The following is a 59,593-nucleotide window of genomic DNA, read 5'->3' on the forward strand; positions in this document are numbered from 1 at the left end:
GACTGGAGAGCAGCCCTGGGCTACGTTGCCCGCGCCAGAGTCCCAGAGATCGCGCGCACGTCTCCTCCTCCCCTCGGCGCACCCCGGCCCAGCGGGTTAGGTGCCCTTCCTCCTGCCTCTCTGTCCCGAGCCCAGACTTCTGGGGGAGCGTCCGCGCCCCCAGCTGCTCAGTCGGCTCCCGCGCCGGACCCCGGAAGCCCTCCCCGCACTGCTCTCGCTTCTCTTTGCAGCCTGTTCCTGCGAGCGACTGGCCGAGGACCCCGGACAGCAGAGGCCCCAGGACGACCGAGCTGATGGCGTCTTCGACCCCTTCTTCGTCCGCAACCTCCTCGAATGCGGGAGCGGACCCCAATACTACCAACCTGCGCCCCACAAGTAGGTTCTGTCCCAGTTTCCTATCAAATAGACTGCGGGGAAGATGGGGCGCTGGGACGTGAGGAGGCTGCGCTGACGGAAAGGGAAGGGGTAACGCAGAGATGATGGAGGCTGGAAAGAGATGGGGCCCTGACCTGGGTCCTGGCCAGAGGTCGTTTGACTGCCAGGGATGCCAGGAGATTCTGGGGCGCTGGAGAGTAGGAACCACACAAGGTTCGAGCAGCGGCGATCGTTGGGGGCTTCGCTTCGGGGGAGGGACGGACAGAGAGAGTATTGTTTTTGTTGTGTGTGGTTTCTTCGCTTGGTGGGACGACTGGGGTCAGGGCAGAGGGCGGTGTGAGGAGACTGTAGCCTCGGCGGGAATAGAGTTTTCTGTCTCCAGCTCTCGTTGAGCGGAGATCCGGCCCCCCTCCTCCCTTCCCCCCGCGCTGTGCTCGAAGTCTATAATCAGCGGAAATTTCGACGTTAATTGCAGCTTTTAGAAAACTCGGGGTCCCTAATTGCTGGAAATTTGCGTCGAGCTATTGACGAGTGAGGGAGAAGCCAGGAGTGAGAAAGGTGCATAAAACGGTTTGAGATCGAGCCTCGACATTTCAGGCAATTAATTACATCTCAGACCAAAAAAAGAAAAAAGAAAAAGAGAAAAGAAAAGAGAAAGCAAGGATCGGGCAGCAACCTGAATGGAGAGAGGTGGGGAACTAGGAAGGGGCAAGCAGCTTTGCTAGGGCGGGAGAAGAGGGCACCCATCCTTTCTCTGGGGCAGGAGATCTGTTAGCAATTGACAGATTTGGAAGAGAGAAAAAAGGGGGAACCAGATACAAGGCGGGGGGGGGGAGGGCTTTATGCTTCCCCACCTCTAGCTCAGTGTGCTCCTTAGCCCATTTCCAGAATCTGTCTTTAATTTAGATGTATTTCCTACCTTTCTGTAGAAGTGTGGCGATGAGGGAATTGTTTTTCTTTTTTCCCATTTTCGATTGGTATGCGCCCCCCCCCCCCCACCAATCTATCAGCTCCAGTAGTAACAGCCCCAGAATTTCTATGTAAGAGGGGCTTAGGAGTGGCAGTGTGGTTAGAAGAGCTTATTGCTACGCTTTTATGGCACTTTCTATAAGCTTGAGAAAATGTCAATTGTTCCCATAAACGAAGGTGGGGGATTGTTATCCGGCAAGCCCCCTCTCCAATTCTTTGGCGCAGCTACTGGCTCCTGGCCCCGGAGACCCGGGTTTAAGTCCTGAGGTTGCGTTTCAGTTCCCTTTGCAGCTCCCTCTCCCCGCTTCCCAGGCGAGCTACAATTACCCACACAACAAAGAGGGGCTCGGGAGAGCCGCCAGCCCTGGTGGCACGTGAGCCGGGCACTGGCGGCCGAGCTGGCCGGAACAGGCCGGGAGGAACGCGAGGCCTGCCCGCCTTTGTCTGTTGCTCTGGCCTTGATGGATTTCTTTTCCAGACCTCTCCACATTTCCCGCCCCTTTTTTGTTGCCTGATAGGGCTGGGCGATCGCTGTGTTCACCCACCTCAGAGTCCTGCCCGCATCCCACCCCACCCCCGTTAACCTTACCCCCGGCGGTAGCCCACGGTCTAACGCACACGCCCAACCTCGGGTGCGAGAACCAGTGGAGGCGCTGACCTGAGTCCGCACCTGGCCTGGCGCGCCCGGAAGCCACCGAGGCAGAAGGAAGGTAGTCGAGGACCCTGCCTGGGAAGAGTGTGCAGCACCTGTCCTCGTCAGTCGCCCCCCAGCAGCCCAGCTGCGGAGCCGGCATCCTAAGCTGCAAGCGCTTGCCCGGCTCTCTACCGGCTCTCACCCTCCCTTGCAGACACACCCTCTACCCGCCTGCTGGCTCCGTTTCTCTCTCCCTCCAAGCTCTCCTGGGAGGTGGCCTTGCTTGATCCGCACAACCTTACTCGGCCTCCTGCTCCAGCGACCCCTTCTCCCAGCTCTCCGCCACTCGGGCTCCTGGACCTTCTTTGAGCCAAAGGGGATCACTCACTTCCTTTCCCCATCTTTCTGTCCCTTTATTTCACTATAACCCCCCCAACTCTGAAAGGCAGTGCAGTGGGTCTGAACGCCAATGTCCCAGCTGAGTAACCTTGGAAAATTCGCTTAACCTCTCTGAACCTCAATGTTTTTATTTGTAAAATGAGTATTAAGATTAACACTCTTCTTGTTTCACAGGGTTGTTCTGAGTATTAGTGGAGATGCTGTTTAAAGCAAAAGCACTTTATTGAGTGGAAATAGCTCTTTACCCGCCAGGTATTATTATAAGGGTTTTGCTTTGGCACCGATTTGCTGTCTGAGGCAGGAACTCCATCTGTGACCTGCTGTCTCACTGACGTCGGTCTATTTCTTCTCCCCGCTGGGGCTCTGTTGTGCCTCGGGTTTAATGGATGTCACTCTCCTTATCGCCACCAACATTCGCGCGGGGCTGAAAGGCTGGGCCAGGGTGGGGTGGGGGATGGGAATGATTGGAGGCGCCTTGCTTAGAGAGATACGAAGGGTATTTCACGCTGGGCCCACCACACCAGTTAGAGTGCGGGCGCCACAGGCACCCCCGTGCACCTTCCTGGAAGCCGAACCTCGAGGGCAGCATAGACCCTGAGGAGTTTGAGCCTGGTAATGAAGGAAAACACAGCAGCCGAAATGGTCTGCCATTCGGACCCGGAGGAAAGGCGCCCGATTCCCTTTGCGTTCTCCAGCTCCACACCCGAGACGTCCGAGGGAAGGGTTAATGAGGGGCAGGTTGGGAAGAAGGGATCGGAGATGAGGACCGGAGGCGCACTATTGTTTCTCGATTCTGGGTCCGACTGAAGAGCAGCCATGCGAGCCCGATCATCTAGTCAAATACTATTTTTCACCCAATTAATTCCTGAACTCTTCCGCGACCCCATTTCATGCCAGTTTATTTTAAGCTGCCACTCGGCTGGAGACCCGCCAAGAAATTATGAGACGTTTTGGTCCCAGATGACTCTGTGTTCCCTTTCCGGGCTGCTGTGGTCGCCCTTCGAGTCCGCAAGGCGGAGGCCAAGGGACAGGGCCTGGAGGGTGGGTCCTGGGTAAGGAGCGGCCTGGCCCCGTCTTTTGCACGTGGGTTCGGCCCTGTCCCACTCCGATCCTGCCTCCCCAGCTCCCCTGCCAGTGTCGCTTGGAGAGACGGGCGGGTCCCATGGGTTCTCGGCCTTCCAGAAACCCCGTTCTATAATTGAAAGTGGGAACAGGAAGGGAGTGTGATGGGCCCTCGAAGGGCACGAGTCTGCCCGTCGGCCCACGGATCTGGCTTCTTGCTCCTTTCACGAAGGAGTTTTTATTGAGGAGCACTGGCGAAAGACCTGCCTCCTCCTCCCCAGAACACATTTGCCCTCGACCCGGTCCCCCACGTTCCTAATCTCACTGATCGCACCTCTTTTGCTTTTTAGCATATGACACCTGGTGCGGCGTGGCCCATGGATGCACCAGAAAACTGGGGCTCAAGATCTGCGGTGAGTGAAAGGGCCCGCTGGGGCCCGGCGGGCCCGCGCAGCTCGCGGGTTTGAGGGTTTGGGAGAGTGGGGTGCACGCAGGAGATCCAATCTCTTGGGTATGGCTTTCTAAAGCCCCGACGCCTAGCGAGACGCTCCTCTACCTGTCTTAACCCTCCTCCGCCGTTGCTTGACCCGGCCGGGAGGGACCATTTTTGCTGGAGTCCGGGACTAACCAAGACCCAGCGGGACTTCCCCGGTCTAAGGCGCAAAAGCGCGAGCACAGCGCCCCCGCGCGGCAGCCGGGCTCTTCTTGCCCGGCGTCCGGGTCGTTCCTACGCGTGCGCTCAACCTGCGGCCAGAGGGTCTGGTAGAAAAGGTCAACTAGTCTGGTTTTCTTGGAGAGCAGGCTTAAGGCACGGTTTCCGCCTGAGGCGGAGGCTGGCAGGTCGTGCCTCCTACCCCCGCCAAATGTACGTTGAAAGTGGCCTCCCCAGTTTGAGAATTTGCTCCGATATGTCATAACGGATTCAGATTTCGTTCTTTCATTCTTTGCCTGCAGCCCCCCCGGTGGCCTGCCTGGGGGAGGTGTGGGCGGGCGCAGTCCGGAGGGTTTGCGGAGCCTGCCCTTGAAGGAGAGGAGGGTAGGAAAACGGGGCAGGCGGGGGCGTGGGGCCGCAAGAGGAGAAAGGGGGTGTCGGGCACGATTTGCCAAAGAGGAAGAAAAATAGATCTGGGAGCTGGAAAGGAGAAAGAACCTTTCTCCGGAGACGTGATGGTCTGAAATGAAAACGCCCAAGGGCTGTAATTTTTTTTTTTTTTTTTTTTTTTTTTTTTTTTTTTGTAAGGGAAAAAGATTTGTTCGAAGGGACACAGCTGAGTGGCTCCGGCTGAACAATGAGGACTTGCTTTCCTTGCTACATTTCACCGTCTAAAATCTCTAACCTTATCGGGCCAGAAAATACGGACGGGCAGGGGGCGGAGGGGCGGGGGAAGATTAACGAGGGGCTTATTAAAGAGCCATCCGTCAGCGGCTGCGCGCGGGAGATAGCGGCGGAACGAGTACGGGGCACGCCCGCCCCAGCCGCGAGCGCGGGCCGGCCACGGCGTGGTCCCCGGGCCTGCTCTTCCAGCTTCTCTGCGTCCGGGGACCCGAGGAAGGCGGCAGCTGGGGCCGGAGCAGACCGGGGGCATTTAACGGCTTCTGGGAATTACCCTGCCTCCCCCGCTTTGCCGCGCGGCGCCCTCCCTGCGTTTCCGGGGCTCTGTCCCTTTGATCCAACAAGCAGCATTCTCGGTGAGCAAGCGTTGCTCGACTAGACCCAGCCATCTTCCAGGGAAAGCCCAGCCCTGCCGCGCGGGGCGGCCCCGGGTTTGACCCTCTCCCCAGCACGCGAGGCCCGCGGGGCTAGGCCGGGGCCGCGTCCGCGCGCGGGGGCAGCTGGCCGCAGCCGAGCTTTGTTCTATAAATAGCCCCCTCCCCCCGCTGCCATTCCCGGCTTAATGGCCCGTTTCGCGCCGGGTCCCTTCGGCGGCCGCGGCGCTCAGCTTCTGCAGCCGTCATTGTCATGCAGCCGGGCAAGCAGAACTGAACGAGCCCTGGGCGCCCGCCGCGGTCGCGGGGAGGGCGGGGGAGACTTGGGATGAGCGCGGCCTTCGCCGCGGTCCTGCGCCTGCCTGGCGGGCAGCCTTCGTCCACCCGCATTCCCTGCGTCCGTCCTCGCGCCCCAGGCCTTGCCCTCTACGCCCCCCTCTCCGAGTCGGGGGAAGAAAAGGTCTAACTGCCCCCTTCGGGAGACACACCTGAAACGTCTCTAAAGGGTAACTGGGCAAGAAAGAGTTGAGCTTCCTTGGGTCTGAAAATAGGAGTCCCCGAGTTTGCATCAGTTTCGCCTGAGGAAGGACTCTGGAACATTTGGAGGTGACCATCCCCAGAGAGTTTCTTCTTTGTTTCTAAACACACACGTACCCCGACACTAATTTCAGAGAAGTCGCAACCTGTTTGACAGGAGGAGAGGCCTGGTAGTCTGTTGAGGGGAAATTGCCTTCTGCTAATAAGCAAGCTTTGGGGGCCACGCGAGAGGAGGCTTCACGTTAGGTTTGATTCTGAAAGGAAACAAAACCCCAGGCAGATTTAGTTTCCATACTTTGGGCCAACTCTGGCTGTCCAAAGTGAAATCTTCGGTGTTGACCTAAATCTGCAGCCTTCCCCCCTCGCCCACACACAGACACCCCGGCTCCCTTCCCCCCAGACATTCACCAGCCTGGATGCCGCCTTCTTGGCACTACCCAGGTTGGTTTGACCTTTCACATTAGGACGGGGTAAGAATTAATGGTCCTCTTCCAACCTCCAAATCCCCATTGCTCTGGGTGATGCCCCTAAACATCTTCAGTTCCTTGCCAAGATTCAACTCCCACCCCCTCGCCAACCTCCCTTCCTTGGAAGCCAGGGACTAAAGCTGCAAGGAAGGCCCTGGGTCTCCCCGGTGATGCCAGAATCCTCTGGGAAAATAATCAGGTAGAGAAAACCCAGGGTCTGCCAAGATGTAGAGTAGGGTAGCCACAGGCATGGTGGTATGACTTAAATAGAACGCGATGCAGGAAGCCCAAAGTTTGGGCTCTGGGTTCTGCTAACTTCTCACTGTGTCCTTGTCCCTCCATCACTTACGTACGCAGAGTTCTAAAACTGGCTACCAGTTACAGCCTCCGAGCTGGTTTACTTAGCCACATTTGGAAACAACTGGCTCAAGTCAAGTGCTTTCTGGCTCCCTACACTCTTTCCCCACTCAGTGGGCCCCCAGGCCTTTGAGTTTAGGGGTAGGGGTAAGGAATCAGCCTCAGGATCTCCTCACTGCCCAGAGGAGGAGTCATGACAGGGTTCCCCTCCTGCTCCTGATCTCCCCTTAAAACTAGCTAGAGTGCTACAAGCTTGCCTCTGGTTTTCTCTTTGCCTCTCAGGAATGTTGAGCTGGATTACCAGTCACTCACAGGCTTGAACTAGGTTCTCATGGGTGGTATGCAGAGCAAGAGAGAATACAGTCTGCTTCAGTGTCAGGGACCCCTGCTTCCAGGACCCCTTGCTAGCCAGGGAAGTTGCCAAAGCACTGACTTCAATGTCACCCTCCACCTGGTCATCCTTGGAGAAGCATACATTTCTTTCCAGAGCCTCTCAGAGCCATGAGAGGTCTGGATCATTTACCTTTTGTGAGGCTCCCAATGTCTTAGAAAACAAATACCTGCCAAGAAATTGTTATTCTGATAGCAATATGCAGTAAGAATTTATATAGCAAATTAATGGCTTTAAACACAATTTATGATGCAATGGAAGTGTGCTATTCATAAGTACAGGATTGATAGGAAACATTGATTCCTAGTGTACTCCAGGAAGTGTGGCCCAAGGATGAGATGCAGATTTAAAGTTGTGTCATAATTGTCATCTCTCAATACTATCAGGACACGTCTGGGAATGCCTGTGTCAGCACCTCCTTTGGAGATAACATCCCAAGCCTACATCAAGGTCATAGGTCCTGCAGCTGCCCAGAGGAAAGGCGTTTCTAAGGGGTTTCAAGGTAGAGACTTATGGCTTTCCCAAAGAGTGAGTCAGAGCCAACCAGAGGTCAGAGACCTAAAGAGTAAGAGTTCACCCAGTAGGACCTCATTTCTACTACGCCACATGGTTAGTCTTTTTAGCCTGGCAAATTCCATAGCTCGCTGTTCCAGGAGCAGGTGAGCAGCCTTGGAATTCACGGGCCAAGTGCTCCTGCATCCCTGTGGCAAATGAGTGCTGGCTCCAGGTTTTGAACTCTGGGGGTTGTAGGGGAAATTCAGAAAGTAGGGGAAGAGGAGAGGGAAAGGATACAACCCCCATCTTTACATCCAACTGTGGAGCTTTATTATAGTGTCCTACCCCTCTCCTGATGTCCTTTGGGGCTCTAGCAATAAGTTTACAAGGTGAGTGCTGGGAAGAATGAACGGCCTGCTGCCTATTCTTCCCTCCAAAAATAGCCCCCCGCTCCTGTGTGTGGGAGGATTCCAACCACTGCAGCCTTCCCCCTGCATCCCTCCTTATTCCACCCCTCGCCACTGAATTGCAGTCCTGGGGAAGTAAAGCCACATTCCCCAGATTAACTTGTCTCTCCTTGAACCTCCTGGGACTTTCCGCTGAGCCTGCCTTGTGATGTGCATGACTCCCCAAGGATCTTGGTACCTACAAAGACAGCTTTGGGGTCACCAAGAAGCTTAGAACGTTCTTCTTTTCTGTGTGTTGCATTTGGGGCTAAGATTGAGGCAAGGTTGGAGGAGATGCTGAGGGAAGGAGTGGGTCTGCAGGTCCCCAGCCCCAGAAGGAATGGGTGTAGATACTGAGGGAAAGAGGGTGCTCCTCCTTGGCAGAGTGTCCGGCTCTTTTGCCTCAACCTGCTTCTCTGTTGGCCACTGGTGCTTGTGCTGCTCACCTCAGATGGGAGAGATTTCTCCTCCTTCTGAGGAGCAGAGGTGAGGTGCTCTGAGTCCCACCCTGGGCTCGGAATTCAGTCTGTTTAGTTCTAGGATGGCTTTCTAGCTTTACTCCAATGTTGGTCACCATCTGCCAAACTGTAAGTTTGTGGAGGGTGGGAGATCTGTCTCATTTATCTCTATCTATCCCCTATCTTAGATGCTTAGCAAAGTGCTTTTCCACAATAGATGCTCAGTAAGGGGGGCGCCTGGGTGGCTCAGTTGGTTAAGTGTCTGACTGCAGCTCAGGCATGATCTCGCACTTTCTGAGTTCGAGCCCTGTGTTGGGCTCTGTGCTGACAGCTCAGAGCCTGGAGCCTGCTTCGGATTCTGTGTGTCCCTCTCTTTCTGCCCCTCTCCTGCTCACACTCTGTCTCTCTCTGTCTGTCTCAAAAATAAACATTAAGAAAAGATAGGTGCTCAGTAAGTATTTATAGAATTAAATGTCGGCACACATAAGGCCTTAGGCTTCCTTGTCTCTTTCCCCAGTACCTTTATTCAAGGAGAGGGGGTGGGGTGGAGACAGCTGCATGTCATGTTTGGGTCAGAAAAATTATACTTACATTCAACCCTGTGAGCATCACCTGGTGCCTGAGGAAAGCATGTTCCCTAACCCCTAGTGCTGGTCCTCCCTGACTCCTCCCTCTGCTGGTCCTCACCTCCTCCTTCCTCTGGTTGCACCTCCCATAAACCCAGTGCCGGCAGCATCCTCTCCAATTGTGTCCTTCCCCTTAAAACCCCATCCCAGGGCTAGTTACTGGAGTGGAAGCTGTCCAATCGACTTAATTCTGAGTTCAGTGTCATGTTCAGAGAGGAGGATGGGCTTTGCTTACTGTTTTCCTCTCTTGCATGACTGGGTCTGTGCCACTGATGACACTTGGCATTGCCCCTTCCCCGCCTGGAGGCCAGCAGTGCCAAAGCCCTTATATATAAAATGCAGATACTCTGCTTCTTCTCACGAGAAGCAAGAACCCTGCTTGGAGAGCAGATCTGGCCTGGCAGCTGACCCTCCAAGGCTGGGAATTTAGTGCATTCCCTCTGACCCGGCATCTTGTGCTACAGGCTTCCTGCAAAGGACCAACAGCCTGGAAGAGAAGAGCCGGCTTGTGAGCGCCTTCAAGGAGAGGCAGTCCTCCAAAAACCTGCTTTCCTGTGAAAACAGCGACAGGGATGGACGCTTCCGGCGCACGGAGACGGACTTCTCCAACCTGTTTGCTCGAGGTAGTCCCCACCCTCCTACCCTCTCCATGCCCCCCAACCCTCACCAGTCCTATCCAGTAGGTGCCTTGAGTTTCTTGACTTTTTCCTGTAATTATACTTCTGTTATCAAAAATGTCATTACTTTTTCTGAACTGTCAAGAAACTACCTTTCCAATATTTGAACGAATAAACTCCCTCCTTCCCTACTGCCCAGGACTTCATCGTTGTGGATCCTGGATGAGGGCAGTCAATAAAAACAGTCAACTCTGAAGACACTTGCAGGGGCAAATATGGTTTCATAGAATCTCTGAATGTGAAGAAATCTTACATATAAGAAAATCCAGTGATTCCCATGGTAGCAGTTATCCTTCAGGGTTGGCAACAACAAGAAAATCACTCTGTGGGAAGCTGTGTGGCTGGGCCTAAAGACCAAGTGCTGTTCTGAAACTCCTTTTCCTTTTGGAGATCTTTCACTAATTACTGCTGTCCCCACAACTCTGGTCTCAGGAGGGTTTTCTCAGCCTCTCCTAAAACAGCTTGAAGGTAAACCTGCCCCCTTCCATTAACTCCCCACAGGCCATAGAGGCCAGACCCAAACAGTCAATAGGACTTCACTGAACCTCAGAGATAATCCGGTGAATCGATACAGAGCCTCATGTACAGCCAATCAGCTCTTGCACTATGGCTGACAACTGCAGCTGGGCCCCCTACAGTTTTCCTCCCTGCTTAACCCAGCCTGACTCTGCCTCCCACAGGCTAGAACCCAAAATCACCCCCAGATATCCCAAAGTCCAAGCTTAAAGGATGAGGTCAAGAGGGAGAGAGATGGGAGTTCCCTCTCCCACTTTTCTGAGCCAATCTTCTAGCTCTAGTTTTCTATCCAAGGACACTACAGTGGACCATTCTGTTCAGGAGAGGACCTCAGCCTCTGCCCACAGAGCCCTCACCCTCTGCCGTCAATGATCAAGCATATCATAATGCCCAACCAAAAAGCCAGTGTCTTAAACAGATGTAGAGGGACATGCCTGGTCCCAGGGGAGCAAGACAGAGGCTCCTTCCATCACATACCTGACGGGCACTCAGTCAGCCTGCAGAGTGGACCACAGTAGGAGTAGGCTGTTCATGGCTTCTCAAAGCACTCCATTCCACTTACGAGCAGCCTAACTCTCAGACAGTCTGTAAACCTTCAGAAAGTCTATGCACAACTTCTGTATATAGACATATGTGCATTTTTCTGGGGAGACGGCACATCAGATTCTCAATGTGTATACATAACCTGGAATATAGCAGGTCTGTAAAGCTGTCATGGCTGATATTAGGGATGTCTGGACTAAGGCAATTCAGACATGAGCCAGGCGATAACCCCTTGTTGGCTTTCCCTCTCAGATCTGCTTCCGGCTAAGAACGGGGAAGAGCAAACTGTGCAGTTCCTACTGGAGGTGGTAGACATACTCCTCAACTATGTCCGCAAGACATTTGATCGCTCCACCAAGGTGCTGGACTTCCATCACCCGCACCAGCTGCTGGAAGGCATGGAGGGCTTCAACTTGGAGCTCTCTGACCACCCTGAGTCCCTGGAACAGATCTTGGTTGACTGCAGAGACACCCTGAAGTATGGGGTTCGTACAGGTAAGAGTGAGAGCCAGGCGGACGTGCAGCGGGAAATTCGCCCCCCATTGCACCCTTGCCAGTTGAGGACAGCAAACTCATGTTCAAGGTGAAGCACAAACTCTGATGAGGGAAAGCTGCAACATGTTCAGTGACCACAGAACAACCTTGGACAGTGACAGTGGGTGGAAGGCCTAAGTCTGGCAAAAGCTCATCATCATTTTTTGTTGTAAACATAAATTAAGAAATACAAACTCGTGGTGCTATTTCAAGTTCTGTAAAAAGAGTTTTCATTCTTGGTTTTAGGCTCTTCCCAACCTAAAAAGAGGAGAATGACCTGTCCCCTGCTTCTTTTCTCTCCTCCATTTCATGCCTATTTCATTCTGATAAATCTTACCCTTGCCTGCCCCTAAATCAGGGGAGAATTGGGCCCATTTCCCTCTAATACAGAAGTATTAGTTTTCTAGGGCTGCCATAGCAAATTACCAGAAACCAGGTGACTCAAAACAAGAGGAATCTATTCTCTCACAGTTCTAGAGGTTTAGAAATTTGAAATTTAGGTGTGCAGGGCTATGCCCTCTTAGAAGATTCTTAGGCTCTGTCCTTACCTCTTCCGGCTTCTGGTGGATGAGGGCATCCTTGGCTTGTAGATGCATCACTCCGGTCCCTGCCTCCACCTTCACATGGCATTCTCCCTGCGAATGTGTCCACAGTTTTCTCTTATTTTTTTTTAAGTTTACTTATTTATATTTAAAGAGAAAGTGTGAGTTGGAGAGGGACAGAGAGAGAGAGAGAGAGAGAGAGAGAGAGAGAGAGAGAGAGAGAGAGAGATTGACTCCCAAGCAGGCTTCATGGCGTCAGTGCAGAGCCCGACACAGGGCCTGAACCCACGCCCATGAGATCAGACCTAAGCCAAAACCAAGAGTCAGGTGCTTAACTGACTGAGCCACCCAAGTGTCCCCAAAGTTTTCTCTTCTTATAAGGACACCACTCTTTGGATTAGGCCTACTCCACTCCATTATGGCCTCATCTTAATTTGATTACATCTGCAAAGACCCTCTTTCCAAATAAGGTCGTATTCACAGGAACCAGGGACTAAGACTTGATCATATATTTTTGAGGGACACAGTTCAACCCACAACCCCTTCTGTTGTCTAGGAAAAGATGTTACACACATACACACCATTTGCACCTGACTCTAACCTCTGGAGTTTAGACAATCTGAGTCATTAAATCCTATTTCTAATAGGAGGCCTTTGAGGACGCCCTCTTGCCTCCTTTTCATGTTATAGAAACCCTCTCTAGTCAATGGTCCTGGCCAAAGTGGTTACTTCCCAGGTGCTTCAAGTTGAAGGACTTTTTGGATCTCTGACTGGCTGTTTCTAAGCCTAGGAGTTGAGCAATGGTTTCTCCTTCCTGCTGTTTTTCCCCCACAGCAGCTTGGCTTTCCCGAACTCTTGGGCAGACAGATCTACAGGAAGTGGCAGTCCATGGCATAGTTGCCACCACAGGGGAGCCCCTGGTAGCCCCTTGTTCTTTTTATTCTTTCTCCCTCTCCTCTCCTTTGTTATCCCTCTCACTCCTCCTAGTCACTTGAAAGATAGATTTAAGGCCAAGACTAGGGAGGTTGGGGGTGATAGAGCTGAGTGAGACTATTGCGTGTCAAAAACCAAGTGTTGGAATGAATAGGCTGGCCAAAGAAGCATTTTTAAATAAGGAATCCCAAACAGCTTTTGAGGTGTGCCAAGACCACTGAAACGAGTGTGGCTTCCTTGAATAACTGCAGGATGGACAAGACTTAATTATGCTATAAAGTCTTTGTTTGATTTTTTTTTAATTTTTTTTTTAACGTTTATTTATTTTTGAGACAGAGAGAGACAGAGCATGAACGGGGGAGGGTCAGAGAGAGGGAGACACAGAATCTGAAACAGGCTCCAGGCTCTGAGCTGTCAGCACAGAGTCCGACACGGGGCTCGAACTCACGGACCGTGAGATCATGCCCTGAGCCGAGGTCGGCCGCTTAACCTACTGAGCCACCCAGGTGCCCAGTCTTTGTTTGATTTTTAAAGAAAAGCCTGCTCATCAGTTTAGTTGCGGCTCACCTTGGTCTAATGGCTAACCTATCCCTGATGGAGATCAAGTAGTGTTATGTAGCCAGACAAAAAAGAGTCAGGATTCTCCATGTGTGTTTTAGCTGGACTTGCTTTAGTCCAGTGTTTTCTATTTTGTCAAGTCACTCTCCACACACTTTCTCAGACAGGTGAGACCATGTGCTTTTATCACCAAAGCTCAGAGTAGTGTTGTCCCTCAAAGAAAAATTGATTTGTCATAATCGCAGCTCGTATTGCCTCCATAACTGAAGCATCACATGGTCATAGAAGCATGGACTCTTATTAGACCAGTGTATGACTCTACTTAGATATTTAGCCTGCAGCCCTTCACCCCTGTTCCTCCGAGCAGCTTCTGGGAGCAGATATTTGCGTTTATAGAGTTTGTAATCTCTCAGGCAGTGTGAAACCTGTATCTCAAGGTGTTGACCCTGGGAAAGTATACTATTGCTGCCAGACGAAAATACAGCTCCTGGTGGCTGATCTGTAATTTAGATATAGATCAGAGTGATTGGGTAAACCCCACAGGTAGCTACACACAGTGGAAGGTGTTTTTTTAAGAATATTAATAGTCAGCCAAAATAATAACTTGGGTTTTAATAAAGTGAAAACAGACTGATCTGGGTGCAGCTTGTAAAGAGATGATATTGGTATTGGAAATTTCTTTACAAATTAACAATCTCTGGGGGCGCCCAGGTGGCTCAGTCGGTTGAGCGTCCGACTTCAGCTCAGGTCATTATCTCATAGTTCATGGGTTCGAGCCCTGCATTGAGCTCTTTGCTGACAGTTCAGAGCCTGGAGCCTGCTTTGGATTCTGTGTCTCCCTCTCTCTCTGCCCCCCCCCCCCACTTTCTCTCTCTCAAGAATAAACATCACGAAAAATTAAAAACAAACAAACAAAAACCCCCACAAATTAACAATCTCTGAAAAAGGAACTAGTATATATAGATTCTCTGTGACCTGAGACAGAGACTGGTCAGCCCACAGTCACGGTAGATATACCAACTTCCTTGGTTTTTCTTTTTTAACTTTTTATTATGGAAAAGTTTAAACTTTTCCAAAAGTAGAATAGTACAATCAACCCTGTATACCCAACACTTTTATCAACTCCTGACAACTTTGTTTCACCTATTACCCTCCCTTCTCTATTATATGGAAGCAAATCTCAAAGATATTATTTCATCCATAAATATTCTTCATTCTCAAGAACTCTTTAAAAAATAAATAACCACAAGAGGCTCCTGGGTGGCTCAGTCAGTTAAGTATCTGGCTCTTGATTTTGGCTTAGTTCGTGATTTCATGGTTCATGGGATCAAACCCTATGTGGGGCTCCACGCTGACAGCACGGAGCCTGCATGGGATTCTCTCTCTCTCTCTCTCTCTCTCTCTCTCTCTCTCTCTCTCTCTCTCTCCCCCTCCCCCCCGTCTCTCTGCCCCTTCCCAGCTCATGCATTCTCTCTCTCTCTCTCAAATAAACGTTATAAAAAATAACCATAATATCATTGTTAGATCAAAAAAATCCAAAATTTACAGTTCCTTAATATCAAATATTCAGTCAATGTTTAAATTTTCAATGGTCTCATGAATTTTGTAATTCATAAATTATAATTTTATAATTCATCCCCCACATTGCAATTGCTTTATGTGTTTCTTAGTAAATTTCCCCCTCCATTTTTTATTCATTGAAACACTTTGAAAAATAACTTTCTCCCCCTACCTGACTTTAGGCCATGTGCTGCTTAGCACCACACTTATCATCTGTTACTTCACTGAATATGGAGAATTGAAATTGAAGTTGAAAATAGGTCATTTTATTACTTGATAGAAATTTGGAGGCAGAATGCTGTAGTCATAAGATAAAAGTAAGATTTTAGACAATTTTGTTTCCTTCGTATATTCAACGGACAAAGAGATACTGGTTCACTTTTTTTCTATAGAATTTTTTAAATGTTTATTTATTTTTGAGATAGACTGCAAGTGGGGGAGGGGCAGAGAGAGAGAGGGAGACACAGAATCCAAAGCAGGCTCCTGGTTCTGAGCTGTCAGCACAGAGCCCAACTCGGGGCTTGAACTCATGAGCTGTGAGATCATGACCTGAGGCGGAGTTAGACACTTAACCAACTGAGCCACCCAGGCGCCCCAATATGGTTTCACTTTTATTTGAGGACATTTGTGTTAGTCCATCTACCATTGTCCATCTTTTGTGTCTGCCATAGAGATGGCTTGTTTTGATACATTGTCAAAAAGTACAATTGCATTTATTTATGATAAATTCTATATACATATATATATATTCAGTCTTGAAATGTTTATTGTTGAAAGTTTTCAAATGGATATTGCATGTTTTTTAGTGGATATCAACAAAATTTGTTATGTTGCAGGAGATCTCATAGATTCTGCTGGCACTGAGCAAAGTGGAATCATTTTTTAGAGTAATCTACATAAATATCTGGAATCTGGCCCCATACTTACACTAAGCTTACTGTTTATGCTTCTTTCATTTTTTTCCCCCCTGAAGATCAGTATTATTTTTTGAGGACTGTTGAGATTCAGAGATTGGTGTATTCTGATAAAAGAAGTCATAGTCTGGATATTCTAAATGAGTCGCCATCACATCTAAGGAAGAATAGACATTTTCAGAGAGGGGTCTCAGACCAGGAACATTCAAACACCAGCTCTCTGACAGTTATTTCAGAGGCAAAAGCAATTTCTACTGGAAGCACAGCAGTCAGCATCTCTCTCTAATACCAGTTCTCTGTCACACACCCCTAGATAATCTATTGCATTGACACCTTCGTGACAGCCTAGCCAAGCCTGCTGATGTGGGATTGAGTTTTCCTGTGAATGCCAAGTTGGCCAAAACTTGGCAACAATCCTGAATTTGCTGAGAACAAAGCCTGTTAAAGCATACTTCGTGTTATAACCGGTTTTAAGGTTATATAGTAATAACAATTATTTTACCAACAACTTGATGAGTGAATGAAGCTATATTTGCCTCTGTTTCACAGAGGAGATGCCAGGTTATCTCAGCAATAAGTTTGGTTTAATGGTCACCTGACTATGTATGGACAAAAACACACTAATGCTTGACATCATATTTGAGTGACATAGAGACCCAGAGACATCGGGACCAGAGCTCGCACCGTCCCCGGGCTTGGTTTGGGCCACAGAGTCACAAATCCTCTCTGAGTCCTGAAGGCTCTCCTCCATCAGTAAATGTTGATTTGGGGTTAAATCCTTGGGGTGTTCAATTAAAAGTTGAAACATTTATGGATAAAATCAGGACCACTCTATCCAGATTTGTAATTAAAAAAATCATTATGACAGAGAAGTTCATCTGAAAATCAATAAATTAGATACTGGAGAGCTTATTAGTTTCATGACATAGGATTTTTTTTTTTTTTTAACTTCAAAAGCATTCTGCTTCAGGGGCATCTGGGTGGCTCAGTTGGTTAAGCATCTGACTTCAGCTCCGTTCATGATTTCACGGTTTGTGGGTTTGAGTCGCGTCAGGCTCCATATTGACAGCTCAAAGCCTGGAGACTCCTTCGGGTTCTACGTCTGCCTCTCTCTCTCTCTCTCTCTTTCTCTCTCTCTCTCTCTCTCAAATAAATTAACATTAAAATTTTTTTTAAGGATTCAGCTTCAGAAACATAAGTTTTGGGAACATCACTGATGCTAAAGGTTGGAATAGGGTAGGTCAATCTGCCCTCCCTTCCCCTATATCCTTGGGAAGTCCTGTTAGACTCTTGGGATAAAGAGCCCATCAGTGTGGCCAGCCTTTGCTTGGAAGATAGCTTGAAAAATCTATGTTTGCCTTGATGCTTGCCTGTTACTCATTTCTCCAGGTCACCCTCGATTTTTCAACCAGCTCTCCACTGGACTGGATATCATTGGTTTAGCTGGCGAATGGCTGACATCAACTGCCAATACCAATATGTAAGTTCCGCATATTATTTTCATGTAAGCAACCAAGATGTGTGATTATGGCTGGTTGCTTTAAAAGCCCACTTCCAATGGTTCTATAATAATGTTATTACAGTTACCTTAGTCACCTTTTCTCTTAAAATCTTTTAAGTTTATATTAGACTAAGAGAATCCATGTCTCTTAAAGATGCATCTAAAGAGGTCACATTTTGGAGTATGATCTTGGTCTGTTTTCCCACCTAAGTACATTGGTCCTCATCACTTAGGGCATATTTCCTTCACAGTTAAAGCTGCCAGAAAGCCACAAACTAGTTTGACCCACCTATTGCTTACCTAAAAGTTCTAGAACAAAATTCAGCTGGTAGTGATATATATTCCTTTCAAAATAACTCATTGTTTTTCTGAATTTGACATTTTTTTCTGTACTTGAGTTGGCAAAACCTTCATTTGTTTCCAGTTTCCTATAAATTTATATGAAACTGACTCTAAGGCCCTGGAGGTGCAAGGATTTCCTGGGTAGTCTTCTTGCAATCACCCCCACAGACTCCTTTATATATATACTCCCTCTTTGGAGACAAGGACAGGTTACGAATTGATGGAGGGTCGTTATAGCCTACTGAGTACTGTCTTTTCTCTGAGTACTATGATCATGTTTTACCACTATCTATACACCCAGCCCATGGCACCACATTCTATTAAAATATCCAGAGGAAAATAATAAAACAAGTTTCTAACAATAATTTTTAAAATAACCATAGAAGAATTACATTAGTCACCATGGAAATATTTAGAAAATAACCACCCACTTTCTAAGTTCATGGTGAAGTAGATTTGAAAAATGAATATAAGTGAAAGGGTGGTATTGTTTAAGATGAGAAATTCCATTTGACATCAAGATAGAATGTAAGTTATTAAAGTTAAAGATATTCTATTTTTCTTCAACAAATTCCTACTGGCCACAAAACCTGAGAAGGCACTTTAAAATTATCTGTTGATACATGTGTGTTCCAAAGCTATTTAATGCTGTGACTCAAAATATTTAGCTACATTCAGAAAGGTTTTTATTAATTAAGGATTCCTGCGTTGTTTGCTAATTTAAAATAGCAGTGACCGATTTTTAAAAGCAAACGTGACAAGTGAGGTTTTTAGTGCTAAAAGGCACAGGAGATTAAATTGATTGAAAACAAAAATGATTTTCATGCTCCCTGTTTGCAAGTCATGGTCAACGTCACAGAGTGTGTATGTTGGAGCACCGAGGCTATGAAGAGACAAGAGGAATTGGGATCAAAGATACAATTGCTTGTTTGGCCTCCTCTAACAAAAAAAAAAAAAAAAAACAAAAAAACAAAACTTGCCTTTGCAACCTTTACTGTGGTATGATTTGTGAGATACAAATATATCAGCAAGCCCAGACATCATGATGTACTAATTATAACTTGAAAAAAGACACTAATGCTTAATTGGAACATCTCATACTAAGCAACAATTTTAAATTAGGAAGTATATAACTTTAAAAAAAACCTAACTATTTGGAAAATAAATGAGAAAAATAGAATAGGTAGAAAGGTATATATCCTTTAAGGCCCAAGTACTCATATTAACACAGGCACTGAATTCACCCAGCATCTTTAAGTGTGTATCCTGTAGGCTTCTCAGCTGCAATTTCCTAACATATATGGCCCATCTCAAGGTAAATTAAAGGAACTCGCTCTTTTGTGAGTTCATGACCAGATAGTCTCCTAAAAGGCTTTTCTTCAACCAAAGAGATCTCACAAATTCTCCTTTTTGTGTGTCCATAAAATCAAGTCTCTTACTCTTTCCTTACCTCAGCTCAGCCATGAAACACTAAAATATGTCCCAGCCATCTGAGGTCAAGGCCAGTCCAACTAAATGGCACATAGTAATTGCAGCTGTACTGAACACAATGGATATTTATAAAATATGATCCGATTCCAACAGATCGATAGAGAAGGTTATTTAACATAGTGAAATAGTTTCTGTCAGTTCTAGAGACAAGGCATTGTCTGAAGAAGTAATAACTATTATCTAGAAATTGTTCTAAGTCAGTTCCCCTGGAAGATCATGAAATGTGGTAGCACTGTCAGGAGCTTATGCAGAAATTTGCTCCCTTGAGACAGTTCCTTCTCCAGCTAGGGACAGTGTTCAAAATAACCTGGGAAAGAATGGCAAAAGGATTTTTCTTTGGCAGAGTAGGCAAAATTAGTGACATACTCATTTTGTTGGCCTGCTCTATCATTGCGTTTGGGTGGCACTGGTAATAGAAAGTAATGACTATATTCCTCAATATAGTCTTTCAGAAAGAACTATGTGGTCTCCTAATTTGAGTGGCAAAGCATAAGGTATCTGACTGTTCACAGAAAATAGAACATTTACGTTCATGCGTTTACACCTGCCTGTGCATGTAGCTTTGAGATCTGTTCTCCGAGCAAGGACCCAATGAAGATCCAAAGAAAACTTTACAAATGTGTAGTTGTCCATGGCACGTCCAGCTCTTTTCTTCCAAAACAGGAAGCCACCGAGCACAACTCTGCAGGCTGAGCAGTGCCCAATTGCAAACAGCAGCCTTCCCTCATGCACCTGACAACAATCCGTAATCTTAATGGCAAGATCTATCACAGCCCCTTGTTACGAGGTTATGGTTTCAAGTATCTAGTGCTTTATTTTCATAGAAATTACGCAGGAGAAATTTTCTGTGGCAGTTATCAGTCATTTTATACTGCTAGGCAAGTTGTTAGAGAGGAATCTGCAGTAAGCAGTTCTCATTCATCATAGAGAAGCAGCTGGGAGGTAAAAGACGAATTCTGACTCAGAAATATACTGAGATCTTAAAGCAAATCACTGAATTTTTCTGAGACTCAGTTCCTTCTTCAGAAAATGGGAGATAATAATATCCATCCTACAGAGTGGTTCTGAAGACTGGAAAGGCACCAGTCTTAAGTGCCTGTTGTATGCAAGGTGCAGTGAACACGCCTAGGAGAGGCAGCCACTACACAGGCCACCATTGCCATTTGAGATGCCTCCCAGCTCTTTTGTTTCTGTCTCTCATCATCTCTGGACACCAGAGGGGCTCTCTAAGCTTCCTCTCAGATGTGTTATCTTTTAAGGTGAAGATGGGCCAGCTGCCACATCTGTAAGGAGGAGAAATCTAAGAGGAGTGTAAAGTTAGAGAGTCTACATAGAAAATTATTTCTCTCGTTAAAGAAGTTCCCAGTTTGACAGTCACCAGAGCTCCAGGTTCCTTGTGCTTTTCTAATCCATATTGTAGCACATGGCTTTCATACTGAGAGTCACCTCATGGTGCAGGCTGGCTGCTGGAGCTCTAGCTATCACTTATGTGTCCCAGAATTAGGAATGAGGGAGGAAGAAAGGAAGGATGAAAGGGAGGGAGAGAGGGAGGGAAGAAGGAAGGGAGGGAGGGAGGAAGATGAAGGAAAGAAAGGAGGGGAGGAGGGGCGTGGTCAAAAGGGGAACACACTCTTTCTTTCTAAGCAACCTTTCCAGAAGCTCCACACAACAGTTCCCATAGCATCTCTTCAGCCAGAACTTAGTCCCATGGCCACACCTAGGGAGGCTAGGAAATGTAGTCTTTGATCTAGGTGAATTACAACCCTGAATAAAACTGAATGAAGCAAAGGAAAATTGATACTGGTTAGCAACCAACAGACTCTGCCACAAGAGAAATAGAAGCCTTAATCAATTTGCCTTAGTTTGGAATGAATCCCACTAGGAAGTTGAATTGAACCACTAAAAAAGGGCCGACTCACCACCCTACTCTGAACATAGAAAGACTCCGAACTCTCCTTTAATGTCACTCATGAATGTCACCATCCTGTTTTGGTCCCTAATTTCCAGTCCCGTGTTCTTACTTCACCCCAGAGCTTTTTGAAGGTTTAGTTCCTTGTTCTCTGATTCTGAAATGTCATCTTATATGCTGACTTTAGCATCTAACCAGCTTCTTTTGAATCCATATTTGACCTTGGCTCTCTGGGCTTTATTCACTTTCGTCTGTCATTTAGAGAAGGGGTACCTAACTTGGAGTCCAGGTTGCAAGAGGAGAATCTCCTATAATTGCAATACAAAAATGATGTGCATATCCTTATTTTCTTTCTGGAGAGAGGGACCATAGCTTTCCATAGGATTCCCAAAGGCGTCCATGACACCAGCTAAGTTAAGAGCCACTGCTCTAGGGTGAATTTCAAGGCCTTCTATAAGGCTTTGGGCACAGGCAGACTCCCAGTTGTAAACACGGTTCAGGATGGGAAGGTAGGATCAGAGAAGTATCAGAAGTAGGGAACATCCTGTTAGCCCATCTGTCAGGCTTAGCTGAGGATCAACAGCCATGGACCAATCTGTCAGCTTCCAAGAGAGGATGTCAGGACTAAAGCCATGAATCAGGATAAGCTTGGTGTTAGCTGTGGGATAACTGGTCCTTTAGACCTAGACAGGGACTGTCAAACAGGATGCAACAAGACCAAGAAACAAATGCTGGATTCATCCTTGTAAGCTTCCTCACCAAAGTTGGAAATGGTATCTAACATCTTTGTTTCCTCAGTATATAAGATGCTACCTGGCAGAGAATAGTCACTCGATAAGTATTTATTGAACAAAACTGAAAGAAAATTTTAGCAACTAGGAACCTGGTATAGATAAGGAGACTGAAATAGTTGAGATAAAATAGTCTCATGATCAAACTCTCTAGACTCTTCCTCCTAATCCTGAGCGTAATGGCCTATTCCTGGTCCTTGGGTAGAATCACTAATTCATGCAAACCTGGGACCTAAATTGATTTAAATCATGAAGCAGACCAACCCCCTGGCCTTCAGTGCCATCCATCCTCCCTTCCCCCATGCGGTTCCTGCCCGGCCATCTAACATTGACTTGACTCCAACTCAGTTTTCATCTAATCCTCGATAAGGTTCTGATATTGTGGTGTATGATTCCATTTGTTCCTTGCCTTTTCCCAGAGAGCCTTCTCACTCGGTATTGTGAGATCCCAGCACGCACACTGACACCAGTACCTGTCCACCACACACACGTTTTTGCCATTCCAACATTTGCAAAACTCAGTGGCACTATCGATACCACATTTGTTCAAGAATGGTTAGAAGCACATCATGAGTTTGCCTCTTGGTACACTCAGCAGCACAGGCTAAACCAGGAATCCTTCTCTTCTTCTTCCTTTATCAGGCCATCAGACATGAGGGAGTGTTGGTTGCTACGGTGATGGGGCTCAGAGCAGAACCAAAGCATGATTGTGACCTCCAGAGGTGATGGTAACTGAACACGATTTCCAAGGGTCCTCCTCCTAAATTTCAAGGGTCCTCCCAAGGAAAATGGACATATTCTTTTTGGAAACAGAATTCTTCCACCAACAGATATATCCTGAGGGTCCTCCAGGATCTCTTTGTTGTCTTTTACCCTTTGTCCTCTTTTACCACCAAGTGATTGATTTGATTGCTTCCCCCTCCCCACAATGATCAAAACTTAGTAGCTTCACCTGTGTCTTATTATACAATTGTTATTTCATCCTTGCAAACAGCTTTTCTAAATCATTAAGCCGACAAGAATTCCCATTAGTCCTCGGTATTGGCATTCAGCCCAAACACCCTAATCAGTGATAAAGTCTCCCCATATCACTTGGCTGAGTCAATCTAGGAATCTCTCTTGAGCAAGCATGGTCTGAGCTGAGCCCACAATAGGCTCTGATGCTTAAGAATACCAAGCAAAAAGAAGAAAGACAAAGAGCCTCAGAGTCAGTAAATATCTTTTTGTTTTCTGGCTTAATTTGCAGTGGATGGACCTTCTCTGATTTCTCTTAAGCCCTATCCTTGGCACCACAATCTTGTTTCAGTGACTGGTCTACTTGACTGTGCTTCTGTTCTCAGTTGCTTCGAGAAGAGTATGGCTTGCTACTTCTAAATCAGTTTGTTAGAAGACAAAGCTAGCCTGCTCAGGTATCCGGTACCCACAGTCAGCTGTGTATGCCAGTTGACTATTCTTATTATTTATAATTGGTAATTAGAAAATCATCACTTGTAATTATTCTTGACAGATATTGACTTCAGAGAATTATAGAAACATAGCTGTCCTTGGGGATTATTAGTAGAAAAACCATGTAGATAATTATATTGAGATCTTTAAAACCTGGGTCAATATTTCCAATTAGATTCACAGTTAGGTTTCAGATGTTTACATTGTTTTTAAAAGATAGATTTTGGCTCTGAGTTTTATAGATTCTACAAGTATGAAACTGGCAGTCGGTTTCGGTCAGTTGCAAGCCAATTTTATGTAGAACTTAGAATACATTTTCTCAATTAACATTTGCATCGTCTTACATCTTAAAGGTGAAGGAGATCCAGGAAAGTCATTTTCCTTCCTTCTATTTCTCTGGGTGGACCACATCTAAGACATTCCATTCAGATAAAATCTATTTTGTTGGTGAAAAGTCACAGGGCAGGTATTTCCACCACCTCTCTAGGTAACCCAGGCTGGTTTCTATTTTATGATTGGTGACTTAATACATTTCCAGGAAATAAATTGCTTTAGTGGTTTTAAGTACCTGTTTTTAGATCCCAAGTACAAATACTAAACCAATTATCTGTGTTCCCCAAATAAGTGGTTTGACTTCTTTATGATCATTTTTTCCCTCACCGCCTTTTCAGGTTTACATATGAAATTGCACCAGTATTTGTCCTCATGGAGCAAATAACACTTAAGAAGATGAGGGAGATAGTTGGATGGTCAAGTAAAGACGGTGATGGGATATTTTCTCCTGGTATGTTTCTCTTCTCTTTTCCTGACTCTCCTTGAGATTTGTAGCATGGATCCTTGGGATCCCTGAGAACCCTAAACCCAAAATGAGTTTGTGGAAGAATCATGACCTTAAAAAGAATTTTTTTACAATACTCCTACCCTATCTTCGTCAGAGTGAAGGCTAGCAAGAATGCTGCATTATATACATACTATCTAACAGAGCCTATGCCTCACCTATACAAACTGACCAAGGTTGTGTTCAAATCATGCCACACCACACCAGTCTGTCAACAACAATTTGATCGGTCTGAGGATCAGTGAATCAAGATTATCAATTGACTAATCGATTGCAGCCAAAATAGTGTGTCTACTTTGAATCTCTAGTTTGATGTAGATACAGTAAGAATCTTTAAAACAAGGGCAGATATTGTTAGAGGTAAGTAGGACTGTGGAATGGTATCAGAGGTGGCATGATTGTTGTGTACAAGGGGAGGAGAAGAAATAAGAATTACAATTGTCCAGGCTATTCAAGTCAACCATGAATTTGCCTGTTTAATTGTCAAGTAATTGATGCAAAAGTGATTAGTTTGTGTTATCCAGCCATACCTAGATAGTTACCTCAGTTCTCCTTATGTCTTTATTTAAGTAAACACGAGTTTGGTTTTAATAAACTTAGAGTTCTCCTAAATGACTCAGTAACTCAGTTGAGCTGTTCTTTGAGAAGACTATCCAGGCAATGTCACTGTTTCCTTCTGTAGGCTTCATTAGTCTCTCTTTCTCTGTCTTTCTCGTTCAGAGAATAGATTCATCTTTGTTCAGTAAATAGATTGAGCAGAAAGTGAAAGCAGGAAGGTTGTAACTCACCTGTCTCTTTGCAGGAACTGCCTTTGCCACCTCTTGTATTTCTGTTTAGGCTTCAGGTGGAACAGGCATTGGAGTACATGAATCACCTCCAGCCAAATTGCCTAGATGGCTTTGGTAATGAGTGTGACTACTTGTATTCCCAAGGCAAAGGGGTCAGAGGGAAGCCCTGGCAATAGGGAAGCAAAAGCTATCCGGATATTGTCCCTCCCCTTTCTGACCTCCTCCCTTGTCTCTTAAGACACCAGCTCAACCTTAATTATTAGAAACAATAATGATGGAGCTCCACACCTCCCCGTGTATCCTCTTGCTCTTAGGGGGAGCCATCTCCAACATGTACAGCATCATGGCCGCTCGCTACAAGTTCTTCCCGGAAGTTAAGACAAAGGGCATGGCAGCTGTTCCCAAACTGGTCCTCTTCACCTCAGAACATGTGAGTTGGGTGCTCTTCTCATGGTTTATGGTGTTTTACAAGGAACTGTCTAACTTCTGACCTCAAACCTCTGTTTGTTGCAGAGTCACTATTCCATAAAGAAGGCTGGAGCTGCACTTGGCTTTGGAACCGACAATGTGATTTTGATAAAGTGCAATGAAAGGTAGGCAGGGGAGAGTGAACATTAGGTTCTTGATGTATTAAATGTGTTCATCTGTTAAATTTGTTTTATTGTGCTTAAGCACTGACTCAGTACAGTGTGCCAAGCTGCTAATGGCCTGTTGAAAATATCCGATTAAATTACTTTTTGCTGCTGCTGCAGTTTTTCTCATGTGCAATCTCATTGATTCTTCATTTTAATTTCTCTCCCTTTCTAATAATTACAGGGGGAAGATAATTCCAGCTGATTTAGAGGCAAAAATTCTTGAAGCCAAGCAAAAGGTATGTACCCTGTGGCGCACCTGAACTCCAGCAAACACAAAATTTTAAAAATACTTTCTTTCTGCCCTAGACAATAAAGGTCTTTGATAATATAAGAGATAACTTTGTTGTTTTTCTAAAATTATATTCTCAGGTATTTGCTTATTTCCAACTTCTGAAATGATTTCCCTTTAAAGCTGTGTCTATACAATGTCATTTTTTTTTTAAATGAGAAATTCAGTCACTAAGCCACTTGTCCTACCTTTATTATGCCAAGCGATTGGTTTGATGTACTTCAATAAATCCACTACCCAAGCATCGTGAAGATACAGCCTAATTGAGCCTTTTACTTGCTACTTGTTAGCTATAATCTCAATTTAACAAATACAAATACCATTTTAGCTTTAGGCTTCTGTTTAGCAAAGTGTTTCCATGCCCTGGAAGATGGTTCACGGTACTTGGTGAATCAGCCTTAATAAATTCTATCAAACAAACAAACAAAAAGTCTCAGAGAACAGAGGTACTCCCAAGGGACTGCCAGGCATTTACCAACTCGTTGTTTTGGTTACATCCTTGTACCGCGTTCTCCAGCTATAGCTGTTTGCTGGTCAGTAGAGGAGATGGATAGAAATGTCACTCAGACTGAGCAAGGGTCATAGGTGGAGCTGGACTTGAAAAAGACGTAGGATTCCCAGAGTGCCCCAAGTCTGTCTTAGCTCTGTTACTCTCCTTACTCGTTTATTTCTTGTTCACATCAAAATTTTACTGTGCCCACTATTCATGAATATTTCAGCTTCCGCCGTGTTTTAAATAAACAAACGATGCCTCAGGATAATGATTACATCAATGCACTTAGAACAACATAGCTTCGGGGCGCCTGGGTGGCTCAGTCAGTTAAAGTCTGACTTTGGCTCAGGTCATGACCCCGTACTTCGTGGGTTCGAGCCACATGTTGGGCTCTGTGCTGACAGCTCAGAGCCTGGAGCCTGCTTCAGATTCTGTCTCCCTCTCTCTCTACCCCTCCCCCACTCATGCTCTGTCTCTCTCAAAAATAATCGTTAAAAAAAAAAAAAAGAACATCATTGCTTCTAAAATATACAATACCCAGATGATGTTCGGAGCTACATGCCCATCACTCTAAACACTTATTATTACTCTTTCCTGCTTTACTATTTGCCATAGAACTTACCACTATCAAACATACTGTATATTTTGCCTGTTTAATTTTGTCTGCTATCACTCCCCACTAGAATGTTAACCCATGAAGACAGAAATCTCCATCTGTTGCGTTCACTGCTGTATTCCCCTACAGCTCTGCAGCAGGCCTGGCACGTAAATGTCACACCAAAACTATTTGTTGAATGAATGAGTAAATGGGCCAACGAAGAATTCTCCCAGACATAGGATCTGACACCACATACACTTGGCTGATCTCTGCTGGAAGGAAATGCTACTGCAGTTCTACTTCGTGTGGAAAGGAGAAGGTTGAAAAGACTAATCAGCCTGTCTCTCTTCCTTTCTAGGGATACGTTCCCCTTTATGTCAATGCAACTGCTGGTACAACTGTTTATGGAGCTTTCGATCCGATACAGGAGATTGCAGATATATGTGAGAAATACAACCTGTGGCTACATGTCGACGTAAGTGCCATAACTCACAGAGCGGCCACTCCGTCTGGGGGTGGAAACAGCTCCACTTTATGATTTGCCAGAAGTGGCTCCCAATGCTCCAGCCAGCCCTCTCTCCGCATCACGTTAGTTCAGCCCTTCTGCAGCGCCCCGCCCCCACCCCGTCGGCCATTCACGCCAGGTTTGCACTGTACAGCTGTGCATCCCCTGGGACTCATCCAGCTCCTCCCCGGCCCACTGCTGTCTTCTGTGGTTCTTGTGAGGGTACAGCCCCACCACCTTTCCAGCAAACTTTTGTCAAGACAAATGGCTACCGAGTGGAAGATAGCTGGTTTCAGAGGGAAAAGCTTACAAGATACGGTATATAGAAAGTAGCCATGAAGCTGGACTCTCCGCCCTCTGCTTCCAGTCCAGCCATTTATGACCCTTTTCTAAAAACAAACATGTATCTGCTACATGTAGGAAAAACAAGGCAGTGTAAGGACGATTTTCTCAAGTAAGAGATTCGGTCCCCAATTTTGCCGGAAACACACACATTTTCCACATGTGTGACTGGGTGTATTTTTTCCCTTCTTCTCTCTCCATTCTCTTATGGAGATAACTTCTCACAACTGGACAATTGGGTAATCTGCCCAGTTCTTTGAGCACATAACTAACAAAGGCTGTGCTCACGCCCCATGGTGTCCCCGGATGCTCAGTAAACCTGCATCGGGGCGCCTGCAGAAATGTCTCGCTGTTGTGGGACCTCCAAGCCTGGCAGAGCTGCCACTTCCTGAATTTTTTCAGGAGCCCTTAGAATTCTACCCCAGGGAGAATCGGATGGCAGCCTCCCGTCCTTCGGGTCACACCCGGAGCCGTGCTGGGGCTCACGGAGTGCCCCTGGCTTTCCACAGCGCTTTGGGCCTTTGGGTCTTGGCACCATTGGCTCAGACCCGACTTACCTGTGTCAGTCACACAGCCGCTCTGAGGTTAACCTGAAGGAGCTTTTGAAGAAGTGACGAATGATAAATAATTGCAACTGCCACTGGTTGAACAGTCAGTGTGGGTTCCTTTTGTCAAACAGACTTTCGTTTTTCACCATTTACATTCTGTCTCATATTTTACTAGAAGTGTGGAGTGATTGCTTTTGGATTCTTAAACGTCTCTGCTCCCCTTGCCTCTTCTGTCTCTGTCCTCACAGGCTGCCTGGGGCGGTGGGCTGCTTATGTCCAGGAAGCACCGCCACAAACTCAGTGGCATAGAAAGGTAAGGGCCTGAGCTCGGGCCACCTTTCACTCAGGCCATCAAGCATGCTGTGCTGCCTGGTCCACTGATGTTCCCTACCCCGATTCCCAATGTCTTATTTCAGTCTGACTAAGCCCACATCGGGTCAGTAGGCATTCAGTAGGCAATTATCGTATGCTAGGCACTGAAAAAAAAATTAAAAAAAAGATTCTCAGTCAAATGAGTCCTCCTGAGTTCACAAATGAGAGACATGTAAAGACATGTAAACACTGATACACAATGTGATAAGCACTACAATGGATGCGATTTCTGGGTGCCCATGTGGCAGAGAAGAGAAACAAAGCAGTACAGGGATCTTGAGGCCAAATGAGAGGCTGCCAAGGGCACAGAAAGGGGCACTGATTCATTTCATTCTTTTGTCTCATTAAATTCACTGCTGGGAAAGGGGTAAGACACTTAGTGGATCTAACGAATTTACTTTCTTGTTCACCGTTTAAGTTCAGTGGGTCGTCCTAAGCCAAATACGATTTTCTTTTTCTTTTTTTTTTTTTTAAACGTTTATTTATTTTTGAGACAGAGAGAGACAGAGCATGAATGGGGGAGGGTCAGAGAGAGGGAGACACAGAATCCGAAACAGGCTCCAGGCTCCGAGCTGTCAGCACAGAGCCCGACGCGGGGCTCGAACTCACGGACCATGAGATCGTGACCTGAGCCGAAGTCGGACGCTTAACCGACTGAGCCACCCAGGCGCCCCACGATTTTCTTTTTCTAACTGGTTCTACTTTTTATTTTTCCTGGCCCAGTAATCTGAGCCATTTCTACAGAAGCTCCCAAACTGAAGTGCTCCCCCACCCCCACCACTTTGTTCCCCGTTCTCCTCAATTTACTGATTTCACTTGGTGGTCAAAGCCTTTGGCATGTTTGGATCTTGCATCCATTGGAAATGGCAGTCCCCTCTCCTGTCACCTACAGTGGCTGAAGAGGCAAAGAAGATTTCCCAGAGGAGGAGGGAGGCAGCAAGACCCATCTGGGCTTTTCCCCAAATACTCATTGCTGCCAGGACACCTCCACCTGGACATTGGGGAACCAGGACTCTGCCCCGCCAGCTATAATTAAGGCTGCTTCTTGTGCTCACATGCTATAGCTAACCTGGCACATTTTGTGTCAAGAACAGAAGCTTCTGATCAGAGAGAATGCAGTCATAAGCCAGATATGATTTTAACCTGACTCCAATGTATTGATCCAAAATGAACTCACCTTGATTCATTTATTCATTCAGCAAATATTTGCTGAGCACCTGTCAGGAGCCAGGCAGGTATGGATGTGAACACTCAGTTCCCTGCCTCAGTCCAGCTGTCTATGGCACTTTTCTAAAAAATGTGTAGCTGGTACACATAAGAAAAATAAGGCAGGGTCTAGAAGCCATTACCAACTAAGAGATTTAAAATCTTCCTGAAGCTTACTGTCCAGTAAGGTAGATGTTCATAAATGAAGACATGTTTAGTCTGTCTCATAGGAAAGAAAAATCAAGTGGGGTTAGATAACAGTGAGGACAGGGTATGCAATTTGAGACAGGGTAGTCAGAGAACCTTCCTGAGGACATGATATTTCAGCGGATACCAGGATAAAGGGAGACAGGAAGCAAGGATACATAAAAGAGTATTCCAGGCGGCAGAAGGGCAAGTGCAGAGTCCGTGAAGTCCGACTGTTCTTGGCAAGTTGGAGGACCATCCAAAAAGGCCAGTGTGGCTGGAGCAAAGTGGGAGAGGTGAGAGCAGACCAAGGTGGAGAGGTAGACAGGCAGTAGGGAAAGCATGCCAGCAGCTTCTCCCACAGTAAGGACTCTGGCTTGAGTTTTAGCTACCTCTACTGTGCCTCTTCCCTTCTGATTCAGTTTTGAAAGGCCAGTGTCAAGGTGAGTGGGACTGGCTCTCTGAAGCATAACTATATGACACTGTGACCTGGAGGATGATATATTAAATGTAGATGAACGAGTCCAACTGTGCCTTAGATTTCTCAGCCAATCTCCATTTTCCATCTTTGAGTCAAGGAAAACCTAAACATTTTGCACAGACTTTTCTAACATTTTATTTTATTTATTTACTTATTCTTAGTTTATTTATTTATTTTGAGAGAGCGCGTGCACCCGACCTGGGGAGGAAGAAGAGAGAATCCCAGTCTCCACACTCGGTGCAGACCCGTCTTGGGGGCTTGGTCTCATGGCTGTGAGATCATGACCTGAGCCAAAATCAAGAGTTGGATGCTCAGCCAACTGAGCCGCCTGGGCACCCCCTAACATTTTAAAGCGCATGTGTCTTCTAAAGGAAGTTGAAACCATATCATATCTTATTACTTCACATTTGTAACAGCAAAGAATCATTTACTTCAGACCTCTAAGACATTCAAAAAACCATTTAAGACATTTTATGAGCTCTAAATAGAGTTTTTTAATGAATCAGTGAATGATAGCTATGAAAAAAATCCATTAGGAGTGCCTGGGTGGCTCAGTTGGTTAAGTGTCTGACTTCGGCTCCAGTCATGATCTCACAGTTTGTGAGTTTGAGCCCCGCGTCAGGCTCTGTGCTAACAGCTCAGAGCCTGAAGCCTGCTTCGGATTCTGTGTCTCCCTCTCTCTCTGCTCTTCCCCAGCTCATGCTCTGTCTCTCTCTCTCCTTCAAAAATAAATAAACATTAAAAGAAATTTTTTTAATTGATTAAATCCACTCTTTTAAATATGGATTGACACTGATGATTTTTACTGAAATAAACATTTAGTAACCTTTTCTTACAATTCTTCACATGTCTCTTTCACAAAGGTTAACTTATTATGCACAAAGGGGGAAAGTACTTCAGGCCTAACTTCTTCTTGAAACACCCAATAGTCACATATACACTAAATTATTTTCCGTCTAAAGGACCTTAGCAAGATGAGGAGGTTAAAAATTCACAGCAAGGATTTAGCTCTAGGGGAAACAGAGGCAGTAGAATTCAGAGTCAGTTGCTATGTCTGGGGAAAGCATCCTTCATAGATACTAAAGTGCAGAGCCCAGCTGTGGGCTGGGCCATTGGGAAGGAGTCCATAAACCACTGAAGCAAGGTAGCCAAGTTTCAATCATCATACACTACACTTAGTTGTCTCTGTAATGTCCTAGCTAGTGTGCCCCTTAACCATTTTACTGTGTCTGAATGACTGATGTGGTTGCTAGGAGACTGTGCTTGGTGAGCTGTCATTGCAGCCTAAACTGGCAATATCATCCTCATTTGGCATTTCAACAATGCTGCTAAGTAGTCAATGTCTAGAATTATCCGATCGTTCCTTGCTTCATAGTACCTCATAAGTAGTGTCGCTCTTCATAGTACCTCATAAGTAGTTGGTTAGGTCAGCATCACCAGCCCATTTTGTAAATAAGAAGGGGAAGGCGGAAAGAAGCCAGTCTGTTGCCCAGAGGGAGGCAGGCTAGCGGAAGAGTTATGAGTACGGGCTCTGCAGTCCGTCTCCCCGGGCTTGACTCTCAGCCCCAGCACTTCCCAGCTATTCAGCTTTGGGTGATGTATTTCACCTTTTCATTGCCTGGTTTCTCCATGTAAAATGGAGGCGATAATAGTCGCTGCATCACAGGGTTGGTGTGAGAAGTAGATATTTCAGGAATGGTTCTTAGAATTTTGTATTTATTCGCTCGTTTATCCTTTGTTAAGGATAACTTCTTATTTTACAGATAAGAAAACTGAGGCACAGAGGAGTTATGTTACTTGCCCAAACTAGCAAATGTCAGAGCCGGGATTCAGACTCGGGCAGTCTGGCTCCAAAGCCTGACCCCTTAACCATGATACCATAGTGATAGAATGCCTGTAAAGCTCTCGGGACAATAGGACACATAACAAACGCTCTTCATAAATGTTAGTTATTGTTAACAGCAGTGATTTAGAAGAGGCAGTCTGCAATTTAGGCCCCTAAGACTGCCTGCAAAATATTTGTTTACTTCTTGATTAGTCAGTTTGGGGAACTAGGCATCTAAAACATATACCGATTCTGGTTGCGGTGGATGGTGTTTTCCTCAAGAGGACGGTTGCCTCTTGCTGACTCCTGCACCTTCTTCTCAAAGTATCATGTGCTTCTTGCAGGGCCAACTCAGTCACCTGGAACCCTCACAAGATGATGGGCGTGCTGTTGCAGTGCTCGGCCATCCTCGTCAAGGAAAAGGTCTGTACTCCCTCCAAAGATGAGCTGGCAGCCCAAATGTCCTTTACGAGGCACAAGAAAAGCATGGACTGTTGTTTTATTTTTATTTGTTGGGCAGTACTTGACGAACACACAAGACTGGCAGCACCATTGAGACAACCATTGCTGTTCTTTCCTGCCCTTGTCTCTCAGCCTTCAGCCAACTAGTGCCTCCCATTGGCTCCTGCCCTTCCTGCCCTTCAGTACTCAGGGCCCTGTCAGTGACGGAAACTATTAGGGCACTTTTTCATTGCGTGTTCCTTCACGTTTGTATAAACAAAAGTGAGAGCTCAAAAGTGAGCTGCAAACTCTCACCTCAGTGAATACAAAAAGGGCTCACTGGAACCTACTGCAGGTTCTTAGCGTGAATTTGTGTTCCCAAGAGCTGAAGTAAATTAGGCGGAACAACAGCTGCAAATGTCAACTTAGGGCAACTAGGAATGTTGGCTAAAAAGCTTCTGTTAAATGAGTTAGTTCTTTAAGCATCTAATAATAAGACCCTGCTCTCAAAGCACTGTTGCTCCAGTAAAATGTTTGCACACGAGGCATTCCAAAAATCTGTCTCCAGTTTGTAGGAGCCAGAACCTGCCCAGGCTCTTACTCCTTTCTTAATAGAGTGTCTGGTAACATCACAGGAGATCCTGGAAAAGACTAGAAGACTTTTGGGGTGGGAGGGGCACTTTTGGGGAGGAAAATTCTTCATAGCCTGAGACTGTCCCACTCTCTGCAGGAAGTTTATATCCCCAGCCTTTACCCACTGAACACCATAGCACTTCCCAGTCTTGGAAACAACCCCAAACACCCCCCCCGCCCCCACATGTTTCTAAATGCCTCTTAGAGGCCCAGTGGGTCCCTTGTGGTAAGCATCTGAGACAAAAAAAAAAAGAATCATTTTCTAATCAGAGTGACAGAGAGAAAGGGGCAAAGGTTTTTCCAAGGGTGGTTTTCAAGAAAGACATCAGAACAAATGCAAGGCCTCATAAAGACTTTAAAAGAAAGTTGCATGTGATCCCAAGTCCCTCCTTCCTACCTACCAGCCCTGTTCCAAAGCCACCCACGTCTCTGACCTATGAATACAAACTTGTCCTATGTCTTGACCTATGATGCAAATTTGTCTTGATTTGCACGATAGGGTATACTCCAAGGATGCAACCAGATGTGTGCAGGATACCTTTTCCAGCCAGACAAACAGTATGATGTCTCCTATGACACTGGGGACAAGGCAATCCAGTGTGGCCGCCACGTGGACATTTTCAAGTTCTGGCTGATGTGGAAAGCAAAGGTATGAAGGGGTGAATTCAGGAAAGAGAGCAGAAATGCAACTTGCACAGGCTGGCTGGCAAAAGAGAGGCAAAGGTGTATCACAGATAATTCAACATGTGTGTAATCGATATCTAGATAATTGAGTTAACCATATTTTCTTTGTTTGTGGATGAGATCACTTTATCCCTTATGTCAAACTCTCCCTCCTTCCATTCTGTGTTCTCAATTTGAATTAACACGAAGTTTTCTTGTAACTTCCTCTTATAACAACTAAAAATTATGCCAAAAAAGGACTTCCACTGCAATCCTTAGGGATGCTGAAATTATTTAGTGCAGATGTAGAGAAAGAGATAGAGATAAAATTACTGTGTCATTCTATGCAGAACTCTGAATTTCTTATGAGGACTCAAATCATGGGTTATATGTGACAGTTTTTAGTTCTATTTAAATAATAGCTTTCTCATTATTTGTACTTTTTATGTTATTCTAGAAAATGCATATTTTATTCTGAGAAATCCTGCTGCTAGGCTAAGGAATGCTGTGTCTGCATTTATTAATTTTTCAAGTTGCATTTCTGTGTCTAGGAACAAAAAGCAAACTATTGGGATTTCCCCCTAAATTTGGGTGAGGGAGATTACCATTTTGACTATTTGTTTCAAAAGTATTTTTATACAATCAAGTAAAGGCAATTTTCATGTCACATGTCTTTATTGCAACCATTGTTTTTACTTACCTACTGTAAATTAGTTTTAATAATTTCCACACTTGAAATTGTGTCTACTCATACCAAAACAATGAAGTTTTCCAGTGATACATCTCATCAGATGTTTCTTCTGTAGAAGGATTTAATGGATTATTGGTTTTTTCCCCTCATTAAGTCATTTTGTCTTAATATAGAAATAGTCTGAATATGATTTCTACCACCAAGTAATCATGGGTATTTTAAGCATATAAATAGCCATGCACTGCAAGAAGAGAAGGAGCCCTATCGTTTAGAAATATAATGGCCACGTGGCTTACATCAGTAATTTGTGTCTTCATTTTGCCTGACAATAACCTCTTGAACCGTCTGCCGGGAGTTTGGCTCATAGTGAATCGGTTGCTGAGATGAGACCCTGGTGCAAGCTTCTTTCTCAAGTGGAAAATAGACTGGACAAGGTGTACACTCAACAGTGACTACTTGGGGAGGCTCATGCTTTGCCTGTGTTGGACTCTGCCCAGGCCCATTAGCAATCCACAAGCCAGCCTTGCGCGTCTGCTCCCCTTGTTAACACTGACCCACTCAACAACCCCCATGCTGCTGTTATTAATCAGCCGTGCTGGTTTTTGAAACTCATGCTCAACCAGTTTGTCAATAACTGGAGCTGTTGGAATCTCAGGGCCTGTACGGAGACCAATGGCTTCCCCATCTGCTTGCCTGCCTATCACCAAAAAGGGATATGATACTGTTATATGGAAGATAGCCTGCCAGGGAGTTTGGGGACATGCTTGGCTAGGACTTACTGCTGGGAAAGGTGGGTTCTAAAGTAGTATTGCTCAAACTATTTGTGGTGAAGAACCGGTTGTTTGGGTTTTTTAAATCTATCATGGACCAATACAGTAAAGATAAATTACTAGAAAAATGAAAGTAAAAAGTATATAAGGCTTAAACATCAATTTTTAAAACTAGATTCAGTAGACATAAAATTACTCTGTCAAAATTATATTAAGGTTTCTTACTGCTTAATCTCAATTTCTTTTTTTTAAGTTTATTTATTTGGGGGGGGGGAGACTGTGAGTGGGGGAGGGGCAGCGGGGGGGGGGAAGAGAGAGAGACTGTGAGTGAAAGGGAGGGAGGGAGGGGGAGAGAGAGAGAGATGAATGAATGAATGAATGAATGAATCCCAAGAAGACTCCATGCTGTCAACACAAAACCTGAAGCGGGGCTTGATCTCACAAACCGTGAGATCATGACCTGAACTGAAATCAAGAGTCAGACGCTTAACCAACTGAGCCACCCAGGCGCCCCTCAATTTCTGTTCTTACATTATCTTGCACCAGTTACAGTTTGTGGACTGTCCTCAATCCATAGGCAACAATTTGAGTACCACGATCCCAAAGCAAACTAGCAACAGGCTTCAGATCCAGGCTGTGAGTAACTAGAGGGAAGCTAAAAGCCCTATTGACAATAACTGCCCAGAGACTAGAGTGCCTTCAAAAGAGAATAGACACACTTTATATTATTGGGTGCAGTGCTGTGAAGAAACTGTACTCGTTTAATTAAGCAGTTCTTTTTAACCATCTCCAAGAATACTCTCGTGTATTTCCAATAGATAAGGTCAGGATAGCTTTCTCAAACGCCCGTCACAGGAAAATACAACCCATCACCAACAAACATGACTTTTCTTTTTCTAAACCAGGGCACAGTGGGATTTGAAAATCAGATCAACAAATGCTTGGAGCTGGCTGAATACCTCTATGCCAAGATTAAAAACAGAGAAGAATTTGAGATGGTTTTCGATGGTGAGGTAAGTTGTCATCATGGACTCGATGCACAGCATTTCCAGAAAATCTAATGAGGGATGCTCCTGAAGCCATATTTTCCCACATTGCTGGAGGCTACTTCTGAATTTTTGTCTTTATGTACTTTTCATTTAATTCCCTCTGTGTCTATGAACTTTTCTTTTGATAGCTTTGGAATGACTTTTGCCATTTGCCTTTTCTAAAATTGTCCAGCTCTTGACCAGTCCTTTGCAGACAAGAAGTCTTTCCTTGGCACGTTTGAATCCTTTATCTTTCCTGGGTGTGTATTATCAATCATTGTGTTGAACTTCCGTGATAAGTATTTCTCAGTTCCATGAAGCTTATAAGATGGGTATATCCTTGTCTTCTAAGACTTGTTCTAAAATGAAGTTCTACTTTACATAGATTCATTATGAGGAGAGCAAGATAAAATTGCTTCTGCTCTGAGTTCATATCCACATTACACATAATAAGATCCTTGTCATACAGGTATTGACTGAATCCTTGCTTTGTGCCAGGCCCTATGCCCTGAACTGGGTTATATAGTAGTGACCAAAACAGATATTGTCTCTGCCCTAATGGAGCTCTCAGTTGGATAAAGGAAGTTGGAATAGGAGCCAGTATTTAATAAAAGGAAATCCACTCATAACCCATTATAATATAACACCACCTCCATTCAACTTAGTCTATTTGTCAGGCAGCCTAAGCTATTAGGAACACACTAGAGAGTCACCAGACGAGGACGAAAAAGCCCTGAGCAGTTCAACTTAATGATACAGTTCTCATGCATTTCACCTATGGGACCACACTTGGATCATTTACACTATTTTAAACATTCTACTAGCAGATTAGAGACAAATGTGGTGTCTCAAGCCAGTTAGAGGAAGGCACAGTGATAGCAAATAGCAGCCTAGGAAGGAAATTGAAAAATTATGTCAAGAATACAGAAGAACTCTAAAAGGATAGGAGTTCTTAGAACAGAGACACTAAACAGTTTTAGGCATCTCAGTGAGGTCTGTCTTATGGTTTAGAGCTGGTATTAATATTCATTATGATAATCCTGACTAATCAACGAAAGATTCAGAATTAATATAGTAAAACTCACAAAATATTCACTATCAAAATAAACTGTGTCCAGCATCTTCTATATATGAGGCACTACAAAATGGCAAGATGAATAATACTCTTTAAAAACTACCCAAATGTAATGATTTTTTAACAGTTCAATGTTTAAAAGTGGTAAATATAGTCATCTAGAAAGTTGGTTATGGGAAACCGCTCTCTCGCCAGATATGACTGGACAAACTAGGTATTGTTCTCCCTAGTATAGAAATAACAATGCTTTCAAAATGGACTTGAAGCCTTTTTTTTTTTTTTAATGTGTGTGGGATTTTTTGTTTTGTTTTGTTTTCTTTTTTGGTCTGAGAACCTTCCACCAAGGGTACATAGGGGTTTGGGAATAGCTTTCTTTCAAGTTCTCATAGTTTTCTGTTTTGTTTCTTTGTTTGTGAAAATTTCTGCAGCCTGAGCATACAAATGTCTGTTTCTGGTATATTCCACAAAGCCTCAGGGGCATTCCAGATAGCCCTGAACGACGGGAAAAACTACACAGGGTATGGACTCTTTTCTTGTCTCATCTAACCCTCTGCAATTTCTCTGGCTGGTCAGAACACTTTATGTGTCCTTCTAATGGAAGAGAAATAAAAAATAAAGACTTGGGGTAGTAGGGAGCCATCTTGTTATATTCTTTTTGGCTCTGGATTGTCCCCTTGCTGTGATTCAGATACAGCGGGAACCTCTAAAGGATGCACCCCTGTCTTAGTTTGGTGTTGCGGTATGCAGGGCAATCGAATGATATGCGTATTCCTGGGAACTCCTGTATTAAACTGTGTCTATTAACATATCTTTTAAGTTCAAGTCTACTCTAATATTGCTTCATTCCAGTTGATTTCTATATCGATTTTATTATTTGTAGTTGTTGATATTAATACTTAATTTATATAATATTTTATTCATCTAACAAATATTCATTGAGCATAATCTATGTGCCAGGCAGTATCCTGGGCTCTGGATTATTCAGAAGCCTTAATTTGTGTTGCAGCCCATAAGAGTTTTTTGTTTTGTTTTTTATTTTATCATTGTTCTATGACTGACTTTCAAAATTCAGTCACACAGTAGTTTCTGAGGGAATTTATGATAGGATAGACTTAGTCATTGGGTACTAACTACTGAAGAAACTAGAATATAAAATATTTGCTTTTATACCAGTACAAATGCAAATAGCAAAACGTATATTGCTCTTTTTTTCAACTAGGAAATGGTTTGCATTGTTAAGAGAGTTGTGTTAATATTGGTCTTGAGTTTGGTTTCGTGTTTTCCGTCACAAGGTGGCCCCCAAAATCAAAGCCCTGATGATGGAGTCTGGCACGACCATGGTTGGTTACCAGCCCCAGGGGGACAAGGCCAACTTTTTCCGGATGGTCATCTCGAACCCAGCTGCTACACAGTCTGATATTGACTTCCTCATCGAGGAGATAGAAAGACTGGGCCAGGATCTGTAATTGCCCTCCATAGAACATGAGTTTATGGGAATCCCCTTTCCTTCTGGCATTCTAGAATAACCTCTATAAATTGCCAAAACACATAAGCTATTTCACTGAGGGAAAATATAATATCTTGAAGACTACTGTTTAAACATTACTTAAGCTTGTTCTAGTATGTAGGAAATAATGTTCTTTTTAAAAAGTTGCACATTAGGAACACAGTATATATGTACAGTTATATATACCTCTCTCTGTATATGTATATGTATGTATAGTGAGTGTGGCTTGGTGATAGATCACAGCATGTGTCCCCCTCCAAGAGAATTAACTTTACCTTCAGCAGCTACTGAGGGGCCAAACATGCTGCAAACCTGCTTGCCCAACAACCCCAGGGAAAGATGTTTTTCAACATGTTGTGTCATAGGGACCAAGGGACATACTGTTGGTGAGAGTTGACTTTGTTGTCAGTGTTTCTCCTAACTAAAGTGATGACAGATGAGACAAAGTACCGCTAGATGACAAGAGTCACACCCTCCCCATTAGTATCCTGTGAGGGGAAAATTGTAGCAGAGTCATTGTTACAGGTGTACTGTTGCTGTATTTTTAGAGACTAATTTGTGGAGATTGTGTATATTTCTGTTGTCTGGCCTTTGGGGGGTAGGGGAAGAACACATGTAATGGTTTCAATGACTGTTTAAATTGTAGGTAAATGAAATAATTGCTTATTTCTATTCAGAGATTTACCATGTTAAAGAGGCATCTTGTATTTTCTTCCCATTTGTAATGTATCTTATTTATATATTAATGCAGTAAGTTCAGAAAACTGTTTATGGTATTTTCGTGCATTTGTGAGCCAAAGAAAAAAGATTAAAATTAGTGAGACTTGTATTTATATTAGAGTGCCCTTAAAATAATGATTGAAGCCTAAGTTTACTGTCTGTAAGAGAATTCTGATACTGTACATAGAATCATCTATACGGAAATCCCATTACTTAAATAGCATCTGGTCTTCTATTACTCTCTCCGTCTGGCTGTGTGTCTGGTGTTCTCAACGCTTTTCTAGTAACTGTTGGATTATAACTAGATCTCCTGTAATTTTGTAGTAGTTCATGACCAATCTCTGTGACTCGCTTAGCTCAAACCTAAGGCAACGTTTCCGAAGACCTTCTGAAGAGCTCCGATAAACTGACCAGGCTCACAACTGTTTTTGAGGAAAGGAAATTCACACTGTGCGTTTTAGAGTATGCAAGAAGAATATAAACAAATAAAAATATTCTCCGTGGAGAATTGGAACAAAATTTTCTCCTAGTTCATGTTTGACACACAGAGCTTTCCAGTGATGGTTATGGGTCACCACAGCCCATCCCCTTTCCACCAGCTGACTTTAGGTGACGGTCAGTAACCTTCTTAAGGGTACTGGGACTCAACCCACTGTCATAGGTGCCCGACCCCCTGATCTGTACAATCATTATGACTGTAATTAAATAAAATTTGCAATTCAAGCCTAGAGAAAGAAAAGCCATCCCTGTTTCTCTTTTTCCTATTTGCATCTTGGAGTTCCATTCATGCAGTCATTCGACACATGTTTTCTTCCTCTGTCGCAGCCACGATTCTAGGCACTGGGGTTACAGTAGAGTGCATGGCAGACAAAGTTTCCTTCTAGTAGGGGTCTTAAAGCATTTGGCATCTGTGGTATCTGGATACTTCTAAGATCACAGAATCGTGCCTCACTGCTGCTTATGCTTGAGCAGTGGGCCCAATTCACTTTCTCAGGAAATACATTTTGGTGCTGGATTGTTAGGAAATAGGGCCCATTTTCTACAACATTCTATTTACCATTCCATTTCACTCATTTGGAATACAAGGAGTTCTCTATTCAGCACACACAGGGGTTAGATAAAAGTCCTTTGTAATGAGCATCCTGACTTCACATGTAACTGTTGTAGTAAACAGAGTCCCACGGGGAGATGATCACAGTCACTTTATTCTATCTGCCGCTGTTCCTTCAAATCCTCTCTGTGGTATGATTTTTTCCACGCCCCTGTTTGAATTCAGGTCAATCCCAAAGCTTTGCTGGCCTCTCAGTTATAAGAACAGTTTCATCTTAGCAACCAAATGTCCAGCTCAATGTAGTAAGACTTCACGTTTTTATACAACAGAGACCCTCCCTCGGCCTGACAGTGTTTTAGGCTGCAGTCCTGCAGTGGCATGGGGAGAGGGGCTGGTGTTCAGATAAGGTCAGCTTCTCTTTTTACTCTTTCAGCTCATCTCTGCTCCCTAGCTGCTGCGTTTCCCCTAGAGGCAGAGGGATTAAAGTAACAGAGGCACAATTTTAGGTAGCTGATAAATTCTCATCTAGCATCAGGGCCTCTGGTCCATGAGAGTTTTTTTCTCATGGGACCATGAGGTAGGGAGGGGGTGGAATGGGGATTTTTTTTAATTAAGGTAAAGTCAAAGATACAATAAAATTCGTTCTTTATAGTGTACTGTGTATAGTGTTCTGCGAGTTCTGACAAACCCATTCAGTCACATAACTACCACTACAATAAATTTCCCCACGTCCCTTTGTACGCACCAGCTCTCCCAATCCCTAATTCCTGGCAACTTCTGGTTTGTTTTCTGTCCCTAGGGTTTTGCCTTTCCCATCATGTAAATGGAATCATATAATATGTAGCCTTTTGAGTCTGGTTCCTTTCACTTAACACAATGCATTTGAATCCATCCATGTTTTGTCTGTATCAGTTGTTAATTCCTTTTATTCCTGCACAGTGTTCCATTTGTATGGATGTGCCAGTGTGTTTATCCATTTCCTCACAGAGGGAAATTTGGGTTGTTTGCACTTTGCGGCAATTAAAATAAAGTCGCTCTAAATGTTAGTATGCAGACTTGTGTGTGAACATAGGTTTTCGTTTCACTTGGGTAAATGCCTCGATATAGAATTGTTAGATCATATGGTAAGAGTGTGTTTAACTTTACAAGAAACTGCTATACTGTTTTCCAAAGTGGCTGTACTGTTTGGCATTCTCACCAGCAATGTACCAATTTTCCAGTTGCTCTGTATTTTCGCTGACAGTTGTTCTTATAAATTTTGACACATTTTAGTCTTTCTTTTTTTTGGTTATGGTTTTATTGAGATATAATTTACATAACCATATAATTCACCCCTTTAAAGTGATAACTTCCTGGCTTGTAGAATATTCCCAGAACTCTATATCCATTATCACAATCAATTTTAGAACATTTCTATCATCCCAAAAAGAAGCCTTGTACCCATTAGCAGTCATTCCTCATTCCCATACAAATATTCCCTCTAGCCCCTGGAAACCACTAATCTACTTTCTGTCTACAGATTTGCCTTTTCTAGACACTTCATATAAATGAAATCACATGAAGGTGGTCTTTTGTGTCTGACTTCTTTCACTTAGCATGTTTTCAAGGTTCATCCATGCTGTAGCATTTATCACTACTTCATTCCCTTCATTGCTGAATAATATTCCATGTAGAGATATACTACATGTTTTTTAAGTTTATTTATGTATTTTGAGAGAGAGAGAGCACACGCAAGTAAGGGAGGAGCAGAAAGACAGGGAGTGAGAGAATCCCAAGCAGGCTCTGCAACGTCTTTGCAGAGCCTGAGGCAGGGCTCGAACTCCTAGACCCTGAGATCATGATCTGAGCCCCTGAGCCGAAGTTGGATGCTTAACCGCCTGAGCCACCCAGGTGCCCCTATACTCCATTTTATTTATCTATTCATCAGTTAATGGACATTGGGGTTATTTCCACTTTTTTGGTCATTGTAAATGATGCTATTAGGAACATTTGTGTGCAAGTTTTTATATAGACATATGTTTTTGAACTAATAGTGGTATCTTGCTGTGATTTTCATTTGCTTTTTTATGAAACACTTTTGATGAAGTCAAGGTCTTTCCTCCTGAGACCGCTTAGGACTCATGCTCAGCGCTGGCTCAGTCTGCTGAGCATTTGACTCTTGATTTTGGCTTAGGTCATGATCTTCTGATTTATGGGGTTGAGCTCCACTTCAGGCTCTCCCCTGAGCATGGAACCTACTTGGGATTCTCTCTCTCTCTCTCTCTCTCTCTCTCTCTCTCCCCGCCCCCCCTCCGTCCTGCTCCTGATCCACACATGCATGCTCTCTCTCTCTCTCTCTCTCTCTCTCTCTCTCTCTCTCTCTCAAATAAGCTTAAAAAAATCAGTATGTGGAATATATAAGGAGGGTTTTGGTGTGGTTTTTTGTTTTTACTTTTCTTTTAAACAGGCAAGTAAAGGATAAATAATAACAGAATACTTAAGTACCCACTTCTCAGCCAAAGAAATAAAACTTTATCAGTACCTTAGAGCTGTCCAACCCATCATGAACCCTTTTTACCTGGATGTTTCCTCTTTCCCGAGAAATAATTGCTATTCTTTTTTTTTTTTATGTTTTTTTTTTTAATTTTATATTTGAGAGAGACAGAGAGACAGAGAGCGAGCAGGGGAGGGGCAGAGAGACGGAGACAGAATCTGAAGCAGGTTCTAGGCTCTGAGCTGCCAGCACAGAGCCAATGCGGGGCTTGAACTCACAAGCAGTGAGATCGTGACCCGAGCCGAAGTTGGATGCTTAACCAACTGAGCCACCCAGGCGCCCCAGAAATAATCACTATTCTGAATTTTATGTTAATCACTCCCTTGTTTTTCTATGTAGTTTTACCACATGTATGAGTCATTATTGTTTAGTTTTACCAGGTTTTGTTCTTTATAGAAATAGAGTAATACAGAATATATGTAATTCTATGATTTGTCTTTCTATTCAACATTATGATTTTGTAGGACCAGAGCTAACCTATAGGGGGTCTTTGTACAGTTAAAGAAATTAAAAAGGCACCGCTCCTCCCTTCAGGGACAGGCATCCCTGTGCTAGTGTAGAGCTTGGCCCATAGAGCATGGAATAAATTTCCGTGCCTACTGAACCCATGGCCACAGCTTGCAAACACAGCCTTACATAGTAGCTTCATGTTGTTGAGATTTACCTTTGATGATGGTTCCAGCTGGGATTCATCCACTTTTATGACTATTCTGTTGTATGAATATACTGCAGTTCGTTTATCCATTTGATCAGGGGCGGATATATGAATTTTTTTCCAGTTTCCTGCCTTTAGGGCCAATGTTGCTATGAGCATTCTTGTACTTGTTGGCTGGTGCACATGTTAAAAAAAAAAAAATTCTAAGGCTTATGCCAAGAAGTGAAATTGCTGGTTCACATTGCTGAACTTTACTGAGTAAAGCAGAGTGGTCATACCAAGTTGCGCATCAACCAGAAGTGCACATTTTTCCATAACCTCACCATCATTCGCCTTAATATTTTTGCCAGTCTGGTGAGTATGAAGTAGTATCTCGTGGTATCTGTCTTACCCTGATTAAAAATGAGGCATCTATTCACATTTTTATGAATTATTTGTGTTCTCCCTTCTATGAAATGCCTAAATCATGCCCTTTGTCAATTTTCAATTGAGTTGTTTGTCTTTTTCTTATGATATTTAGAAGTTCTTTATACATTCCAAGTAACTAATTCTTTTTGATTATATGTTTGGCAAATAGCTTCTCCTAATTTGGAGCTTGCCTTTTCATCTGATTAATGGTCTTTTTTGAGATACATAGGTTCTTAAATTTAATGTAGTAGAATTCATCAGTACTTATCTTTACATTTTCGGCATTTTTTGTGTCTTAAGAAATTCTTCCCTAACCTGAAGTCACAAAGATATTTTCATATATTCATTGGCTTCTAAGTATTATAGTTTTATTTCACATTTAAGTCTTTAATTTGTCTTGAACTTATTTATTCATTTTTTTGGTATCTGGTTCTTCTTCAAGAGTGAGAGCTATTATTAGCCCTTTACTCTTTCATATAAATTTCCATATAATTTTAGAATCAATTCATCAAGATGCCCCCCCCCCCAAAAAAAAAACTATTGGAATTTTATGGAATCTGTGGATCAGTTTGAAGAACATCAGCATATTTTCAATATTGAATATAGTAACCATAAGCATAATACATGTCTCCATTTAACTAGGTCATCTTCAGTGTCTTTCAATGAAGTTTTACAATGGACATGCACGATTTTTGATAGATTTATTCCTAGGTGCTTTATAGTGTTGTTATTGTAAATGGCATCTTTTTTTGTTGGAGTATAATTAACATACAGTATTATATTAGTTTCAGGTGTACAATATATGACTCAATGATTTTATGTTACTCAGTGCTCATAATGATAAGTGTATTCTTAATCCCCTGATCTATTTCACCCCAAAATGGCATTTTTTAAAAATTACATTTTCTGACTGTTGCTGATGTATGAAAATGCAATTGTCTTTGGGGTAATGATTTTGTATCCAGAAAGCTTGCTAAAGCTCAAATAACTTTAGTTCTTTAGTGTTTTCCAAATTGAGAAATATACCATCTATGGATAATGACAGCTTTGTTTATTCCTTTCTGATCCTTATACCCCCTTTCCTTGATATGCTGCACTGGCCAGGATACACAGTACAAAGCAGAAAAGAAGGGTTGGTAATGGGCACCCTTGCCTTAATCCTGATATTAGAGGGAATGCTTTCATTGGTCACCATTCAGTTTTGTTTCCTTTAGGTTTTTTCATAGATGCCCTTTATTGGGTTAAAGACATTTCTTTTTATTCCTAGTTTGCTAAGAGTTTCTGTAATAAATAAATGTTTAATTAATGTGGCATTACTCATAAACAATTTGTTTTCCATGTCTTTTTTTTTTTAACTAAAACAGTTGACAATTTTATTTTCACATTTCACAGCACAAATGAAAATTGTTTTTTGTTTTTTGGGTTTTTTTTTTGGTCCACTATTCCCCTGCCAAAATCATTCTCTCTTTGATAGGAAGAGGGAAGAAGTCTTCCTTGTCATGTTGTTAGAAAACACCCAGAGGGGTGCCTGCGTGGGTGGCTCAGTCAGTTGGGCCTCAACTCTTGATTTCAGCTCAGGTCATGATCTCACAGTTGTGGGTTCAAGCCCCATATCAGGCTCCCTGCTGACAACACGGACCCTACTTGGGATTCTCTCTTTCCCTCTCTCTCTCTGCCCCTCCCCTGCTCATATGTGTGTGCTTGCTCTCTTTCAAAAAGAAAAAAACCAAACATTAAAACAAACACCCAGAGTCACAGCACCATGGTGTCCTGGTGAAGTAGAACAAGTAATATAAAATGGATATAAAGAGGCTCCGGCTTCAGGGGCTTGTGTGGCTCAGTCGATTAAGCCTCCGATTCTTGGTTTTGGTTCAGGTCATGATCTCTGGGTCATGGAATCAAGCCCCGTGTAAGTCTCCACACTCGTGGAGCCTGCTTGGCCTCTCTCCTGCTTTCTCTGCCGCTTCCTCTCTCAGTCTCTAAATAAATGAATAAACATTAAAAATTTTTTAATTAAAAGAGGCTCCTATCTCTCCTTATCTGTCTGATAGAGTCATTTATTTATGAGAGTAGAACTGCTCATAAGTTACCCAGTTTTTATGGGTTTTTTATTGCTTACCCTGAACATTACCATTTGAAAAGTTACTAATTTTACTCCTCATGAATCATATAAGAGCATTAGAATACTTTTACTCTGATCATCATCCTCCCAATATATATGCCATTCTCAGCTAGTATCTTAGGTCTCTCTTTTTTAACAGTACAGTCTGTATATTATTAATAGTTTTATTTGATAGATTTTTGCTTAGTTATATACACATATTTACCACTCTATTTATGCATGATACCTTCTTCCATCTCAGACCTTCCATTTGGGTAATTTTCTTTTTCCTTGATCTGCATGCATTTGAACTTTTCTTTATTGAAGCCTTTTAATAGCCCCTGTCTGAGAATGGGCTAACTTTACTTCCTGGACATCATTTGTGAGGCTGGCTTAAAAGCACATGATCCAAGTGATTTGCTGCTTGAAGCTGGAAAGGGTAACTATTAGATAAGGCAGACTTTGCTAGACAGGAAATGTTTCAGTCACATCAAGGGGCCCTGCTCCTAGGCATTATGGGGACTCTGTTATCTCTTACAGATACAGGAAGTCAGATACATTCATCAGATTTACCTGCAAGAATCTTAAAATCCTTTAATCTGACCAAATGATGTAAAGCAACTTAACAAAAGGGATCTCACTATATTTTGAGGTGCAGAATACAAGGTTTATAATACAAGGTTGCTTTAGTATTCCAATAAAACCACTTTCAAAACGTCTCCTGATTTCCTCAGCCTCCATAATCAACATCTGTGTTTTATGTTTGCCTGGCCTCTATTTTTTTTTTTTTTTTCTGATCACATCACTCTAATTTTCCTTTAACAGTGTAATTTGAAGGGATGAGACCATTCCCTGATTCCAGAGATCGCCTGACTCAGATATGGCATATCAAGGCATTCCATCCCCTGGACCATAGGGATGGACACTTGACTCTAGACAGGCTGAGGAGATTCCTGAAGTGGCGTCATGAAGCCCCAGACAATAAGGATTCCATGAGTAAAGCAACATGTGAGAAGCCCAAGGAATCTTGGCCTTGACATAACAGATGGAACGGGGGCCCCACTTTGAAAGCCTACCCTATGTTCACCCTAAGATTCTTTACTAAGGCTGAGTTTGTCCAAAGGGCTATATTAGTTTCCTCTTCTTTCTGTAACTACTACAAATGTAGTAACTTAAAACAACATAAATTTACGTTCTTACAATCCTGGAGGTAGAGGTGAATTCCTTCTGGATGCTCTAGGGGAGACTGTTTCCTTGCCTTTTCCAGTTTTTAGAGGCTGTCTGAATTCCTTGGCTCATGGCCCCGCTACACATCTTCATCTTTGACTGTCCTGCCTCCTTCTTTCCATTACAAGAATGCTTGTGATTACATCGGACCCACTTAAATAACCCAGGATAATCTCCTCATCTCAAGCTCCATAATCTAATCGCATCTGCAAACTCCCTTTTACCATGTAAGGTAACATATTCCACAGTTGAGGGATAAGGACACGGACATCTTGGGGACATCCGTCTATGGGTTGGATCCACCATGAGTTAAATGTGGATTAGGGACCAAGGTACCTCCTGACAAAAACTTCATCTGAGGAGAAGAGAGAGTTAATGGTCCAAGAACAATAATTTGGTATGAACGGAATCTCTTAAATTCAACAGAGAAATGTCTTATTAACAGATTAATTTTTGAAGAGGGAGACCTTTGATTATTCCTAAGAACTACTATCAGAAATCTGACGAGGAGGTGCTGAGAAGTTGTTTCACTACATACTGTGAGTCATTTACAACATAAGCTGGCATGACTTTGTAGCCACATAACAGAATGGGATCTGCATGAGGATGTCAGGGAAAAGGCCATGCCTTATGTCTGGATCTCACATTATTGGATTAAGTTTGGCTTCAACAAAGACTCTAATGATGATGGCTTCAAAGTGGTTAACTTTCAAGGGTATTTCTTCCCAGTCATAAATACATTTCAAGACTCAAGGGAAGAGAAAAGGGTGAAAAAGGACAGTGCTATCCGCTGCCAGCGCGGCAGGTGCTTCTGCTCCAATGCCAGGACTACTTGGCCATCAGGATGCTCGTCGGGTCACTCCAGCAGGCATGAACGGAGGAACAACAGGCACACCAAATGGCAGGAGGATGTGGCTGGGTGAGTGGTTTCAGACTTTGCCTGTGCTCCTGGTCCTCAAAGCATGTGTGTGTTGAGGGAAAGGAAAGAAGGCATGAGGGATGGTCTTGTACTCTGTAGTAGGCTTCCGAGTGAGGTTTTTCAATTTGTCTCCCAATCCGTGTTTAGATCCAACTACAGAGTCAAGAAGCAGTAAGACCGCATTCTAAAGAGAACTGACCACCATGAAGTCATTCGCCCTGCTCACAGCTTACACAGAGGTCGTAGAAGTGGCCCTTCTAACACTAGCTGCGGCCTCAAACAAGACTTCTGACCCCACCACCTCCCCAGAGGGGACAGAAGGACTTTGTCAGGGCTGTGCTTTGGGGCCCAACACCCCCAGAGAAGATGGAGCCTGGCAGTCGAGGGGGAGGAGGCATCCCAGAGGAGTGACTCGGGTCACGGTCCCGTCCCTGCCACGTCAGGTCCCTCCCCACACAAAGTCTGGTGAGACGGGAAGTGGACTGAAGAGCTGGGCCTGGGCTGCCTGATGAGCCTCTGAAGCCCGGGAGGTGAGGTGAATCGAGGCAAGGGGAGTGTGAGAGGACCAGGCCTGGCCTCGGGGGTGGGTACGCAGAAGGACCCTGTTGTTCTCCCAAGGGATATCATTCCCAGCGAGACCGCGTGGAAGGTTCTAGAAATCGCCACGGAGCATGCGCCAACGGCGCGTAAGGCGGGCCACAGCCCGAGTTGGGACATGCACTTCCCCGCGGAGTCTCGCTCTTGGCAGCAGCTCTGGATTTGGGTGCGAGTGTATGGTGTGTAGAGAAGCAGGTGGAGGGGTTGCTGAAGTAGTGACGCCTGCTGCGGGTTCATTGTGGGTGTTAAAATTGCCCTGCGTCTCAGTCGTGAACGCTTGTTGAAAATACACGACCGTGTAAAATAAAGTCTCTGGGAGAAAATATGCCAACTTGTAAACAGTGGTTATTTTTAGAAGACAATTAAGAATGACCTTTTTAGTGTTAAAAAAAAAAAGCTGGACTGTCATTTACTAATCGAGAGTGATGAGGCAGTTATGGCTTGTAAACTGTCGCTGAAGGGTCCATTGCATAATGAGAAAAAAGAGGTTCAACCATTGGGACCAAAGGGTGAAAGACAAACAGAACAGTTTCACGTTTTACTCTGCTGAATTAGGATTGTTCAAAAATGCTTACAGTGAATTTACAATACTAACAGATTAAGCGCCAAGGACCTTACTTACCCCCTGATAGTAGGCAAGCTACCCTACCCTTTCCTACAAGGGAAAAAAGCCCTGGAGAGAGGACTGTTTCCACAAATGACTTTGGAGAACCAAAACAAAGGAGAGGGCATGAAACTGGCCCAACCATTTTGTGAGCAGATGAAGTCAAAGAACTTCCACTAGATTCTTAAGCACTTACACATTGGAAGGAAGGAGCAAAAGGGGTCCAATCAAGGAAATGGCTCCATGTGCCACGGCGTCAGGGTCCTTTCCCGATTTAGTGGAGTGGCCATGGCCTGCAGATGCAGGAGAGCATATCCCAAGCCAAGGCTGGCTGGGCAAGCACCTCCTTGGGCCTTTGGTGTATCACAGCAAGAGCCACAGAGGGAAGGAGACCTGGAGAGTGCACCCCAGTCTGGCTGGAGGAAATGGTGAGTTCCCCCTGGGACCTGAAGGACAGCACCCCTACCTGCACTCGGGGGAGTGTGGGGGCTTTCAGAACTAGCTAGGAAGAATTTGAGCAGGCCTGGAGTTCCCTCTGATAACAGATAGGGGTAGCCCCAAAGATACTGGGTTTTGCTAGTAATGCTGTGACCCTGTTTTTACACATGTGGCCTGGGAAAACGGGTTACAGAGAATAAGCTGCTATAAAGAACCCAGAGACAAAATTCCAACCAGGAGGGAGCCATGTCCTTTATCTGTGTAGCTTCAGTTTTTACTTTGTGGGAGCAAATTAACAGGCTGAATGGCAGTGTGCTCATTGCCTGCACCAGTACTCAGGCACCCCATAGTCCCTGTAGGTAAGTCCTGCTGAAGGGATAGTAGACATTTTCTTCTGCCACTGCGCTGCCTTCCAAAGTAAATTTAAAATGGAACAAACGTAAAAGAGAAAGGGAGAAAGAAGAAAAAGAAAAGAGAAAAAAACAAACCTTTGGCTAAGCTTAGTTGTGGGCCTTGGAGAAAATCAGCTGAAAGGAAGGAATGGAATGAGGTGAGGGTTACTGGTGCTCAGCAGGCTCCAATTACAACCCAGTGGCAAATTAAACTAGTTTGGCAATCGTTTGGGACTCAAGATAAAAGAACAGCCTTCTTGCCTTACTCCGGTCAGGGGAGTCTGAGAGAAGCTGGAATCCTCCAGGGAGGAAGAAGTAGAAAGGTGCTTTGTTTGAATGTTAGTTTTAGGATTGGAAGTCGTGGGGGTGGTGATGATGGTGAGTGGAATAAATAGAAAGGAAAAGAGAAAAGCAAAAGAACACTTCCTTTGTGCTTTTTATTTTAACAGGAAAGCTTTCCGTCTTCAGACTCTATAGACGCCACCTAGTGGGCAAACAACTCGTTCACACTCAGCACGCATCTGTGGCTGGCCCAGGTTTGATATTTCATATTTACTTTGCTTCACCTGCCAAATGCAGCGGTGTAAATGGTGTTTTAGTCCCTCAAAGGCTGCCATCCATTGGCGTAGAGGCAGCAGCTGATTTAGGCTAGTGGAAAGTGGCCCAGGAGTGCCAGGGACCCCTGGGAGCTGGGATAGACACAGGGAACTCAGCAGCTGCCAGACTTAAGGCAGGAGTCTGGAACCCAAGAGGCAGAAGACTGTCCGGGGCCTACAGCTGTCGGTGGTTAGCAACAAGCTGAGGGCCTGGAATCTGGGGCATCTGATGCGGTAGGTTGGAACTCTTAAGGCAGAAGTCTGACATTTAGAAGGTCATTATTATTTCAAGACAGTGGCACCAGCTGGCAGAAATACAGTGGTGAGATTCATCCTAGGCAGGGACTGTCTGCTGCCCATTCTGTATTTTATTTCAATATGGGTGTCTTCTGGGGCTGGAAAAGATTTGGGGGGACCACAGGAGTCTGGGCATAAGGAATATTTCAATCAGTCTGAATTTTTTTAAGTTGAGGTATAATCAACATATAACATTATATTAGTTTCAGAGGTACTCCGTGATTTGACATTTATATATATTATATATTTGTAACCACCACAGTAAGTCTAGTTAAATATCTGCTACCTTACATGGTTAAAATTTTTTTGTGATCAGAACTTTAAAGATTTATTCTCTTAGCAGTCTTCAAATATGCAATACAGTATTATTAACTATAGTCACTATACTGTACCTTACATCCCGAGACTGATATATTTTGTAACTGGAAGCTTGTACCTTTTGATCCTTTTACCCATTTTTCCCATCCTCCACGCCCTGCCACTGACAGCCACCAATCTGTTCTCTGTATTTATGAGCTTGGGTCTTGTTTTTCAGATTTTACATATAAGTATAGTATTTATCTTTGTCTGACTTACTTCACTTAGCATAATGCCCTCAAGGCCCATCCATATCATTGCAAATGGCAAGATTACCTCTTTCTTATGGCTGAATAAAATTCCAATGTGTAGTTATACTACATTTTCCTTATCCATTCATTCATCCAGTGATGGATACTTCCATGTTGTAGGTTGCTTCTATGTCTTGGCTATTGAAAATAATACTGCAGTGAACATGGGAATGCACATATCTTTTTGAATTTTTCTTTGTATAAATATCTAAAAGTTGGACTTGCTGGGTCATATGGTAGTTATACTTTTAATTTTTTTTGTTTTGAGGAAACGCTGTACTGTTTTCATAGTGGCTGCACCAACAATGCATTAGGGTTCCCTTTTCTCCACATCCCTGCCAATGCTTGCTATTTCTTATCTTTCTCCACATCCCTTAGCCAATGCTAACAGGTGTGAGGTGATGCCTCATTGTGGTTTTGGTTTGCATTTCCCTCATGATTCAAGATGTTGAGCATGTTTTCATATACCTGTTGGCCACCTATATGTGTTCTTTGGAAAAACATCTCTTCAGATCTTCTGCCTATTTTTTTTAAGTTTATTCATTTATTTTTGAGAGAGAGAGCATGAGTGGAGGAGGGGCAGAGAGAGAGGGAGAGATAGAATCCCAAGCACCATCTGTGCTGTGGCCCAGAGCTGGGTGTGGAACTCAAACTCACGAACCACGAGATCATGACTTGAGCAGAAGTCGGGTGCTTAACTGATTTTTAAATCTGATTGCTGTTGTGCTGTATGAGTTGTTTATATATTTTGTATATTAATCTCTTATTAAATGTATATTAATTTCTTATTAAATGTATGATTTCCAAATATTTTCTCCCACTTGGTAGGTTACCTTTTCATTTTATTGATGGTTTCCTTTGCTGAGCAGAAGCTTTTTAGTTTGATATAGTCCCACTTGTTTATTTTTGCTTTTGCTGCCTTTGCTTTTGATATCAAATCCAAAAACTCACAGCCAAGACCTATGTCAAAGAGCTGACTGCCTGTGTTATTTTCTTGGGGTTTAATGGTTCCAGGTCTTACATGCAAACCTTTAATTCATTTTAATATTTGTGTATGGTGGAAGGTAGTTGGCCAGTGTCACTTAAATTGAGTTTATGGCATTTACAATCAAAAGAATCCCAAATAATACAGTTGCTAAATCCTACTGCTAAGGGCTATGGAGAGTGCTGGTAGTCAGAACTAAAATGGCAGTAAGGTAGTAAACATGATCACTCTACCTACCTGCCCATAGCCCCTTCTAAGGGACTGTCCTGCCTAAAATATCCTGATGATCTAAGCATGTTATTTCAACCTAAAACTTGGCCAAGAGCAGAGTCTTGATCCCAGGATAGTTAGGATAGGTTAGGTTGTATTGCCTTAACAAGTAATATCCACAGTATTAGTGGCTTAGAAGACTGTGGTGGAGAGAGGAGTGATGAACTGGGTTTATTTCCTGACCATACTCCATGTCCATGACATGCCAGGTTGGGGTTCCTCTCCAAACTGTCTTCCATTCCAGACAGGTTTTAGATGCAGCCCCCTACTGGAGTATTGCTGGTCACTACAGCAGAGGAAAAATATGGCTGAGATAATACAAAAGGTTGAATTGTCAAATCAGACTCACAGGGATCCTTGATCCTAGCCAGTACTAACATGTATTGATTATTCAAAAGATACAGGCAGTCCTAAGATACAAATGAGACCTCGAGAAACTTGGGCATGCCAATGCAGTTTTTCCTTTCTGTATTAGGACACATTCTTGTTCAGATTTAAAATTTTAAGGAAGGCTTCACTTGGAAAAAGGCAGACTTTCAGTTATGAAATGTATACAGTTTATACTCTAATCATTACACAGTTTATTGACAGTTTTCCAGTGTCAGAAAATGCATGCCCCAGAAATGCATACAATTCAGATTTGTTTACCTTAAGCAATCAAGACAAATCTCCTACTAAAAGCATTCCATAGGTGATGATTCTCTATGTGTCATCAGGAGGTGTACTTAGCACATTTACAAAGAGTAATTCCTTTCTTTTAATCCTCTCTACCACCTGTGTGTATCCCAAGGCGAAGGAGAACTGTTTGCAGGCCAGCTGCTAGCCTCTTCTTTTCTGGTGATGAATCATGCTTTGGCTCTTAAAGGCTTCTACATGGAAATGAAGCAGATCACTTTTACTTACATTTCACTGGCTAAAGCAAGTCCTATGGCCAAGCCTGGGATCAAGATGAAGGGGAAATATAATCCTTCCTCAGGGAGGGGAACCAGATATTGTTGAACAGTTATACAGTCTACCACAGGCAGCCAATCCATGTTCAGAAAGGGAGACACTGATATACAGATTTGCCTTGTATTTGGGTGATGCTGACTGCTGGCAAAGATAAACCTCTTAATTTCAGGTGTTTAATAAGAAATGCTTATTTCTTCAATTCTAAAATTGATATGGAACCACAAAAGGCCCCGAATAGCCAAAGTAATTTTGAAGAAGAAGACCAAAGCAGGAGGCATCACAATTCCAGACTTTAGCCTCTACTACAAAGCTGTCATCATCAAGCATGGTATTGGCACAAAAATAGACACATAGACCAATGGAATAGAATAGAAACCCCAGAACTAGACCCACAAACGTATGTCCAACTAATCTTTGACAAAGCAGGAAAGAACATCCAATGGAAAAAAGACAGTCTCTTTAACAAATGGTGCTGGGAGAACTGGACAGCAACATGCAGAAGGTTGAAACTAGACCACTTTCTCACACCATTCACAAAAATAAACTCAAAATGGATAAAGGACCTGAATGTGAGACAGGAAACTATCAAAACCCTAGAGGAGAAAGCAGGAAAAGACCTCTCTGACCTCAGCCGTAGCAATCTCTTACTCGACACATCCCCAAAGGCAAGGGAATTAAAAGCAAAGGTGAATTACTGGGACCTTATGAAGATAAAAAGCTTCTGCACAGCAAAGGAAACAACCAACAAAACTAAAAGGCAACCAACGGAATGGGAAAAGATATTTGCAAATGACATATCAGACAAAGGGCTAGTATCCAAAATCTATAAAGAGCTCACCAAACTCCACACCCGAAAAACGAATAACCCAGTGAAGAAATGGGCAGAAAACATGAATGGACACTTCTCTAAAGAAGACATCCGGATGGCCAACAGGCACATGAAAAGATGCTCAACGTCTCTCCTCATCGGGGAAATACAAATCAAAACCACACTCAGATATCACCTCACGCCAGTTAGAGTGGCCAAAATGAAGAAATCAGGAGACTATAGATGCTGGCGAGGATGTGGAGAAACGGGAACCCTCTTGCACTGTTGGTGGGAATGCAAATTGGTGCAGCCACTCTGGAAAGCAGTGTGGAGGTTCCTTAGAAAATTAAAAATAGACCTACCCTATGACCCAGCAATAGCACTGCTAGGAATTTACCCAAGGGATACAGGAGTACTGATGCATAGGGGCACTTGTACCCCAATGTTTATAGCAGCACTCTCAACAATAGCCAAATTATGAAAAGAGCCTAAATGTCCATCAACTGATGAATGGATAAAGAAATTGTGGTTTATATACACAATGGAGTACTACATGGCAATGAGAAAGAACGAAATATGGCCCTTTGTAGCAACATGGATGGAACTGGAGAGAGTGATGCTAAGTGCAATAAGCCATACAGAGAAAGACAGATACCATATGTTTTCACTCTTATGTGGATCCTGAGAAACTTAACAGAAACCCATGGAGGAGGGGAAGGAAAAAAAAAAAAAAGAGGTTAGAGTGGGAGAGAGCCAAAGCATAAGAGACTCTTAAAAACTGAGAACAAACTGAGGGTTGATGGGGGGTGGGAGGGAGGGGAGGGTGGGTGATGGGTATTGAGGAGGGCACCTTTTGGGATGAGCACTGGGTGTTGTATGGAAACCAATTTGACAATAAATTTCATATATTGAAAAAAAATTAAAAAAAGAAAAAGAAATGCTTATTTCTTTTTCACATTATAATTCAACATGATATTTGGCAGGTAGCTTTCCACGTGGTAATTCCAGATCCTAGTCTCCTTCCATATAATTACTCCACTCCCCCTTATGACCTTAGAGTTCTCTTCCAGGGAAAGAAAGGATGAAGAAGTGAGAACAGGTGCTTCTGAAGAGCTTTGGTTCATAAGTGACACACAGTTTCACCTACACGCAAGGTTGACTGTATTCCCAGACTGTAAGGCTACTTCCCAACCACAACTCTACACAGTGGAGAGGGAACAAAATCTCTGGTGGAAGCCAGCCATCTCTGCTGCAAGCATAAAACATGAGGCTAGAAAGGCCTTCCTCTTGGAAATATCAACTGGCAAACACTAAAAGAATTTTCTAATTTGTGATGGAGCTGTAGCTAAAGGAATATATCCGTTAGAATTGGGTTGAGTTGTGGATGGGGGAGGAGGAGGGAGCAGCTTTAAAAAGAAGTTCGTTTTTTTTAATGTAAAAGTCTAAAAATGACCATCCCAGGTCTAGGGTCATGGCTTGCTTCATGAAGATGTCAGGGATCAAGGACCCTTCTATCTTATTTTAGAAGGCATGGCCTCCATTCCCAAGGAAAGGCTTCTTCCCGGTTCCATGACCAGCCATTTGTCTATGGCTGTCTAACCAACAAGAAAGGATAAAGAAGGGAATAAAGGGCTCATACCTCCTGTCATTTTTTTTTAAAGGTTCCTGGAAATCACCCTAAGATACTTGTGTTCGTATTCCACTGGCCAGAACACAGTCATGTAGCCAAATCTAGATTCAAGAGAGCTGGAAAATGTGATCTTTACTCTGGTAGGCCAGGTAGTTAGTAAGTTAACTGCTGGGGAAAGAACTGCTCTTTTATTTTTTATTTTATTATTTTTTAATAAAGCCTAATGGATGGGATTGGACATGAACAGGTAGTCTCCTTGCAGATTAACCTTAATGAGCAAGAGTTAAAGATAATTCGGTTGCTTTTCACAATATAATCACAGAAAATTTGAATCTTTCCCTGTCGTGCAAGAGAGCATGATTGGTGGAGTGGGGATCTAGGTACAATGGTATATTAGTTTCTTAGGATTGCTGAAGCAAAGTACAATGGACTGAATAGCTTGAACAATAGAAATGTATTGTCTCACAGCTTTAGAGGCTAGAAGTCCAAGATCAAGGTGTTGGTAGGGTTGTTTCCTCTCAGGGGCTCTGAGGGAAGGATCTGTTCCAGGCCCTCTCTGGCTTGCAGATAGCTGTCTTCTACCTCTGTCTCTTCTTATCATCGTCCCTCCACACGCCTGTCTCTGTGTCCAAATGCCCCCTTTCTTACAAGGATCCTGTCGCATTAGATTAGGGCCCATCCTAGTGACCTCGTTTTAACTTGTTTTCTTCTGTATAGACATTATGTTCTGAGGTACTGAGATTAGGATTCCAACATATCTTTTTTGGGGAGACACAATTCAACCCATAACAAATAGTGGAGGATGGGATGGCAAGAACCTTTATAAATAGCAATGTTTAATATTCAGTTTAAATGTTCCATTCATGTATTTTCAAAATTATTTAAAGTTAGTTAACATACAGTGTAGAATTGGTTTCCAGAGTAGAACCCAGTGATTCATCACTTACATATAACACCCAGTGTTCATCCCAACAAGTGTCCTCCCTAATGCCTATTACCCGCTTAGCCCATCCCCCTACCCACCTCCCTTCCAACAAACCTCAGTTTGTTCTCTGTATTTAAGATCTTTTATGGTTTGCCTCCCTCTCTGTTTTTATCTTATTTTTCCTTCCCTTCCTCTATGTTCATCTGTTTTGTTTCTTAAATTCCATATATGAGTGAAATCATATATTTGTCTTTCTCTGACTGACTTATTTCACTTAGCATAATACATTCTAGTTCAATCCACGTTGTTGCAAATGGCAAGATTTCATTCTTTTTGATTGCCAAGTAATATTCTGTTATGTGTGTATATATACGCACACACGTCATCTTCTTTATCCATCAGTCAATGGACATTTGGGCTCTTTCTGCACTTTGGCTATTGTTGATAGGGCTGCTATAAACATTGGGGTGCATGTGCCCCTTCAAATCAGCATTTTTGTATCTTTTGGATGAATACCTAGTAGTGCAGTTGCTGGGTCATAGACTAGTTCTATTTTTAATTTTTCGAAGAAGCGCCATACTGTTTTCTAGAGTGGCTGTACCAGTTTGCATTCCCACCAATAGTGCAAAAGGGTTCCCCTTTCTCTTCATCCTTGCCAACATCTGTTGTTTCCTGAGTTGTTCATTTTAGCCATTCTGACAGGTGTGAGGTGGTATCTCAGTGTGGTTTTGATTTGTATTTCCCTGATGATGAGTGATGTTGAGCATCTTTTCATGCATTTGTTAGCCATCTAGATGTCTTCTTTGGAAAGAAGACATGTCTTTGTGCATTTCTTCACTGGATTATTGTTCTGCTCATTTAGATATAAAACCCCTCTATTACCCCAAATCTTCAGTAAAAAGTCTGCCATGTATGTTAGAGGCACTTTGGAGAATGTGAGTGAGGAAGTACTCTTGGTGTGCTGATCCCACTCTGTCTACTCTCAGAGTAAGCCTGGAGAGTGCATGCCCCTAAAGCATCCGTCAGCCACTCCCAGATGAGGACATGTTGGTGGGTAAATACAACTTCCTCACTCCCTGGTTGGGACAACTCTGAGGTTTGTCCCTCGCGTCATCTCCAGAGTCCCCAGTGGCATGGACCACCAGTTGCCCACAGTGGTAATGTATGCTTTACTGACTGACTTTGCCTCCTGACCTCACATCTCCACTCCCTCACTGGTGTTTCCCTGGGGTTACCTCGCAAGTAAACTACTTGTGATCAAAACCTAGCCCGAGCACTGGGTGTTGTATGGAAACCAATTTGACAGTAAATTTCATATATTAAAAAATAAAAAAAATAAAAAAAATAAAAAAAAAAAACAAAAACAAAACAAAAAAAACCTAGCCCGAGGGCTTGCTACTAAATGATCCTACACTTAGGCAGTGCCCAAAAGTTTGAAAACTTAAACTGAAATCCAAGAGCTTTATAAGTATGCTTAGGAAAAATATCTCCATATTTTTAATGTCTGTTAATGTCTTTAATAACCCCCTGTGGTGGAGAGCCAATACTGTGTCAGAGTCTCTTGTTTCATTCATGGGCTTTCAGCATAAAGTTTGAAAAGGTGGAAACAACAAATAATTGTATTTTCAAAGTTCATTTTTAGTTTGCTCCCTGCTAGCACCTTAAAACAGATGGTATCCATTCAAATGAAAATGAGGTACAAAAGTGATTTTTATTAAAATTAACATTCAATTTAAGTTTTGCTTTATTATGCATACCACAAATAACTGTGTGAGTTCCCTGTA

At 43.7% G+C, this 59,593-nt stretch overlaps 1 protein-coding gene across 5 annotated transcripts; it reads left to right on the forward strand.

The window, feature by feature from the left end:
* The first annotated feature begins 236 nt into the window (after nucleotides 1–236).
* GAD1 (glutamate decarboxylase 1) lies at nucleotides 237–39,053 on the forward strand. 5 transcript variants are annotated; one of them, XM_042952589.1, is made up of 16 exons: nucleotides 237–375; nucleotides 3,790–3,852; nucleotides 9,388–9,546; nucleotides 10,912–11,154; nucleotides 17,090–17,180; nucleotides 23,852–23,964; nucleotides 25,121–25,236; nucleotides 25,320–25,399; nucleotides 25,623–25,677; nucleotides 27,180–27,296; nucleotides 28,465–28,529; nucleotides 32,631–32,709; nucleotides 33,860–34,009; nucleotides 36,390–36,497; nucleotides 38,016–38,105; nucleotides 38,880–39,053. In XM_042952589.1, the coding sequence occupies exons 1-16, from the start codon at nucleotides 294–296 to the stop codon at nucleotides 39,051–39,053; spliced, it is 1,785 nt and encodes a 594-aa protein (XP_042808523.1). In that variant the 5' UTR covers nucleotides 237–293. The 5 variants fall into 5 exon arrangements, with proteins under 5 accessions (XP_042808523.1, XP_042808524.1, XP_042808525.1 ...); XM_042952590.1 differs by lacking the exon at nucleotides 38,880–39,053 and adding an exon at nucleotides 36,706–36,772 and having other exon boundaries at nucleotides 38,016–38,046; XM_042952591.1 differs by lacking the exons at nucleotides 25,121–25,236; nucleotides 25,320–25,399; nucleotides 25,623–25,677; ... (5 more) ...; nucleotides 38,016–38,105; nucleotides 38,880–39,053 and adding an exon at nucleotides 22,377–22,462 and having other exon boundaries at nucleotides 23,852–23,937.
* The last annotated feature ends 20,540 nt before the right edge of the window (nucleotides 39,054–59,593 follow it).

Source organism: Panthera leo, chromosome C1, assembly GCF_018350215.1.
Source record: "Panthera leo isolate Ple1 chromosome C1, P.leo_Ple1_pat1.1, whole genome shotgun sequence".
NCBI lineage: Eukaryota > Metazoa > Chordata > Mammalia > Carnivora > Felidae > Panthera > Panthera leo.

Bases quoted from the DNA above. Each gene is read 5' to 3' on its own strand.
- GAD1 (XM_042952589.1), top strand. From the start codon at position 294: ATGGCGTCTTCGACCCCTTCTTCGTCCGCAACCTCCTCGAATGCGGGA. The intron at 25,400-25,622 runs GTAGGCAGGGGA...TAATAATTACAG, and splicing joins TTGATAAAGTGCAATGAAAG to GGGGAAGATAATTCCAGCTG. The intron at 36,498-38,015 runs GTAAGTTGTCAT...AAATTTCTGCAG, and splicing joins AGATGGTTTTCGATGGTGAG to CCTGAGCATACAAATGTCTG.